The sequence below is a fragment of the Ovis aries genome, chromosome 16 (genome assembly GCF_016772045.2).
Source record: "Ovis aries strain OAR_USU_Benz2616 breed Rambouillet chromosome 16, ARS-UI_Ramb_v3.0, whole genome shotgun sequence".
Lineage (NCBI taxonomy): Eukaryota > Metazoa > Chordata > Mammalia > Artiodactyla > Bovidae > Ovis > Ovis aries.
In genome coordinates, this window is record NC_056069.1 from 45916112 (window position 1) to 45988200 (window position 72089).

Sequence of the window (72089 nt, forward strand, 5' to 3'; positions counted from 1 at the left end):
CCGTCCTTTTAACACTGTGAATTAGACAAGCTTATTTCAGAATTATCAGAATTTGTATTCCTTAATCCATGAAAACCCTAAGAAACCTGCCAGTTGCCACTTTGCCTGGCGTCTTTCTAGTGCTTTATTTACTTTTCAAACATTAAAAAATGGTACAGTGTGCTTTGAATTATAGCTAATTTAAAATGGCAAAAGTGAAAACTCTAGATCATTTATTTATTCACATATTCAAAAAGAAATGCTTGGCTCTTACAACACAGATAATCATTTCTATGTCTGCCTCTCCCCACAAAGAGTTTTCTTAATCTACTGTTCTTCATTTACAATCTTATTTCCAGAACACAAAATCAGGCATGGAAGATGCTCAGTAAATGTTAGGAGAACTAATTAAATGAGTTCTCAAAATGAATTTCAAAATGCATAACTTCTGCATCCTACAGGATTGTTCTAAGTGTCACAGTTAAATGAGACCCTATATTTAGAAATTTTGCTAATTTAAAGGCACTTTACAAATGGAAGATCAGTACTGTCTTGTCTTGAATATGGGTTCATTAGTTTCTACAATATGCCAGTGGAGCTGTATATCTTCACGAAGCTTAAGAACAGATCTTTGCAGCATTCTTTCTGCTCTCACTCACAACCCAAGCTGGATTCTCAGACTTCCCTGACTGTACTTTATAACAAAGCAAACATACTTTTCATTCATTTCACATATTCTGCCCTTTTCCACCTCTGTTCCTTTACTTAAATTGTCCTTGACATTTGGAGTAAACTAATCCGTGCATCCTTTCCGTTTCACAGTCCCGTCTTCCGTAGGCACTCCGTGAAATTTTGCTTATTCAGAGAGCAGCCTCTCATTAAACCAGGCTCACAAGCCTTCTACTCACTCATCAGAGAGAACAATCAATTCTAATTTACATGCAAAGGAATCTATGGCCAGCAGTGCTGTGGGAAACCACAGTTTTGCCTTTCACAGTTTTGAGAAAACACTGAATGATATTTAGCCCCAGATTTCAAATCTGCAGTTTTCATATGCTTGGTTCATTTTGGTTCACTTGAAGGATCAGAAAAAAAGTAAGATATCTTTCAGGCCATGGCATATACTACAGAGGAAGACCATCTGAGATCTGTCGGTTTTCCTAATACCCAGTATATGATTAGGTCCAAGCCCAGAATTCATTGCCTTGAAATGATGATAGTTCTTTTAAGTTTCATATATGTCTGTGATAACTGATGACACTATATGGGAAAGCATAAGTGCAGAAAGCTTGCTATATCAAGTCAGTAAGACCAAGACCACCTCGTTCAATGCATAAGGTAAAGATGGAGAGATTATCTTAAAAATAATTGATGCTGAAGCTAGCAGGAGGTCATCAGGAACATTTCTGAAGCTAGCACATTCTAAGAATTTTATTTAATTTTGCAGTATTTTGTGTGTGTGTGTGTGTATAAATTGTGTGAAATGATCTCATTATTTATTAATTTGCTTGTTTACCTATCCCCAAAAGCAGTATCATGTGACACATTTTAGATTACTTTTCTGCTTTGATGAAATAGATGAATGTCACTCACAGAAGACAGTAGAGAGCAACTTCAGTTTCATCACAAAACTTGATATAACTGTAAAGTATGAATTGCTTTATCATTCATTAGAAATATTAAAGTGATACAAAATACTACTGGTAACAATTTACATTTGTTACTTAGTATGCAAAGCAACCTTAGGACATGGCTCAACTAGTTTTCAATTTGCTAAAAAATTACTTCAATCAAAAGAAAGAGTGTCATGATTTTCATTGACTATATATTAAATCAAAGTGCTATGAGATCCATAGTCCAGATTACTAAAAATGAAACATGTTCAGATACACTGAATAGTCCAGGCCATCAGGTATTGTTATTTCCAACTACAAATGATAAAACCAATACTGATGCTTTTTGTGTAGGTCTTTCAAAGTGGTAGCTTTGAAAGCATTACATACATTAAATAAAGAAACATCCTAAACTAGGCAAAAAGGATAAAGCAAACAAATCCTCTGGTTCTCTTTTTTATCTCATTAATATGATTTTCACTGAGATTTCATACACAAATTTTTGAAGTGAGCTTTGAATTAAGATTGATGTGAAAGTACTTTTTACACATTGCCGTCCATCTAAGCTTTCAGGTTCATTTTGAAAAAATGGCAATAAAGAAACTGTACAGTCTGTACTGAACATAATCCCTGTGGGTGTCAGTGTGCCAGCTGGGAGTGCGTAATAGCTTTCCAAAGCCAAGAAGCAAATCTGTATTGTCACATCTTACATTACAGAATTCATACTTAAGTACATTCCTTGGAGAATGACTCTTCCTTATGTATAACTGTAAAATGTGCATATATGGATCTCTAATTATCAGAGTCTTCTGTCATGGTTTTGAGTTGAGAACCTTCCGGAATGTTAAAGAAGCATGGCTACTACTGATTTCACATGTATTTTGCCTGCATCTTTCCAAGGAAAAAAAAAATGCGAATCAGTAGTTGGATGCTAAGCAATAATCTAATAACCTAGTTATATCCAAATTATACTGAATGGATAGGAGTGTACACAAAGATGGAAAAAAAGAGGAAAACAAAACCAAATAAATGCTTGTAATGAAGCTTCAGCATCTTTTTTATAGAAAAAGGTTAAAAATACAGAAAAGGATTAGCTTATTAAATGTTAGCAATATAATTTATATCGTTTCACTGATAAATAATAGTTTTCTGATAAAAAGCAAAATGTATTTTACCTATATTAGTTAATACACAATAAAATAATATATGAGTCTAACTCACTTATATACAAATGTATGATCATCCCTAATGAATAAAATTAATACGAATTCTGAAATATCCATAAAGTAAAAATAAATGACCACTGTTTTTATCCCCAAAAGTCCAAGGATAAAAATATATGCTATTTATCACATTGAAAGATTAAAGAGGAAAATTATAAAATATTACTTTGTGAACTCACAGAAAAATAACTCAATCACACTTAACAAAATTTAAGAGTTTTTTTTTTTTTTTTCCCAGCAAGCTAAGCATTTATTGGATATTTTTTTATCCAAATAAAGATCTTCCAATAAAAGCCTACACACTACTTAAGATGCCATTTTTATTTCACTGGGCAATCTAGAGAATTTTTTAAATAGACATAAAATTTAAAATTGAAAAGAAAAAATATTACTAGCAGTTGAGGAAATATTGGTCTATATAAAATGTCTTTGATAGTTTATTTATCATTAGAATCAGTATGAAAGTCTGACTCTGCTCAAACTCATGTCTATTGAGTCAGTGATGCCATCCAACTGCCTCATCTTATGTTGTCCCCTTCACCTCTTGCCCTTAGTCTTTCCCAGTATCAGGGTCTTTTCCAATAAGTCAACTTTTCACACAAGGTGGTCAAAGTATTAGAGCTTCAGCTTTAGTTTCAGTTCTTCCAATGAATACTCAGGGCTGATTTCCTACTGGTTTGATCATCTTGCTGTCCAAGAGACTTTTAAGAGTCTTCTCCAACACCACAGTACAAAAGAATCCATTCTTCGGTGCTCAGTCTTCACTATAGTCCACCTCTCACATCCATACATGACTGCTGGAAAAACCATAGCTTTGACTAAGTTTGCCTTTTTTTTGTTTGTTTCTTTGACTATGTTTGCCTTTGTTGGCAAAGTGATGACTCTGCTTTTTAATATGCTATCTAGTTTGGTCATAGCTTTTCTTCCAAGGACGAAGCGTCTTTTAATTTCATGGCTGCAGTCACCATCTGCAGTGATTTAGGGAAAAACTAGAGCTTTTTTCAAGAAAATTGGAGATACCAAGGGGATATTTCATGCAAAGATGAGCAAAATAAAAGACAGAAATGGTAAGGACCCAATAAAAGCAGAAGAGATTAAGAACAGGTGGCAAGAATACACAGAAAAACTATACAGAAAAGGTCTTAATGACCCAGATAACCATGATGGTATGGTCTCTCACGTAGAGCTAGACATCCTGGAGTGTGAAGTCAGGTGGGCCTTAGAAAGCAGTACTAAAAACCAAGCTCATGGAGGTGATGGAATTTCAGCTGAGCTATTTCAAATCCTGAAAGATGACACTGCTAAAGTGATGCCTTCAATATGCCAGAAAATTTGGAAAACTCGGCAGTGACCACAGGGCTGGAAAACATCAGTTTTCATTCCAATTCCAAAGAAAGGCAATGCCAAAGAATGTTCAAATCTCATCAATAGGGCTCAAATATAGTTCTGTGTGGAAAAGTTTTGAAAAATGCTGCAATTAAATATTCTACTTTTGAGGGCATGCTGACCAGGAAATTGTCTTTTTGAAAGTAGGAAGCAAGCATAATAATTTGAACAACTTTAAATGTTAGTTACTATGTAACAGTACTTTTTTGGTCATGCCACAGTTTGCATATCAGCCAAGCGGAAAGGGGTGGAGACTGTTCCACCCATTCATTCAGAGATCAGGCTTTTTTAGATCATGAGGTTCTGTAACTTCAATTGAGGGACCCCTGCTTCTCTGTATTCAGCAGATAACGTGAATTGAATGTGGTTGATTTTTTCTGATGTTCGCAATGGGCCTTGCCTTGAGGTGCTGCTTCTGTTCACATTTTATTGCACATAGTCAGGATCATAAAAACAGCTCCAGGCAAGGAAAACTAGAGGATACAGTCAAGCAGTATGATCTGCAGGTAAGGGGAGATAATCTAAAAATTATATACAAAGATGTGCCATTTATGATTTTTTAATATATCCATGTATGGTGCATATTATTAGCTTTAGTTTCCAGGGCTGCTGTAAGTTATTATCACAAATTTAGTGGATTAAACAACACAAATTTATGATCAAGGTTAGAAATCTCATTGTCTTAAAATCAATATGTTGGCAGAGTTACAGTCTTTTCTGAAGGTCTTAGAAAAAAAATCTGTTTTTTGGACTCTTCATACTCCCAAAGGCTGCCTGCTTTATTGGCTTGTGTTTTTTCTTCATCTTGAAAGCCAGTAGCACTGCATCTTCAAATCTCTCTCTAACTCTCACCCTTCTCTTGACTTACTTCTCACTCGTGACTACACTGGGCCCAATAGCATAACCTGAGTATAATCTCCCTATTATAAACTAGTCAGTTAATTTATTCATTTGATGCCACTTGGAATATTACTTCCTAATGTGGTAGTTGCTCAGTCATGTCTGACTCTTTGCAACCCCATGGGCTGTAGCCTACCAGGCTCCTCTGCCCATGGACTTCTTCAGGAAGATTACTAGAGTGGGTCACCATTCCCTTCTCCAGGGGATATTCCCGACCCAGGGATTGAACCCAGGTCTCCTGCATTGCAGGCACATTCTTTACTGTCTGAATCATAAAACATATTCATAGATTAATGTTGGCAGTTTGTTCGTGGTTTGGTATTAATCATTAAAATTTGCTACATTTTAGTTATTTAGAATACAAAATAGAGCACATGTAAATAAATATGAATCAAATGAAATGATTATTGAGAAAAAATTCAATTCAAAAACAAGCAACTTATATTCCTTCTAAGTACCACATATCTATAAGCTTTATTCTCCAGGGAAAAAGGAGAAAATGAACAGGGAAAAACAAAAGAATTATCACATGTATACCAAAAGTTAATTATTAAGAAAAAAAAAAAGCCCAGGAGACAGAAAAGATATATCAAATGTAAACATCATTATAGAAGTGATCATCATAGAATGTTTCATTGACATCAGAAGAGTGTTAAGGGCTATGTATATGTAACTTGAAATACAAAATATCAAGAATTTGACAGATTTTGGGCATTGTGACATTGTGAGAACCTCCTGTTTTAACTTTGAAATTTAAAATTCCTCCTGAGGTTGGGAGGAAGGGTTATGCAGCGCCTGAGAAGAAAAAATTTCAATTACTATCTACAAATTTTCCCATCTCCAGCAGGATGCTCTTGATTTGAGGTTGCCACATATGGTTTATGTTCTGTGAAAGACAGATCTACAAATAGAAAAGCTCCATGTTAGGCCTTTGCAAATGCCATCAAGGAGGTAGAATGCAGAGCAACAAGAAAAGTTGTTACTGTAAAGACAATGTGAGTTTGTGTCTCTTTGTACCAACAAAAATGACCTTATGGCAAAAGATGTAGAAAGAAAAAGAGAGAACATATGAGGAAAATCAACTGGGAGTTATTTTTAAATTGCAGTTTTATACATTTGATATATGGTAGCCTTTAAAATCTTTAATAAACATTTGTATCTTAGAATGAAACACTATTCAGAAAACTCTTTTAAAGATATATCATGGCATTTAGGCATTTTAGAGTCAATATTTTATGTCCAGAATAACTACAGTTTTAAGTATCTCACAGGAAAATTATGAAGGGTTATATTGATTTTTCTGTTCAATTTTTTTAAATGTCTGAAAACTCTTAGTTAAAAAGCTACTTTTTGGAGTAAATTTATTAGGATTGTTTTGGCTGCCTGTCAAGTATTTAGTATTTCACAGTATCCCAGTGCTCGGTGAAGGTGTATACAATGATACTCCTTAAATAACTGTAACTGTGGTACTGAGATGTAGATTATGGTACATTATTAATAGCTTCTTTAAAACTATATATGACACTTTTTCAGACTCCAGTGAGCATTTTTCATGTTCTCAATGCATTAAATATTTGGATGAAGTGGAATAATCATTGTTTTCATGAGAGTATGACTTTTTAACTCCTTGTTTAAGATTGTTTTTTAAAAATAAGTTTAAAAGGCAAGGCAGTTTATCTTTCCATGTGCATGCAAAATATGTGTGATATGGGATCAAATATGAGTGCTAAACCTCTTTAAGCCAAAAGGAAATTTGGGGAGGTCATTGAGAGTTTCTTAAACTATATTCGTATTTTTATTTCCCTTTCTCTTCGAAGTTTGTCTTACACTGGATAATGTCATCATATATAAAAAGCATATATTTTCAGCCCTGTGTCATGGCAGAAACTACTATCAACAGGGAACTCGACCACATGATTCTACTTTTGAGGAAGTCAGAAAGGAGACTTAGGACACAAAAATTTGGTAATTTACTAACTCAGAGATAGACTGTCAAGAAACTATAAAAATAAGATAAAATATTTAATGATAGAATTCTAAAAATGAAGGAGGGTGATAAATAGGCAAAAGCTGTGATCTACACCGAGGCCTGAAAAAGGTGAGTAAAGTTGAGCAGGATTAATTTAGGACCTGGAGATGTAGATTCAATCCCTGGGTTGGGACTATCTCCCAGAGAAAGAAATGGCAATCCACTCCAGTATCCTTGCCTGGGAAATCCCATGGACAGAGGAGTCTGGTGGGCTATCGTCCACGGGATCACAAAATAGTCAAATATGACTTAGGGACTAAACAACAACAACATCGTCCCTTATGCCAATGGCACTTTCTAGTAGGATCTGGGATTATTGTTATTTTACATCCTGAGGTCAGTGACACATTGACTCATTTCATTACGTTCAAGTACATCATTGTGATTGTTTCTCTCTTCCTAAACTCATAGTTTCCACTGAACTCCTCCCACTCATTCTGGACTCAGCAGCTGGAGTGTTGTTTTTTAAGTTGTAATTTGGATTTGGTCACTCCTCAGAATAAAGTAATTCTAATTCATATTGCACTATAGCTGTGAATATGGACATGCTCAAAAATAAGATAAATTTCTCAACTTATCAGCAGGAAGTAAATGCAAAAACTATGAGCCTGCTGAATTTCAATTCCAGGAACAGGAGAGGCATTTGGAGTTTGATTTTTGGTGGATGTTAGTCCATGCACTGCAGGGATCCAAAACCAAGCTCACAACATGAAACTAGTCACTGAAGAGGCCTTTTGGCACCCAGGAACGAAGACTATAAAACATTTGAAACTGTGCCTGATGACTGTGAACTTTATGGCTATTGCTCACCTGGGGTAGTGAGAGAAAAAGTGACAAGCATTAAAACTTGGCTTGGGCCAGGCTCCTTGAGCTACTGTATCTCCCTGGTTACCTCTGAAAAACAGCCTCAAGTTGTAGTACCCAGGGTTGGGGACAGGAAACTATGAAAATCTCAACTTGGAAACAGGTTGGTACTGATAAAATACCACCACCCCCAACACAACAAAAGACAATGTGGAAACTAAAACTTTTTATAATGAGAAAATGAGCTGGCAAATAAAGCTTACAAAGCAGGTGAGAAAAAAAGCAATGGTAAAAATGTAAATTTTTAAATGCAAGTGAAAAAAACATTTATGAAATGAAGCAACTAACAAAGGAATTCACTAGTAGAGAACTTGAAAATGATCTTATAATAAGTGCATGTATTTTACTTAAATAGAACAAAGGATAAATAAAATGTTTACATGGCACATGATAATAAAAATTAGGAAATGGTATCAAAGTAAAAAATTACATAAAACTCCTGGTAAAATAAGATAGAAAATATTATGACTGTGACAGGAAAGGAGGAGGCAGAGGAAAGACTTCCTAAATTAGATCAATTCTAAAGTAGTCACAATCAAAACGAACTGATCCATTGATTATATTCAAAAATTCGCTCAGAACATAACAAAGAGATATTAAAAGAATTACATAAATGCAAATTATGGATAGATGGCAGAGACATTCACAGATCCCATCAAACAATAGGTGCTCTTGAGTAAAGCATGTAGACAATGGTAGAGATGGAATTATTGATGAGGTATTGCTGAGAATTGTCCTGTGTATAAGAATGGCATCTTGGGAACTCCCTGGTGGTCCAGTGGTTAAGAATTTGCCTTCAACGAAGGAAAAGTGAGTTCAATCCCTGGTTGTGGAACTAAGATCCCACAGGTTGAGGGGGAATTAAGATGGAGCACCACAACAAAAGATCCTACAAGATGCAACTAAGACCCACACAGCCAAATAAAAAAAAATATTAAAAAAAAAAGAAAAGAAAAAGAATGGCATCTCTTGTTAATTTGAAAGGCCTAGTGAGACCCAAAAAGAGTTAACGGAAACAAGTTCATATACCTAGATACTCACATAGTAAAAGTGGAGGACACTAGAACAGGAAAAAATCTTAAAAGAATACCCCCCACAAAATACAAAGCTAATCACAACTGTCTGCATGGCACTGAATGACTGGATCTTGTACCTTAGCTTTTTTCCTCACAGAGTTCCATTCCTCAGGACTCAGACTACTGCCACACTGGTCTTTTTCATTTCCTTGAGAGTAGGTCAGTTTGTTTTTAATGCTAGAAAAATAATCATTCTCTATTACCACACTCCTCATAATTAAGCTCTAATTAAAGGTCTGTACAGTCAAAGCTATGGTTTTTTCAGTAGTCGTGTATGGATGTGAGATTTGGACCTTAGAGAAGGATGAGAAGAAAATAATTGACAATTTTGAACTGTGGTGTTGGTGAAGACTCTTGACAGTCCTTTTAACTGCAAAGAGATCAAATCAGTCAGTCCTAAAGGTAATCAGTCCTGAATATTCATTGGAAGCACTGATGCTGAAGCTGATACTCCAATACTTTGAGCACCTGATGTGAAGAGCCAACTCACTAGAAAAGATGCTGACATGGGGAAGATTGAAGACAGGAAGAGAAGGGGATGATAGAGAACGAGGTGGTTGGTTGGCATCACTGACTTGATGGACATGAGTTTGTGCAGGCTCCTGGAGATGGTGAAGGACAGGGAGGACTGGTGTGCTGCAGTTCATGGGGTCGCAATGGGTCGATATGACTGAGTGACTGAACAATGATAATCCTTCAGATCTCTGCTTAAGTACTGTTGCCTTAGAAAGAATTTTCTTGAGCAATAACTTCAAATCATTGTTTCACACTCATCAGTTCAGTTCAGTTCAGTTCAATCGCTCAGTCGTGTCTAACTCTTTGTGACCCCATTGACTGCAGCACACCAGGCTTCCCTGTCCATCACCGACATCCTGAGCTTGCTCAAATTCATGTCCATCGAGTCAGTGATGCTATCTAATCATCTCATTCTCTGTCGTCCCTTTCTCCTCTTGCCTTCAATCTTTCCCAGCATCAGGGTCTTTTCCAATGAGTCAGTTCTCACATCAGGTGGCCAAAGAATTGCAGCTTAAGCATCTGTCCTTCCAATGAATACTCAGGACTGATCTCATTTAGGATTGACTAGTTTGATCCTCTTGCAGTCCACAGGACTCTCAAGAGTCTTCTCCAACACCACAGTTCAAAAACATCAGTTCTTTGGTGCTCATCTTTCTTTATGGTCCAACTCTCATATCCATACTTGACTACTGGAAAAACCATAGCTTTGACTAGACACCTTTGTTGGCAAAGTAATGTCTTTGCTTTTAATATGCCATCTCAGTCAGCCATAGCTTTTCTTTCAAGGAGCAAGTGTCTTTGAATTTCAGGGCTGCAGTCACCATCTGCAGTGATTTTGGAGCCCAAGAAAATAAAGTCTCTCACTATTTCCATTGTCTCCCCATTTATTTGCCATGAAGTGATGAGACCAGATGCCATGATCTTAAATTTTTGAATGTTTAGTTTTAAGCCAGCTTTTTCACTCTCCTCTTTCACTTTCATCAAGGGGCTCTTCTATTCATCTTCCATTTCTGCTACAAAGGTGGTATCATCTGCATCTCTAAAGTTGTTGATATTTCTCCCAGCAATCTTGTTTCCAGCTTGTGCTTCATCCCATCCTGGCAAGTTGCATGCTGTGCTCTGCATATAAGTTAAATACACAGGGTGACAATATACAGACGACGTACTCCTTTCCTAATCTGGAACCAGTCTGTTGTCCCATGTCTGGTTCTTACTGTTGCTTCTTGACCTGCGTACAGATTTCTCAGGAGGCAGGTAAGGTGATTTGGTATTCCCATCTCTTTGAGAATTTTCCAGTTTGTTGTGATCCACATGGTCAAAGGCTTTGATATAGTCAATAAAGCAGAAATAGATGTTTGTTTGTTTTTTCTGGAATTCTCTTGCTTTTTTTATGATTAAGTGGATGTTGGCAATTTGATCTCTGTTTCCTCTGCCATTTCTGAATCCAGTTTGAACATCTGAAAGTTCTTGGTTCACATACCATTGAAGGCTTGTTTTGAGAATTTTGAGCATTGCTTTGCTAGCGTGTGAGATGAGTGCAGTTATGTGGTAGTCTGAACATTCTTTGGCATAGCCTTTCTTTGGGACTGGAATGAAAACTGACCTTTACCAGTACTGTGGCCACTGCTGAGCTTTCCAAATTTGCTTGCTTATTGAGTGCAGCACATAAACAGTACCATCTTTGGGGACTTGAAATAGCTCTGCTGAAATTCCATCACTTCCACTAGCTTTGTTTGTAGTGATGCTTTCTAAGGCCCACTTGACTTCACACTCCAGGATGTCTGGGTCTAGGTGGGTGATCACACCATTGTGGTTATCTAAGTCATTATTTTTTGTATATTTATTCTGTATGTTCTTGCCACCTTTTCTTAATATCTTCTGCTTCTCTTAGGTCCATACAATTTCTGTCTTTTATTGCGCCCATCTTTGCATGAAATGTTCCTTCGGTATCTTTAATTTTCTTGAAGAGATCTCTAGTCTTTCTCATTCTATTGTTTGCCTCTTTGTTTGCATTGATCATACTCTTTTATTACCTCAAGTCTTCCTGTCCTTTGCATTCTCTATAATGGAGAGAAGTTGTAATTTCTCAGTTGTGATCAGTTTTTAAAGTGTAAGTTTTAAGCTAAGTGTTTTAAATTAAATGTTGGTTTAGTGCTTTTTACTGTCTTTCCATAGAGGTATGTTCTCTTTCAAATGGATTTTGTCTTAACCTTGAAGGCTGCCTCATGAGTGAATTGTTTAGATTACCACACATGCAATATCGCTCTTCTTTGTAGGTTATCCATTGCATACTGATTTCTGCAGGATGTGTTTTTATCTGGGATTGGATTTAAATCATCTGTGACCTACATGTTTATATTCTCTGCTATATATCAAATTGAAAAATTTAAAAAGAACTTTCACACACCCCACAAAGCTGTTATGTCAATTTCATGGGCTCCTGATTTTAACCAATGTTGTGCCTAGCTGATCTCATAATGCTTAAATGGGAAACTGATTCAGGATTAGGAACTCATATACACCCATGGCGGATTCATGTCAATGTATGGCAAAACCAATGCAGTATTATAGAGTAAAATAAAGTAAAAATAAAATTTAAAAATAAAAGATAAACTTCAGAAAAAAAAAAGAAAAAAGAAAAGGAAACTGATTTACATGTGTTGTTTTAAGATTTCTCTCTAACCTTATCTTCAGAAAGGAAATATGCTGGATTATTTCGAGGACTGCCTTACATAACAAGAGTATTTGGTTTGCATCTTTAGAATTAATCAGGTTCTTTTGCAAATCCTCTTTTTCTACACTCTGTTTATGCCTTGAGATTCCTTGCTCACTTATGTACCTTTGTACAGTCAGGCCTATTCTACCACTGATATCCTGGGCCTGGTGCAATGCGATCTATGTCCCGTCTTCCACTGGGTCCTTCTCTGTCTTTGCTCTAAGGTTCTGACTTTCTTGCTAAGATCTCATAGAAAGGGACGTTTAGGAGGAAAATCTTCTTGCACATATACTCAATATATTACATTATTTCCCAGCAGTTTCTTGTGGTCCACTGCTGACTTTTTACTTTTTTCCTGGATGTAGCTCATTTACATAGACACAAGTCTCCTTAAGATACAGTCTGACATGAGATATGTTATTATCTCTGATTCAGCTCTCAACTTCAGGATTTTGTAAAGGAAATCTTGTTCTTCCAAGATTATGGGCAATATTTTGATTTTCTGCTGTTTGTTAGCTAACTTTCCTATTGTTCCCCCAACTCACTGAAACTTTATAAATGTATTTTCCTTCATAAGGTCCTAAAGTTGATTATGCATGGAGATCAGACTCTGTTCTGTTGCCAGCTTATCAAGAATCCCCTTGGTTTCTATGTCTGGATCTAGCTAGGAATAGCAAAGCTTAGACATTCCTTTCAGAGAGAGATGAGATCTGACAGCTAAATATGTACATTTTTTAATGCTAATGTGACAGATTTCAGCCTTGCAATATTGCTTTTGAAGATCAAGTCCTTGGGAATATAGAACCATGCTGCTCTAATTGAAGACTGTCGCAGGTCATTTCATGCTTCCATGACAATCTCAGATCTGCAGCCAGCCTCAGCAGAGCAGTTATCACTGCAACTCAGAAACTAGGATACTGAGAATTCATTCCTGACTTGGATTTACCTATGGAAGGTTTCCTTTAAAAATAATTTTTTTTTAATTAGGATTATACCATTTTCAGAGATCTTTTCCTTATTTTCCACCACTCAATTTTTATATGTGACCTATTCTGAACTCTCCTAAATGACTATATCTTCCTAACTTTTCAACATCTACTTATACAATATACTCTGTGTAATAGGTTTTATAACTTTTAACAGCTTATATATACAATTTAGCATACAACAGGTGCTCAATAATGCAATTTATAGTAAAAAGAAAGATATCAATACCTTGTGGTTCTATTCCTTTCACTTGACCTGCTAATATATTGATATGTATTTTCAATCCATAAATATTTACCCTTTATCATCTGAACACATTTTGGTCTTTAACATGTTTGCAGGCTTGTCATCTCCTTACCTTAACTGAAATGAATTTTCCAACAATTACAAATGAAACTTAAAATATTTGATCAGATTTCAGTCAAGGCAGTCCGAAGGCAGTTATGATATGATGGAGGAGGTAGCATAGCTTGTCCCATCTGTACCATGTTCACTGTCACTCATGACCAGTGACTTCTACCCCAGTGTATTTTCCAAAAAGCATCTAGAATGAAAAGAAACAGCCTAGATGACTCACTCAATTAAAATAAAAATCTAAATGACTCCTTCCCTTTCCCTTTCTACTTTTATTCTGACTATGAAACAAAACTTCAAAAAGAAATTTGAGTAGTATATGACTGACTACATAACATCATCTACATGGAAAATTTCGGAGTCTAAAGAGAATAAAATTAAATAAATTCATTTAATTCTGAAGCAGTTTTATTTTACCAAAATATAAATTTATTATCTAGGCATATGTAGTAAATATATCACAACAATTTTGAAAATAAAATTATATCCAAAACAAAAATATAATCTTCTAAGCAAAATAAAGTTTTATTAAATTCTTAACTCTTATTATATGAAAAGCAAATTATGAATAAAATTAACAGAGAAAGTACTTTGCATATTCGTTTAGGTGAATCAGTTTCTTACCTTAACTGTCTCTAATATTTACTGCACTTTTTCTTCATAAATCCATTTTCTAATATGATCATATTAGTTTAATTTTTATAAAAGTACCAGCAAATTATCTTTAAATTTATACTTAATTGTTACAAAGTTTGAAACTGATACTTCCTTTTTAAACCATATATATATATATGTATATATATATATACATATATATATTTTTTTAAAGTAATCTGTGATATTGTACAGGAGACAGGGATTAAGACCATTCATTCCCATGGAAAAGAAATGCAAAGAAGCAAAGAAGCAAAATGGCTGTCTGGGGAGGCCTTACAAATAGCTGTGAAAAGAAGAGAAGTGAAAAGCAAAGAAGACAAGGAAAGATATAAGCATCTGAATGCAAAGCTCCAAAGAATAGCAAGAAGAGATGAGAAAGCCTTCCTCAGTGATCAATGCAAAGAAATAGAGAAAAACAACAGAATGGGAAAGACTAGAGATCTATTCAAGAAAACTAGAGATACCAAGGGAACATTTCATGCAAAAATGGGCTTGATAAAGGACAAAAATGGCATGGACCTAACAGAAGCAGAAGATATTAAAAAGAGGTGGCAAGAATAAACAGAAGAACTGTACAAAAAAGATCTTCATGACCAAGATAATCACAATGCTGTGATCACTAATCTAGAGCCAGACATCCTGGAATGTGAAGTCAAGTGGGCCTTAGAAAGCATCACTATAACCAAAGCTAGTGGAGGTGATGGCATTCCAGTTGAGCTATTTCAAATCCTGAAAGATGATGCTGTGAAAGTACTGCACTCAATATGCCAGCAAATTTGGAAAACTCAGCAGTGGCCACAGGACTGGAAAAGGTCAATTTTCATCCCAATCCCAGAGAAAGGCAATGCCAAAGAATGCTCAAACTATCACACAATTGCACTCATCTCACACACTAGTAAAGGAATGTTCAAAATTCCCCAAGCCAGGCTTCAGCAATATGTGAACTGTGAACTCCGTGATGTTCAAGCTGGTTTTAGAAAAGGCAGAGGAACCAGAGATCAAATTGCCAACATTCGCTGGGTTATTGAAAAAGCAAGAGAGTTCCAGAAAAACATCTATTTCTGCTTTATTGACTATGCCAAAGCCCTTAACTGTGGAACACAATAAACTGTGGAAATTCTGAGACATGGGAATACCAGACCACCTGACCTGCCTCTTGAGAAACCTATATGCCGGTCAGGAAGCAACAGTTAGAACTGGACATGGACAACAGACTGGTTCCAAATACAAAAAGGAGTACATCAAGGCTGTATATTGTCACCCTGCTTATTTAACTTATATGGAGAGTACATCATGAGAAACACTGGGCTGGAGGTATCACAAGCTGGAATCAAGATTGCTGGGAGAAATATCAAGAATCTCAGATATGCAGATGACACCACCCTTATGGCAGAAAGTGAAAAGTAACTAAAAATCCTCTTGATGAAAGTGAAAGAGGAGATTAGGAGAGTGAAAAAGTTGACTTAAAGCTCAACATTCAGAAAATGAACATTATGGCATCCGGTCCCATCACTTCATGGGAAATAGATGGAGAAACAGTGGAAACAGCGTCAGCAAGAATAGCAAGAAGAGATAAGAAAGCCCTCCTCAGTAATTAATGCAAAGAAATAGAGGAAAACAGAATGGGAAAGACTAGATTTCTCTTATTTTTTGGGGTGCCAAAGTCACTGTAAATGGTGACTGCAGCCATGAAATTAACAGACACTTACTCCTCGGAAGAAAATGTATGACCAATCTATATAGCATATTGAAAAGCAGAGACATTACTTCAGTCAACAAAGGTCCATCTACTCAAGGCTATGGTTTTTCCAGTAGTCACGTGTGGATGTGAGAGTTGGACTGTGAAGAAAGCTGAGCGCCAAAGAATTGATGCTTTTGAACTGCAGTGTTGAAGAAGACTCTTGAGAGTCCCTTGGACTGCAAGGAGATCCAGCCAGTCCATTCTAAAGGAGATCAGCCCTGGGTGTTCTTTGGAAGGAATGATGCTAATGCTGAAACTCCAGTACTTTGGCTACCTCATGCGAAGAGTTGACTCATTGGAAAAGACTCTGATGCTGAGAGGGATTAGGGGCAGGAGGAAAAGGGGACGACAGAGTATGGGATGGCTGGATGGCCTCACCGACTTGATGTACGTGAGTTTGAGTGAACTCCAGAGATGATGATGTACAGGGAGGCCTGGCATACTGCAATTCATGGGGTCACAGAGAGTTGGATACTACCGAGCCACTGAACTGAACTGAACCTCTCTAAAAGTGCTTAGACAAAAAAAATTCTACTAATGGAGTATTTTCTTAAAGCTCTTTTCCTGTACTGGTTTATGTAAATATTGAAATCCTAGCATTTCCATAGATGTCCCATTTTTTACTGCACTAGGAGTGTCTATCTTTTACAAATATTTTATAAAATGAAACTAAGTTCTATTTTTGAGGATTAATTTTTTCTAGAGTTGCTGGTTAGAAAGTCAAAGCCCTTCTCATTCTTATTCAACTTTGTACAGAATCTACGTTGATCCAATTTAAAACTACTGTTCTATAAATGTATTCTTTCAACAATTTGAGATAGTCAAAATTAAAAATTAAATCATATTCAATATTTTAGCTCTTTTCCATTTATATAATGTCTTATCCCTTATCCCTTTGAAATCTTTAATAACTACAATTCACTAAAAGCTGAAAATTTGTGTTTGCTCTTTAATTATGGAATATTTTACTAAATATTTCCAATTGGTATTAAACTACAACCAAAATATGGAGTATTTATTTACAAAAATATATCTATTCTCTGTGTAGCATGTAGACTGATTTCCAGCACAGTTCTTCAAGAGTTCAAACATGTTTAAAGTATGATGAGAGTGACACGTAGTAAAAATGAAAGGACAGTTGAATTTGAAACAAAATTTAAAAATAAATTAAATTTCTACTTAAGTGGGCAACACACAATAGGTAACACCTATGGATCCATGTTGAATGTGTACAAAGAAAGTTTGGAACAGAATGTGGATAAAGTTACCAAGGACAGATGTTACTTGATCTAAATGGAAAGTCAAATAAATAAATAAATGGAAAGTCAGGATCCATAAGTGATGATCGCTGGCATTTCATATAGATATCTGTGAGAATTCCACTTCTTGTGAGATAGTTTTCTTAAAATAAGTAAGTTATCATTCACTCCACACATTTGTGGTCCACATGACCACACTCCAACAGCTTTCATTATGGATGCAAATATTACCATTTTATTTGAGGCACATCAGTTCAGTTCAGCCACTCAATCGTGTCCGACTCTTTGCAGCCCCATGAATCGTAGCACGCCAGGCCTCCCTGTCCATCACCAACTCCCAGAGTTCACCCAGACTCGCATCCATTGAGTCAGTGATGCCATCCAGCCATCTCATCCTCTGTCATCCCCTTCTCCTCCTGCCCACAATCCTTCCCAGCATCAAAGTCTTTTCCAATGAGTCAACTCTTCGCATGAGGTGGCCAAAGTACTGGAGATTCAGCTTTAGAATCATTCCTTCCAAAGAAATTCCAGGGCTGATCTCCTTCAGAATGGACTGGTTGGATCTCTTTGCAGTCCAAGGGACTCTCCAGAGTCTTCTCCAACACCACAGTTCAAAAGCATCAATTCTTCGGTGCTCAACCTTCTTCATAGTCCAACTCTCACATCCATACATGACCACAGGAAAAACCATATCCTTGACTAGACGGACCTTAGTTGGCAAAGTAATGTCTCTGCTTTTTAATGTGCTATCTAGGTTGGTCATAACTTTTCTTCCAAGGAGTAAGTGTCTTTTAATTTCATGGCTGCAGTCACCATCTGTAGTGATTTTGGAGCCCCCCAAAATAAAGTCTGACACTATTTCCACTGTTTCCCCATCTATTTCCCATGAAGTGATGGGACCAGATGCCATGATCTTCATTTCCTGAATGTTGAGCTTTAAGCCAACTTTTTCACTCTCCTCTTTCACTTTCATCAAGAGGCTTTTGAGTTCCTCTTCACTTTCTGCCATAAGGGTGGTGTCATCTGCCTATCTGAGGTTATTGATATTTCTCCCGCAATTTTGATTCCAGCTTGTGGTTCTTGCAGTCCAGCGTTTCTCATGATGTACTCTGCATAGAAGTTAAATAAGCAGCATGACAATATACAGCCTTGATGTACTCCTTTTCCTATTTGGAACCAGTCTGTTGTTCCATGTTCAGTTCTAACTGTTGCTTCCGGCCTGCAAACAGATTTCTCAAGAGGCAGGTCAGGTGGTCTGGTATTCTCAACTCTTTCAGAATTTTCCACAGTTTATTATGATCCACACAATCAAAGGCATTGGCATAGTCAATAAAGCAGAAATAGATGTTTTCTGGAACTCTCTTGCTTTTTTCATGATCCAGCGGATGTTGGCAATTGGATCTCTGGTTCCTCTGCCTTTTCTAAAACCAGCTTGAACATCAAGAACTTCACAGTTCACGTATTGCTGAAGCCTGGCTTGGAGAATTTTAAGCATTACTTTACTAGAATGTGAGATGAGTGCAATTGTGTGGTAGTTTGAGCATTCTTTGGCATTGCCTTTCTTTGGGATTGGAATGAAAACTGACCTTTTGCAGTCCTGTGGCCACTGCTGAGTTTTCCAAATTTGTTGGCATTATTGAGTGCAGCACTTTCACAGCATCATCTTTCAGGATTTGAAATAGCTCTAATTCCATCACCTTCATTAGCTTTGTCTGTAGTGATGCTTTCTAGTCGTCATCAAATTTCTTGAGATTAAAGAGACAATAACATGCATCGGAGAAAAGACAGTCTCTTCAATCAGCGGCACTGGGAAAACTGGACAATTACATGTAAAAGAATGAAATTATAACACTCCCTGACATAAAGATAAACTAAAATGGATTAAAGACTTAAATGTAAAACTCGATACTATAAAACTCTTGAAAAGGAAATCATAGGCAGTACACTTGACATAAATTGCAGTAATATCTTTTTGGACCTATCTCCTAGAATTTTGGAAATAAAAACCAAAAAAGCAAGCTAAACAAATGGATCTTAGTTAAACTTGAACGCTTTTGCATAACAAAGGCAACTACAAACAAAACAAAAAAGATAACCTCAGAACCCAGAACCAGAGGAAATATTTGCAAAAGCTGCAATCAACAAGGTGTTAATATCCAAACAACTTATACAGCTCTTTATATTAAAATAATTAAACAGCAACAAAAAACACAACCCAATTAAAAAATGGGCAGAAGATCTAAACAGACATTTCTCCAAAGAAGACATACAGATGCCTAAAAGGCATTCGAAAAGACACTCAACATCACTATTAGAGAAATGCAAATCAAAATTACAATGAGGAATCACCTCACATCAGTCAGAACGGACATCATGGTAAATATTAAATGCTGGAGAAATGCAGGGAAAAAAAGAGACCTTCTTACACTGTGATACAGCCATTATGGAGAGCAGCCACTGTAGAGAGTAGTATGGAAATTCCTTTTAAAAACTAAAAGTAGAGCTACAGTAAGATCCTGCAATCAAATTCCTGGGTAAATACCAAGAGAAAAATCATAATTTGAAAAGATACATACATCCAATGTTCACTGCAGCACTATTTACAATAGCCAAGGCATGGAGCCAATGTACATATTCATCAACATAAAAATGGATAAAGAAGATATATACATATATATATATATATGTATATATAATGGATATGTATATATGTGTGTAGATACATATAATGGATATATATATATATATATATAATGAAATATCAGCCATTAAAAAGAAGGAAATAATGCCATTGCAGTAACATGAGTGGACCTAGATATTATCATACTAAGTGAAGTAAGCCAGAGAGCAAAAAACAATACCATATTATACAGCTTAAATGAGGAAACTAAAAAATAATATAAACGAATCTATTTAAAAAACAAGCAGACACACAGACATGGAAAACAAACTTATGGTTACCACAGGCAAGATGGCACAGTGGAGGGGTAAATTAAGAACTTGGAATTAACAGACAAAATTTACTATGTATAAAATAGATAAACAACAAAGAGCTATAAGATAGCATGAGGGATTATTTCAATATTTTGTAACAACCTGTAAAGGAGGAGAATCTGAAAAAGAATAGGTATACATATACAAATATATGAAACTAATATAACATTGTAAATCAACTACATTTCAATAAAAAAAAATTAAAAATTGAGGCACTGCAATCTGATGCTTAAGTATTGATTAAAGGCATACTTTGTCCTCGGAAGCTAAGTGTCTATTAGGGTGAATCTGGGAAATGTTGAAGAAGGGAAAAAAGTATCTTGCTATAAAAAGGAAAATCTGAAAAAAAAATGCTAAACTGAATGAGAAGGGAAGACAACAAGTATAAACTAGGGCTGCTGCAAGCAAAACATAAGTATATGACACCTATCCTATCATCTCCCAGTCTAAAAGTGGCTGTCCCCAATCACTGATCAATTATTTCTTTCCTTCTTGTCCCAGATTGTTCCTTATAGTCTTTTCTCAACATAAGACACATAACAGCAATGTAAAATTTTGTTTGGCTCTAAAATCACTCAACCCAGATCACAAATGATTTCTAAAACAAAGCCTTGTATATTCAAAATGGGGTTGGAGAGTGGGAAGGAGAGGACGAGATCTTCCATAGGCAAAGGAAGGCAAAGTAAGAAAAGATAATTCCAAAGACTTCCATGAATTTATGATGACTGATTTCTCGAATCAGGCTATATGTAATAAATATGTTATAACTGATTAAAGCAGGAAAGAAGAATCTAAAACATGAATGAGTTGAAAGATGCCACAAACATTCGAATTATATGGGGGGGGGGGGAAAGCGTGTGCAAACAAGAAATACTTTAAAATAATGAAATAGAGGAAATAAACATTTTAGTAATGAGAATCTATATCAATAAGTTATTTTTTTAAGAAATAAATTGTAGACACTGGAGGGGGCTGCCATTGCCTTCTCCAGGAGATCTTCCCAACCCAGGTATTGAACCAGGTCTCCCGCAGTGCAGGCAGACACTTTACCATCTGAGCCACCAGGGAAGCTCAATAAATATGTTATAACTGATTAAAGTAGGAAAAAAGAATCTAAAACATGAATGAATTGAAAGATGCCACAAACATTCAGATTGTATAGGTGGGGGGGAAGCTTGTACAAATAAGAAATACTTTAAAATATTGAAATAGAGGAAATAAACATTGTAATAATGAAAATCTATATCAATAAGTTAATTTTTAAAGAAATAAATTGTGGACATTGTTTTATTATGTTATTAATATCTGCTTTTCTCACCTGTTATCTTGCTTTAGAATAAGAAGTGCATAAAACCTGAATGCTTTGGATCACTGAATTGAAGAGGTCAGTCTTTTTTTGAGGGAGGTTGAATTGACTCATTTCTTTTTTTTAAATTATTTTTTAATTAAAAGATAATTGCTTTAAAGAATTTTGTTGTTTTCTGTCAAACCAAAGAGATCAATCTTGAAAGAAAGTACTTTCAGTAAAAGTCACATATGCGTTGAAAATTAAAAAATGATGCTTAAATGAAGCAAAAGTGCTTTAGAAAAAAATATTTTTTTCAGAATAAATCATCAATTCACATAAGTATATATATAAAATATGATACATATGTATGTAGATATATATCTCAATGACTACTTAATTCTATATTATTTTTTTAGTAAACTGAAAAGGCAATGTAAGAAAACTGTCTTAACTAGGAGAAATAGACATTAGATATTTTCAGCAACACAAAATGAAACATAAATTGGGATTATTTATAACATTTGATTTTATTACATTCTCATATCAAAATTTTAAGATGTTTAGACAATACCTTCCAAAATATAATTGTACTTTGTGAAGTGCTTTACTTTTTAGGTAAATGATATATTTACCTTCCTAACAGAGTAAAATTACTTTGAAATACAGTCTTTGCTCTCCAAAAAGTTGTCCCCAATAGTTTCACAATGTTTCTGTATGAATCAAAACTATGATTAAAAATAGTCTATTAAAAGAATTCCTCATTGAATTTATTCTCTAGAATATATGAGTTAACTGTTTGAAATATAATGATATTTTTTTGAGGCAAAGCTATATGTGAAAAAGGTTTTGTGTTATGACAACAACAATATTAAATTAAGCAAAGTAATAATTTGAACTAAACTACTGAACTTAAAAAAAATGGGGGAAATAGTAATTTCTGGTTCATAGATGCTAACATAGTAGTGAGAATTAGTTACCATAGATAAATTGAAAATCTGGTAAAAATAAACATATAAGACTATTCCTGAGACCTATTGAAGCAGAAAGCATCAAAAATAATCATTCTTATGTATAAGAGGAATAGATTTTAATTAAAGTTATAATTGGCGCAGTAACAGTTCTCAATAGAGTAAAACAAAACATCATATCTGCTTAAAGCAAAGAACACAAAGAACTCCTCCATTAAAGCAGATATAGTTGCACTGTAGGTGACATCACATACTCCTGCTACACAGTAATATGCTCTGCATATCTTTTTATAACATGTGGGAAAGTAAAACATTATTTTACCCTGCTGAACAAAGCCTCGAAGGATAACAAATATTGTTTCCCAACATTAAGATTTTTGGATATGCATTTGATACTTTCTTTTAAGTTCTAATCAGGAATGGTGGATGATTGGTACAACTATATGTTTCTTTTCTCCTGCAGCAAAGTGGCCTTGTGGTAATCAGTACTTGTCACCTCATGGTTCTAACCCTGAGAGCTCCAGTGACCAAGATGGAAAAGAAATGCATTGCTTTTATAATGTAGCTTCAGATGTCATATAACATCACTTCTGCCATTCTCCTTTAGATGAAGCAGTCAAAAGCTTGATAAGACAAGGAGATGGAACATAAACTTCCACCTCTCAGTGGGAGAAATGCTAAAAGAACTTGAACTTGCAGTGATGATACACATAACAGATTATGTGTGTTTTGTGTGTGCATGTTCATGTATATATGAATATGTGTGCATGTAGAACTATTTACCTATATACATTTATATGCATATATTATATAAATATGTATGTTTGCTTAAATAAGGGGAAATAGTTATAATAGTTTGAAAATAGTTTAGTAGTGGAGCCAATGATGAACATGGATACTTGTGAAATATATTTCCAGCCATCACATTAAAACCAAGTGTTAAATTATGAAGTTATAATCAGGTCTTCCTTTCAACTAAATGAAAACAAAAGAAACTGGAAAACATACAATCACATTGCCCTCATCAAAATGATAGAGCAAAAGTTTTAATAAGGGTTTATCTGTACCAAATATAAAGTCAATAAAGTTTATCTTTAACATATATTTGAAAATGTTAACTTTATTTACATTTTTTATAACATAAATAACCTATTACAATAGTCATATATCCTGTTTATCAATTAATAGCAGATATATTGGTGTTGAATTATCACATTTTTAAATGATTTGATTAGAATAAAAGTACAGTAAAGAATCTGCCTGTAATGAGGAAGACCCAGGTTCAATCCCTGGGTCAGGAAGATCCCCTGGAGAAGGGAATGGTTACCCACTCCAGTCTTCTTGCCTGGATAATTCAATGGACAGAGGCTGAAGTCCATGGGATCACAAAGAGTTGGACATGATTGAACAACTAGAACTACTACTACTATTTTAAAACCGGCTATTCAAAAGGAAAAAAAAAATCTCTAGGAGGCAGGGTTAGACTTGATTTGAATTGATTTCATTTACAATAGCTGACTGCAGAATCTTTCAAATGAAATTAAACACCTGCTTTTAGCCTACCACACATCTGTCTGTCTGTGTGTTGGGTACAGATTTGGGATCATTTTTCCCTTCTTGCAGCTGTGGATGTATCATTAATGAGTTGTTTCTGCTTTTCACTGTAGCATACTATTTTTTCTAAGAGTAAAACAGAGATTTTTACCTCTGATCACCTTGTTTTGTAATTTGATGAAAACATGATCTAGTGGTGATAAGAGTGAAAATATTCATCCAAGTAAGTAATTTATGGGGTGTTATCTATATTTTCCTGTCTGTGTTTGCTTTTAGTAACTCATCTTTTTTTTTTGGTTCTTGAATATTGGGGCTTAGAAACCTGAGGAATGTGTTACCTCCTGAATATATACCTGTGATTTTCAGTTATGGGACCTAACTTTAATTGGATTGTAATATTCCACATTAGCCTGCATCTGGAAACTTTTTTACAGAACCATTTGAAAAAATACCTTTAATGATCTTTTGTGTGTATGTGTGTATGTATGTGACTCAGCATCTATTTTTTAAAGATATGTTGAATTTTATTTTGAATTGTAACATTGCCAACTTCTTTTTCCTATTCTCTTTTTTTTTGCTTGAAGGACGATCATACCAAGTGCAGAATAAAGAATAGAGCTTCATATAATGATTTGATTATAGCTTGTTAAGAATAGACTTGTTTTCCACTCATCATTCTCTCTTCAATTTTTCACTGAGCTGTGCTCTTTTAGAAATTTCGTTGAGTGGGAAGATGTGAGCTTGTGTAAACATGCATTGAACAGCTGAACTGAAAGGTTTATAGCCTCAAACAGGAGATTACTCATTGGCACTAGTACAATGCACAGACATTTTCATGCACGGCCTATAATTGCAATATTGTATTTGAGGGAAAATGTGTTTGATAAAGAGTGAAAACAACTCTACAGTTGCTCAGGAAGATAACATTTGTTAAGTTAACCAAATCAATGTTTCATCTTGTGGCTTCTATTTCATCAAATTTATGGAACATTATCTTATAAAGCACGCTGTAATGCAAAATTATAATTAAATAAGGTGTGATAAAATTAATTCTAGTTTAGCCAATCGAGTGTAAAAAGAGTACTGCTAAATTTTGTATGTGTGTAATAGTATTATTTATAGCACAGAAATTACTCAATTGCCTTTCATGCATTTTATACCATTTTTGCTATTTGTGCGAAAATGTAATATCAATTCTAATCCTATTGTTTTTAATCAGACTATTCAAAATGCTTTGCTGTAGCTGGAAAAAAATGGGTTCAATACTGTATGTTTTTTCTTAAACCAATTAGATATGGATTCCTTACAGATTCTCTTCAAATTGGTCATTCAAACTTCAGGATTTTATGGAAAACAAAAATAACTACTCTTCCAATTAGCTTATTTAATTAGTATAGCCATTGATAAAATGCTTTTGAGATAAGATGACAATAGGTTTAAGTTTTAATATCTCTATTTCAAAATCCCTCTATAGTTTGTATAGCTTTTTATCTTATTCTTTCTCCTTCCAGCTTTTCAAATTTTGACGTAAAAGCAGAACTACTTTTCAGCTTTCAAGTAAGAGTTTGAAAGCTCTGGAAAGAATGCTACCCCATCCTGAGAATAAGAAAAAGCTTCACTAACTACAAATTAATGATTTTTCTCAAAAACATTGGAGAAATGAAGGTCAAACTACTTACCAGAAACATAAAGAAAGATAGGTCCCTCAGAAGAAAAATGGAATTTGAGGATTTGCTTATTTAGTACAGATACCTGGTCATATAAATTGGCTAGTGGATTCAACTAAAATATTTAAGTTGCTAAAGACTGACTTTGGGTTAACATGACAGAGTGAAACTCTAGGAGACCTGAGACAAAGGAGATTTGCAGGTACTGGCAGGCTGTTCTTTTTAGAAATTCACCAGGTGTTTATGTGAAAGATCAGGGAGAATGCTTAGAAAATTATCCCATTTGAGGTTGATTTGGTAGCCACTTCCAAAATCCACCCAGAGACATCACATAAACATAAATATATAGAGAGATATACTAAATATGATATATACATAGATATATGTTCACAATATGATATAAAATGTACATGTAGATCCTTTAACATACATGGATTTTAAAGAAAATGTAATCTGCAGTGCAGGATATTCACTGCAATAGGCATCTGAAGACAGAAACGGGGAAAAATAAATTCTAGCCTTGGCTGATGGGTGGGAAAGGATAAACGCTGGATGGGCTAAAGAGCTGAACAAAGAAAACAGGAAAAAGAATCCCTGAATAAGAAGTGAAATTTTAGACACTGACCAACTTAAACAAAAGACAGAAAGCAGGCTAAAATCAAATGAACAAAGTTTTGGGCAACTGTAGGGATACAGTGAAACATCTAATATTTTTATCCCTAGAATTCTGGAAGAGAAGAGAGTGGGACTGAAAATTTTTTTAAAGTATGTGAAGAAACAGTGGGCAAGCTTTTCAAAAATTTGTCAAAAATATCAACCAGAGAAAAAAGACACTTTACCTGCAAGGGAAAAACAATTGACATGAAAGCAGATTTCCCATCAGAAACCATCTAGACAAGAAGTGCCAAAATATTTTTGAAGTGCTGAAGGAATAAAACTTCTAATCCAGAATCGTAAACCCAGCCCTCTTTTCCACCCTCCCCCCCCAAAAAAAATGCTTCAGGGATGAAGGAGAATTCAAGACAATGTAAAAAAAGGTAATCTAAGAGAATTTTATCCCCATGTGACCTACCCTAAAACAAATATTTAGGATATCAAACTGACAGTTTGATATCAGCTTATTGAGTAAAACAATAAATTGAAGAGAAGGTAAAAATCTTCCTTAATGAATAATTCTAATTATAAATGTAGAATGAATGAGGTAGTAGCAAAGATTCTTCTTAGTCAAATATTAGTTAGGCTCCTCTAAGCTCTTTCTTCAATGAGGTTCCATACTTGGGCCATGTTTTTAAGAGCAAGAATCCAGCTAAGTTAAACAAAAATTTCCCACCCATAATATATGATCATCTTTGATATTTGATCAAATTCCTCATCACTTACCATCCCCTACCATCCCCTAGATGCTTCCTGACCATCTGGCCTTTGTACAAGAATCGTCATTTTGGTTTAGCTAGATTTCTTTCCTCCTTTAGTAGGTTTCATCTGCTGACTCCTGTGCTACTCTTTCACTATAAATTTCTACTTTTCCTTACTGTTATTATTAGTCGAGCCTGATTTCTCTCTCTCCTACAGCTGAAGTTCTTCCAGAATAAAGTCTTCCTTGTAATCTTTAACAATAAAAGAAATGTTTAATAGTTAATCAAAATACAACAGTAGAGCACCACCGTGATGGTTGTTATGGGCCAATTAATCTTCAAAGTTCTGGTCAAAACTTTGAGAAGCAGAACAGTAGCACAGCTTAAAAAAATCTCCTTCAAAATATACAATTACTATGGTGATTTTTACACATGTCCAGAAATGAATCTTGGTTCCCTTGTTCCCTTCCTCTTGAACTTAGTATTTGCTTCTATACAATAGAGTTTGGAAAGGAAAAAGTAGTAACTTTATAGTACAGAAAGCTAACAAATACCACATTAAGCAAAGTGGTCCCTGAGACTGAATCATGCTGATATTGGGTATCTCCTGATAGGGTGAGATGAGACGAGTACAACCTCTGGTATTTGCACATTTCCAAGTAGGATAGTGGTCTATAAGTTATTTGACTAGTACCATTCAAAAGTGTCTATTTTTTTTTTAAATGAGAGAAAATGTTGCAGATTAAAGTAGGCCAAGGTGACACAGTATCTACATACAATGTAATTTCCTATATTGTATCCTGGAGTGAAGAGAAGACAGTAGTGAAAAAAAAAAAAAAACCCAGAAAAATCAGATGTAGTCTGTAATTTAACCATTGCTATGCTACCCAAGTTAATGACTAAGTTTTGAAAGTAAAGCGAAAAGTGAAAGTGAAAGTTGCTCAGTCAAGTCCAACTCTGTGACCCCATGGACTGTTAGTCTATGGAATTCTCCAGGCCAGAATACTGGAGTGGGTAGCCTTTCCCATCACCAGGGGATCTTACCAATTCAGGGATCGAAACCAGGTCTCCCACATTGCAGGTGGTTACTTTACCAGCTGAGTAACAAGGGAAGCCCTTAGTTAATTGCTAAGTTTTGAACATAGACAAAATATAAACTTGTAAAATCAAAAAGTTAAAGGAAACCCAAGCAAGAGAACTCCAAAACAGAACACGTCAGTATATATCATTAGATTTTAACACTAATAGAATATGAGTGAAGAATATAACAGTATCCTCTGTACTATATCTGTTCTTCTGAAATATATTAAATGCTAAATTTTAAAAGTTTCAAATAATATTGAAATAAATATCTGTGATATTTCCAGTTTCAACAATTCTACCTCAATATATTCTCCTATCTGATCCTTGTTTTTACTGTATCTCTACTTGCATGTGTATGCTCAGCTGCTCAGTGTCCAGTGCTTTGCAAGCCATAGACAAGAGCTCACCAGGCTCCTCTGTCCATGGAGTTTTTCAGGCAAGAATACTGGAGTGGATATTCCATTTCCTACTTCATGTAATCTCCCTGACCCAGGTATCCAACTCATATCTCCTGCGTTTCCTGGAATGGCAGGTGGGTTCTTTACCCACTGCACTACCTGGGAAACCCTTATATCTCTACTTAAATATTAATTATTTTGTGATATCTGTAGGAAATGCAACCTTCAAGTATGCACATATAAGCAACATACACTTTTTGAAATGTTTACACTTAAGAAAACCATTCATGTATTTACCTACTCTAATGTAACCTTTCACTTGAATTTAAACATTGTGGAGTCAATAATGCAAATGTACTGCACCATCATATAATAGAAAAATTGTCACTGACAGCACTGTTCTCTCATCTAGAGGAATATTCTAATGTATCTAAAATTGTTCCTTAGGTAGCAACAATTTCCTATTTTGATTAATAGGGACAATGCTTTTTTCTGCCGTTAGACTGTCTCTGGGAAGATCTCTTCCCACATGTGACTGCACTTTCGTGATACCACTTTCCCTTTTTCACAGTAAATGACTTGTGTGTTGCTTTGTATTTCAATTCTGGTGTTAGTTTCACTTCCTTCAAATAGTCTCAGGGCTTGGCATAAAGTAATACTCCACACCTTTGTGATCTTCAGGAGGAAAATATGGTCTGCTTACTTGTGCCCCTGAAAGTCTTTTTTTTTTTTTTTTGCTTTTTTGTGCGACAATATCTTCCAGACAATAGTCTTGTGTTTTTCTTATACCTTATGCATGGCAATAAGAATCTATTAATTGAAAATTAAGATTTGGAATTCATTAACATAGCTAATCCTAATCACTATAAGCCAGAAAAATGGGCTATCCTTGGGTTTAGAGGCAAAGAATCCGCCTGCCAATACAGGAGACACAAAAAATACAGGTTTCATTCCTCAGTAGGGAAAATTACCTGGGTAAGAAAAGGCAACCGGTTCCAGGATTTTTGCCTAGAAAATCCCACAGACAGAGGAACGTGCATGGTGGGCTACAGGGGTCACAAAGAGTCAGGCATGACTGAGAACACAAACACACATTGCCTCTTTGTTACACTACAAAATCAGTGATGAGTTAATCCATTTTCTTTTAATATTCACTATGCTCTTTTATCATGTAACTGATTTATGCCTTTCCTTTCCATACTGTAAAAAAAGATCTTAGAAAAAGCAAGAGAATTCCAGAAAAACAGCTGCTTCATTGACTACACTAAAGCCTTTGACTGTGTCGATTGCAACAAGTTGTGGAAAATTCTTCAAGAGATGGGACTAACAGACCACTTCACCTGCCTCCTAAGAAACCTCCATGCAGGTCAAGAAGCAACAGTTAGAACTGAACATGGAACAACAGACTGGCTCAGATTGGGAAAGAAATATATTAAGGCATATTGTCACCCTGCTTATGTGAAATGCCAAGCTGGATGAAGCACAAACTGGAGTTAAGACTGTAGGGAGAAATATCAGCAACCTCAGAGACGCAGATGATACCACTCTTATGGCAGAAAGCAAAGAAAGACTAAAGAACCTATTGATGAAGGTGAAATAGGAGAGTAAAAAGCTAGCTTAAAATTCAACATTCAAAAAAAAATTCAACATTCAAAAAACTAAGATTATGGTATCCAATCCCATCACTTCATGACAAATAAATGGGAATCAATAAGAAACAGTGACAGACTTTATTTTCTTGGGCTCCATAGTCACCTCAGATGGTGACGGCAGCCACGAAATTAAAAGATGCTTGCTCCTTGGAATAAAAGCTATGACAAACCTAGACAGCATGTTAAAAAGCAGAGACATTACTTTGCCAACAAAGATTCAATTGTCAAACTATATATATATATATTTTTTCCAGTAGTCATGTATAGATGTGAGAGTTGGACCATAAAGAAGGCTAAAAGCTGAAGAATGGATGCTTTCGAACTGTGGTGTTGGAGAAGACTTTTGAGAGTCCCTTGGACTGCAAGGAGATCAGTCAATCTCAAAGGAAATCAATCCTGAATATTCACTGGAAGGACTGATGCTGAAATTAAAGCTTCAATACTTTGGCCATCTGATGTGAAAAGCTGACATATTATTAAAGACCCTCATGCAGGAGAAGGGGATGACAGAGGATGCGATGGTTGGATGGCATCAGTGATTCAATGGACATGAATTTAAGCAAGTCCCCAGAGTTGGAGAAGGACAGGGAGGCCTTGAGTGCTGTAGTCCATGGGGTCGCAAAGAGTCAGACTCAACTGAGTGACTGAACAACAGTAAATGCTTTTTCTATTTTCTTACATGTTGGTCACCATAAACAAGGTCTCAAATTATCCAAAGTTTAAAGCTCAAAAGTCTCAATCCTGATTCATGTTCCATACAATTTTTCTTGAGGATCACTGCTTCCATTGAACTTAAGTCATTTTGTTACTAAAATACATTTAAGAAAAAATAAGAGGAAATAAGGAATATTTACATTTTGTGACTTTATACTACCTTAATTCTCATGTTTACTCTGTAATAGGTTTATTACTATTAATCTCTCTTTGAAAAAAGTGAAAGTGTTAGTCACTCCATCCTGTCATACTAATTTCAACTCCAATGACTATAGCCCACCAGTTCCTCTCTCCATTGAATTCTCCAAGCAAGTATACTGGATTGGAAATTTAAATACTGACCACTGCAGTGTAATGCTTAATTCCATGCTTTCTTTTTTATTAGTATTTTTCAGAGTATATCAGTTCAGTTCAGTTCAGTTCAGTTCAGTCGCTCAGTCAGGTCTGACTCTTTGCGACCCCATGAATCGCAGCACGCCAGGCCTCCCTGTCCATCACCAACTCCCGGAGTTCACCCAGACTCACGTCCATCGAATCAGTGATGCCAACCAGCCATTTCATCCTCTGTCGTCCCATTCTCCTCCTGCCCCCAACACCTCCCAGCATGAGAGTCTTTTCCATTGAGTCAACCCTTCGCATGAGGTGGCCAAAGTACTGGGGTTTCAGCTTTAGCATCATTCCTTCCAAAGAAATCCCAGGGTTGATCTCCTTTAGAATGGACTGGTTGGATCTCCTTGCAGTCCAAGGGACTCTCAAGAGTCTTCTCCAACATCACAGTTCAAAAGCATCAATTCTTCGGCGCTCAGCTTTCTTCACTCTTCTTTTAACTTCTCTGCTAAAGATTTAAATAAAATAGACACAAATTATAGCACAGTGTTTAGTATAGAGTGAAAACCGTAAATAATTTGAGTTATAAGGATATCAAAAATAAAGCAGATTTAGAGATTTTAGAGACCATTCCTAACATAAATAAAAATATGTTTAAATTATTAGACTTGTAAGCATCAATAAATTTTGCTATATTTATATTACCATCACCTTGATGTCCTAATATAATTCTTTGTCCAGATCACTGCAAATAATTAGCATATAGCAAGAATCCCTTTCACCATCATAATCTGTATTCACCTGCAACAAAGGAATGCAAAATTCAAATGTGGTTCAATAAAGTATTATTAATTTCTCTTTGGTTTGATATCTTTATAGACACACACACACACACACACACACACACACACACACACACACACGGGTTTTTAATCCAAATTGGGTTGTCTGTAAATACATCTAGCCCCAAAACACATGGGCCATTTCTTATTCTCACAGTTGATTTACTGGGTAGATGAAAGAAAATAAGGTCATAATGTATTTGCCTGGGTTACCTTAATAAGGAATCTCATATATTGATTAGCCTTTCTGAGAACAGCATCCTAACACTCCTTGCAGAAGGACATGGCATTCTAATTAACATCCATGGTGCGACTGAGGATAATGGAGTCTTGTTTCGTAGATAAACTAAAACTATGGTTGTCTTGACAACCATAACTCAGGCTTACTCTTCATGTGACTTTCTTGGGATGTGTAAAATTCTCCTCCGAGATTAATGATTTTTTCCCTCACCAAATTGATTTTTCAGAATTATGCCCCTTAAAGATGCTAAGATATTAGCCTTATTTACCAAATGAATTATACTTAAGAATATCTTTTTGCTCCCTATCTAAAAGTCCAGTTTCAGACAGCAAGATCTATATATTTGCCTTTGAACTTGGAGAACTACTAAGTACTTCTACAAAGAGAAAAGACATTTTCTATTATCTGAACATGATTTGGTTACATGAGGTATGGGTACTCAGTGCAAGAACAATGTAAAGGTCACATGTCTGAGCTAAACCTGGGGAAGTATGAGGGACTGTTTCATCTTTTTCAGAATTCTAGATAAAGCTAATGCATTAGGGGGAAGACTGCAAGCAGATATTCAAAATATAAGTACAACAGTGTTTCCCTTGTGCTTCCCTGTATGTTTAGCCAACATGCATAGTGTATAATTTTGCAGGATCCCTTTACAAGAGTCAGAATTACATCTATTTTCCAAACCATGCTGCTCATTAATTTTGCTATTAATGTTAGTGTCATGGAATATTTTTGTTTCTTATTAGGAAAACATCATTCCTAATGAAATGACATATTGGACTGTAGTTTTTAAAAGAACATAATTTAATGAATGTACATGAATTATAAAGGATAGTGATGAGAAATTTAATCTCCTTAAATAGTTGCTTCATAAGGTGGAAAGACCTAATATAAACACTGTGAAATTTTCTAGGGTTATTCAAAATACCTGTGTATCTAGAGTGACCTAACAAGGGCCAGATCATCACTAGATGATGTCCAAAATGGAAATATATCACAGGATTGTATGAGTAGGGAAAATATTGAGATTAATTTCAGAGGTGCAAGAGAATGAGAATATGAATATATATTTAAAGAGAAGTATTATAGAACATTTTGATTAAATAGATCAAATGGTAATAAACGAATAAGCAAGCAAATAAAAGAATCCGCCCAGATTTCTGGCTTTGATAAATGCGTATTGAAGAGAGCAGAAAGAACAGAGGGGGAAGTGTAAACAGGAAAGCTTCAAAAGTGTTATTATTTGGTACATGATGTGACTAGGAGTTATCAAATAGGCAATGATAAATTGACAATGTGATATAAAAGTTTGGGCTTATAGAAGTTTTTGTCTGAATCGGTGAAAATGGTGATTGATATGACTTCTGGAATATATCTAGAGAATCTATACCATCAATCTATAGCATCACAATGATCAAAACTGAGGGAAATAAATTATGAGTAGGTGCTGGTAACCTGCTCTGAGGGATTTCAAAAAGTTCTGTTAGCTGAAGTGTCTATTTAATTTAAGTGAAAATGAATTTTAGAGTTTATATATGAGGCTGCTTTAATATGATAATTTCAGGTGACAAAAATGTGGCAATAACCTATATTGATTAAATTTATCCTGAATGTTGTATAATATGGTAACCCCAGTCTATAAATTTTCTAATAATTTAAGGAGGTGGATGAGGAGCTATGTTTAATAATACTTCCTGACATTTAGGTCAATGTGGCAACAGCAGGCTCAGTTCAGTTCAGATCAGTTGCTCAGTCATGTCCGACTCTGAGACCTATGGACTGCAGCACGCCAGGCTTCCCTGTCCATCACCAACTCCCACAGCTTACTCAAACTCTTGTCCACTGAGTCGGTGATGCCATCCTACCATCTCATCCTCTGTCGAACCCTTCTCCTCCCACCTTCAATCATTCCCATCATCAGGGTTTCTTCCAATGAGTCAGTTCTTAGCATCAGGTGGCCAAAGTAATGGAGCTTCAGCTTCAGCATCAGTCCTTCCAGTGAATATTCAGGATTGATTTCCTTTAGGATTGACTGTTTGGATCTCTTTGCAGACTTAAATTGAAGAAAGTAGGGAAAACCACTAGATCATTCAGGTATGATCTAAATCAGATCCCTCGCAGTTATACAGTGGAAGTGACAAATAGATTCAAGGGATTAGATCTGATAGACAGAGTGCTTGAAGAACTATGGATGGAGGTTTGTGCCATTGTACAGGAGGCAGGGATTGAAAACATCCCCAAGAAAAAGAAATGCAAGAAGGCAAATGGTTGTCTGAGGAAGGCTTACAAATAGCTGTGAAAAGAAGAGAAGCAAAAAGCAAAGAAAAGGAAAGATATACTCATTTGAATGCAGATTTCCAAAGAACAGCAAGGAGAGATAAGAAAGCCTTCCTCAGTGATCAATGTAAAGAAATAGAGGAAAACAGTAGAATAGGAAGGACTAGAGATTTCTTTAAGAAAATCAGAGATACCAAGGGAACATTTCATGCAAAGATGGGCACAAGAATGGACAGAAATGATATGGACCTAACAGATGAAGAAGATATTAAGAAGAGGTGGCAACAATACACAGAAGAACTATGCAAAAAAAAAAATCTTCATGACCCAAATAACCATGATGGTGTGAGCACTCATCTAGAGCCAGACATCCTGGAATGGGAAGTCAAGTGGGCCTTAGGAAGCATCATTATGAGCAAAGCTAATGGAGGTGATGAAATTCCAGCTGAGCTATTTCAAATCCTGAAAGATAATGCTGTGAAAGTGCTGCATTAAATATGCCAGCAAATTTGGAAAACTCAGCAGTGTCCACAGGACTGGAAAATGTCGGTTTTCATTCCAATCCCAGAAAGGCAATGCCAAAGAATGTTCAAACTGCAGGTTACGTCTCAGTCAATTCCTGGTGTGAAAAAACAACAACAACAACAAAAAAAAAAAAAACACACACACACAAAAAAACAACTGTGAATAAGGTAGCCAAAGGTGAACTGGTGGGTTTCTAGTTCACAAGAATAACAAGTGACAGCATTAAAAACACAATATCTTAAAGATTGTATCCATTGTGGCACCTTCTCTTTTCCAGTTTATTTATTTTTAATTGAAGGATAATTAATTTACAACTTCCTTCTTCTGTCACTCCTTTGAAGAGAGATAATGGTGAAGGTTTTCAAACTTTGAATGATGGATGACATGTTTTGGTGACACAAAATAGCAAGGAAGTATTTGATACAATTATAGACAAATGAGTATGTGATTTATCATAAAATAACATTACAAAGTATTCTTAATGATTGTAAATTATTTTCTTGAAACAATGGTAAACTAAGCTCAGTATTGCACTCCAAATATGACGGTTCAAATAAGTTTGAAGTCTTCATCGTAAACTTCCTGAACATTCTTACTGAACTAATGACTGACTTTATAGTGAGAATTGCAAATAAATGCCCATTGACAAGCTATAGCTATTTTACATTCAAGTTTTCTTTCCATCTATGCTTTCATCTTGTTTAGATAAGTAAACATTTGTAAACAGGTATTTTTGGGTTTTGGGTTTTTGTGTGTGTGTGGTTTTTTTTGTTTGTTTGCTTTTGTTTTTGTTTTGTTTTGCTATTTTTATAATTGATAAAAAGAAAGTTCCTTTTTCTCCAAGTTTAACAAACAAGTCATTTTAAAAAGGGTTGACTTTAGAAAATTAAATTAAGCCTTCCAAAGATTTTGTTATAGCTGGTAATTCTCTTCACTCTGATTATGCAAAATTGAAAAAGGACTCAAGAGACAGAAAAAAAAAAAGAAAAGAAAGAAAACTTAGCATGAAATTAAAATATAAGAAAAATGAGTCTAATGCTTAAACTCGTGAAACTGGAAATAATACACATAACCTTTACAATGTGAGCAGAAACATACCAGGGAAAATGAAATGATTAAATTAAACAATAATTCTCCCTACATTTACTTTGAGTTTGGGTTTTTATTTAGTGTGAAAGCCAGAAATAAAAATGATATGTTTTTCTTCTCAGCACTAAACATTTGCCAGGGATAATTTAATGTTACCTTCTTCTAAATTTAAAAGGGGTAATAAGGAACATGAGGACACATTCATAAATAATATCATGCTTCCAGTAAATGAAGAAATCATATCTGTGGAAATCATAATCTATTAAGGTAAAAGGGAATTAGAATCTTCCCTCCACACAGGTTGCCATCACACTCCTTAGCCTAGCACCATATACCCAGTTTTTACTTCATCACAATTTTTGTACTTTCTAAAATCCACAATAAATATATATGCACTTGAGTGCTATTTTTCACTCTCACTATTCTATTGACAGTATAGCTTCAAAAATTCACCTTATAAGCAAGGCAGAATAACTTCAGCTCAGTTCAGGCACTCAGTTGTGTATGTATGACTCTTTGAAACCCCATGAACTGAAGCACACGAGGCCTCCCTGTCCATTACCAACTCCCGGAGTTTACGCAAACTCATGCATGTTGAGTTGGTAATGCCATTTGATTATCTAATCCTCTGTCATCCCCATCTCCTCCTGCCTTCAATATTTCCCAGCATCAGGGTCTTTTCATATGAGTCAGTTATTCGCATCAGGTGGCCAGTGTATTGGAGTTTTTAGCTTCAGCATCAGTCCTTCCAATGAATATTTAGAACTGATTTCCTTTAGGATGGACTGGCGAGATCTCCTTGCTGTCTGAGGGACTCCCAAGATTCCTGTCCAACACCACAGTTGGAAAGCATCACTCAGCTTTCTTTATATTCCAACTCTCACATCCATACATAACTACTGTGAAAACCATAGCCTCGACTAGATGGAACTTTGTTGGCAAAGTAATGTCTCTGCTTTTGAATATGGTGTCTAGGTTTGTCATAGCTTTTCTTCCAAGGAGCAAGCATCTTTTAATATCATGGCTACAGTCAACATCTACACTGATTTTCGAGCCCCCCAAAATAAATGCTGTCACTGTTTCCATTGTTTTCCATTTATTTGCCATGATCTTTGTTTTCTGAATGTTGAGTTTTAAGCCAATTTTTTCAATCTCTTCATTTACTTTCATCAAGAGGTTCTTTAGTTCTTCTTCGGTTTACTGCCATAAAGGTGGTATCATCTATCTATCTCAGGTTATTGATATTTCTCCTGGCAATCTTGATTCCAGCTTGTGCTTCATCCAGCCTGGCATTTCACATGATGTGCTCTGCATGTAAGTTAAATAAGCAGGGTGACAATATATAGGGTGTTTGTGTGTAGACAGAAGCAAAAAATCACCCATATCGCTTTAAGCCACTTTAATATGTGTGTGTACTGAAGTGGTTTGTCATTCCCTTCTCGGGTGGATCAGGTTTTGTCAGAACTCTCTACCATGACCCATCCATTTTGGGTGGCCCTACAGCATGGCCCATAGTTTCATTGAGTTAGACAAAGTTGTGGTCCATGTAGGAAACAGAATTAGCCCACATGAGGTCATCTTTGAGAATGAAATGAACTACTCAACTGTTTCTGTTGTTTAGTTGCTAAGTCATGTCTGACTCTTTGCAACCCCATGAACTGGAGCACGCCAGGCTTCCCTGCCATTCACTGTCTCCCAGAGGTTACTCAAACTCATGTCCTTTGAGTGAGTGCCTCTATCTAACCATCTCACCCTCTGTTGCCCCCTTCTCCTTTTACCTTCAATCCTTCACAGCATCAGGACCTTTTCCTTTAGGATTGACTGATTTGATCTTGCAGTGCAAGGGACACTCAAGAATCTTCTCTAACACCACAATTCAAAAATATCAATTAACAGTTCAGTTCAGTCACTTAGTCATGTCTGACTCTTTGTCACCCCATAGACTGCAGCACACCAGGTGTCCCAGTCCATCACCAATTTCCAGGGCCTACTCAGATTCATTTCCATAGCGTCAGTGATGCCAGTCAAACATCTCATCCTATTTTGTCCCGTCTCCTCCTGCCTTCAGTCTTTCCCAGCATCAGGGTTTTTTCCAGTGAGTGGGTTCACTGCATCAGGTGACCAGTGTTTTGGAATTTCAGCTTCATCATCTGTCCTTCCAATGAATATTCAGGACTGATTTCCTTTAGGATGGACTGGTTTGATTTCCTTGCAGTCCAAGGGACTCTCAAGAGTCTTCTCCAACACCACAGGTCAAAACATAAGTTCTTCAGTTCTTAGCTTTCTTTATAGTCCAACTCACACATCAATACATGACTACTGGAAAAACCATAGCTCTGACTGGTCTCTGAATGTCTCTTCTTTTTAACATGCTGTATCAGTTGGTCATAGCTTTTCTCCTAAAGAGCAAGTGTCTTTTAATTTCATGGCTGCAATCACCAACTGCAGTGATTTTGGAAATCCCCCACTCCCTCCAAAAAAGTCTCTCACTGTTTCCATTGTTTCCCCATCTATTCACCATGAAGTGATAGGACTGGGTGCCATGATTTTAATTGTCTAGATTTGTCATAGGTTTCTTTCCAAGGAACAAGCAGCCTTTAATTTCATGGCTGCAGTGACCATCTTCAGTGATTGTGGGCCTATTATGAGCTTCCTATTTCATTTGACTAATTATCTGAAGAGTAAATTGCTTATTTTATGAGTCAATTAATTGTGAGACATTGTATGCATGCTCAATCACTCAGTTGTGTTGGACTCTTTGCCACCCCTTGGACTTCAGCCTGCCAGGCTCCTCTGTCCCTGGGATTCTCCAGGCAAGAGTACTGGAGTAGGTTACCATTTCCTTCTTCAGGGGATTTCCTCCACCCAGGGATCAAAACTGAGTCTCTGTCTCCTACATTGGCAGATGGATTCTTTATCAGCCTGCCACCTGTTAAGCCCTGTGAGACATTACTGGACAATAATTTACCTAGATTTTTTAGGTTATGCTATACTTGATTTTTCTAGACTCTGTAAAACATTCAGTGTTATATTCTGGGATGTTTTCTTATTTTAATGCATTTATCATTCATCATTCATACACTGAAGTCTAGTCATGCATATACACAAAACTTATGTCATATTCAATTTACTATTCAGCAGCTCTTAGAATAACAGATCACTCAAGTTAAAATTGTACAAGATAACTAACTTTCAACTACAACATATGCAAGAATTAATCACCTAGTTTTAGGCAAAATGCTTCCAGTAATATTTATCTCCCTGCTTCATGATGGGGTTTGGGGCTCATCTCTATTCCCTATAGTTAAAGTAACTTTTTTTTTTTTCAATTTTCACTTTGAGCATAAATCTGTAAAACTGTTGACTTCAAGTATTTATTATTGTAGGTCAGATTTCTCAAATCTTCTCAGAAAGGATTTTGTTTAATAACTTAAATGCAGTCTTCAGTAAAGAAATTCCACTATATCTCAAATAATTTATTTTAATGTGGAATAAGATACTACTGTAGTATCTACAGAGTTGCACATCTTATTCTCCAAGAAAGCTGTTTATCCTTGCCCCTATATTTTGATAGCAGAATTAATTTCATGAAAAGGAAGCTCATCATATTAATTTCTTGCTAATTATGTTTTAATTACATTTTAAAAGGTTAACTCCTGACTAATTTGTTTTGAATTTTACATCCATTAAAATTTGTGATCCCTCTATTAATACTGATCTTTAGTGCCATCTGTATTTGTTACAGGAATTAAAATAGCAGACAAATATTAAAGAGTATATAAAGTAAGGGCTCATAATTCAAGTCTGTCAAACAGTGTTTGTAACTCCTATTATATTTTCTCAGTTATATGCAGCATACTTTCTTCTCTTCAATCATGTCTACTGATGAAAATATGGAGTGAACCATTGTGGCATTCTCTATGTATAGCTCACCATGAATTCTAGATTTGTTTTTGTACTGAAAATGTAGCTCTCTAAATTTGATAACGGCAAGTATTTAATGGGCTTTCCAGATGGCACTAGTGGAAAAAAGAAAAAACAAAAAACAAAAAAACGAAAAAAAAAAACACTTGCTTGCCAATGCAGGAGTCTCAAAAGGCATCAGTTCAATCCCTTGGGTCAGGAAGATCCCTTGGAGGAGAACATGGAGGAACCTGCTTCAGTATTTTTGTCTGGAAAATGCCAATGAAATGGCAGCCTGGCAGGGTATCATCCATAGGGTCACAAAGAGTTGGACAAGACTAATGCAACTTAGCACACTCTCAAATATTTAATAATAGGATCATAGATTTAAATTTTCGCTTAAACTCTAATTTTAGGAATTTGTAACAAAAATAAACCATTACAGCAAAAGCAGTCCATAGATTATTGATGGGTATTTACTACCATGTATGAAGCTTTATTGTTTGAAAATCCATCTAGATCTCAACCTGAAATCAAAAGATGTAAAATAAATAATGGTTTAAAGATCATTTACTACACACCAGCCTATATACAAATTTCCTTAAAGACCATTGCCATGTGACTGATCAGCTGTTACTTACTGTTGGCTAAAGACTCTGAGGATTGAGACTAGTAAGAGGGGGAGGCCCAATACAGCAGGAAGTAGCCAGAAAGACTTCGACATCCCTATTCCCAAAGAACTGGGCCTCCCATCTCTTGAGGGGGAAATGATAGGTAGGTAGAATAGGGAAAAGGAGTCCAAAATGGCGGTGGCTAAAAGACAAGGAAGGGAAAAGCCCACGAAAATAGAACAAAAGGAGGTCTGAGGACCAGAGTGAAGACTTCAGGTAGAACAAACAGCACTCCTGGCAAAGCCCAATTTGCATAGGGCAGGCCCACATGGAAGAAAACATATAAAAGAAGGAGCCAAAGCACTTTCTCGCTCTCTTCCTCACCCGCGTGCATGTGTTCTTTCCCTCTCTCTCCCTCTCTTTCTCCCCCTCTCCCACGTGCGTGTGCTCTTTCACTCTATCTCCCCCTCTTTCTCCCTCTCTCCCCCTCTTTCTCCCCCTCTCCCACGTGCTCCTCCACTCTCTTCCCTTCAAATCTTTGGGTTGGTATGCCCTCAAGCTTCAAGGATGGATTCTCCTTCTATCTTCTAAATAAAATAGAGCTATAACACTGATTTGCCTAAGAGCTATAACACGGTTTGTCCAAGACCTGAGAGCTGTGATGCGCCGAGGCCCTTAATGTCCATCTCTCCAAAACTTTGTTGTGACAGGGCAAAGAACCGAGGAACGTACACTTGCATGACAGAAGGAATCATGCTAAAGCTGAAACTCCAGTACTTTGGCCACTTCATGCGAAGAGTTGACTCATAGGAAAAGACTCTGATGCTGGGAGGGATTAGGGGCAGGAGGAGAAGGAGACGACAGAGGATGAGATGGCTGGATGGCATCAGTGACTCGATGGACGTGAGTCTGAGTGAACTCTGGGGAGTTGATGATGGACAGGGAGGCCTGGCGTGCAGCGATTCATGGGGTCGCAAAGAGTAGGACACGACTGAGCGACTGAACTGAACTGAACTGATGCAGAAAAAAAGCCTGGTTTCGATAAGGGTCAGAATTGCTGACTCTGCATGACACTGCATCTTCCATTCCCCTCTATGTACATCCCAAGGTATAAAAGCTCTTTTTAAGAATAAAGCTACAGACCTGTTCCCCCCCCCAAAAAAAAAATAAATAAATAAAATATATAATAAATAAATAAATACTAAATAAATAAATAAAATAAAGAGCCTTGGGGACTCTTTTTTGGATGACATGGCTAATGTAATTATTTGAAAATTTTAATAATTAGAAAAATCTTATATACAATTAAAATATTTGAAAGAATTTTTATCCATGTAATTTATTTTTGTTCTATGAAACTCAATGAATAAATTTTTTGGTTTTTCTGAATAAAATTTTAAAACCATTTAATAATAACTCTTTTGTTCCTCCAGAGGAAAACATCTATCAATATGATGCATCATTAAATCCAAACATATATCTGAGCAGAGCTGAAAGATCCACATCAACAACATTGACTTTCCAAGGGTTAAACCATAAATAGTGAAGTTAAAGACAATGTGTTTATTTAAAATTAGATTTATAAAAATTCCATATCAATAGTTATTTGGAGTAAATACGGTTTGCCACTGGATATTTTAAAATACATTTTTTGCTACCTATAAAGGATTTTAATCAAAAACTCAAAATTTAGTACAAAAATAAAAGGAAGGAAGTGGGCTGAGAAGGTAGAATGAAATCACTTAAATATCGTAAAATGGAGAACCCTGATTAATATACTTTGCTTCATTAAATTACATTTATATTGATTGTTTTATGCATTTGGACTGATTTTAACAATATAAATAATGCTAACGACAGGGAGACGAATTTAGGCAATCAGTTCAGTTCAGTTCCTTCACTCAGTCATGTCTGACTCTTTGTGACCGCATGAATCGAAGCACGTCAGGCCTCCCTGTCCATCACTAACTCCCAGAATACATCCAAACACATGTCCATTGAATCGGTGATGCCATCCAACCATCTCATCCTCTGATATACCCTTCTACTCCTGCCCTCAATCTTTATTAGCATCAGGGTCGTTTCCAATGAGTCAGCTCTTCACATCAGGTGGCTAAAGTATTGGAGTTTCAGCTTCAACATCAGTCCTTCCAGTGAACACCCAGGACTGATCTCCTTTAGGATGGACTGGTTAAATCTCCTTGCAGTTCAAGGAACTTTCAAGAGTCTTCTGCAACACCACAGTTCAAAGTATCAGTTCTTTGCCACTCAGCTTTCTTTATAGTTCAACTCTCACATTCATACATGACCACTGGAAAAACCATAGCCTTGACTAGATGGACCTTTGTTGGCAAAGTAATATCTGCTTTTTAATATGCTGTTTAGGATGGTCATGATTCCCTGGTGGCACAGACGGTGAAGCATCTGCCCACAATGAAGGAGACCCGGGTTCAATCCCTGGGTTGGGAAGATCCCTTGGAGAAGAGAATAGCAACCTACTCCAGTACTCTTGCCTAGAAAATTCCATGGATGGAGGAGCCTGGTGGGCTACAGTCCATGGGGTCACAAAGAGTCGGACATGACTGAGCGACTTGCAACAGGTTGGTCATAACTTCCTTCCAAGGAGTGAGCGTCTTTTCATTTCATGGCTGCAATCAGCAGCTGCAGTGATTTTGGAGGCCAGAAAAATAGTCAGCCACTGTTTCCTCTATTTCCCCATCTATTTCCTATGAAGTGAAGGGACCAGATGCCACGATCTTCGTTTTATGAATGTTGAGCTTTAGGCCAACTTTTTCACTCTCCTCTTTCATTTTCATCAAGAGGCTTTTTAGTTCCTCTTCACTTTCTGCCATAAGGGTGGTGTCATCTGCATATCTGAGGTTCTTGATATTTCTCCCGGCAATCTTGATTCCAGCTTGTGTTTCTTCCAGTCTAGCCTTTCTCATGATGTACTCTGCATATAAGTTAAAAAGGCAGGGTGACGTTATATAGCCTTGACGTACTCCTTTTCCTATTTGGAACCAGTCTGTTGTTCCATGGCCAGTTCTAACTGTTGCTTCCTGATCTGCATACAGATTTCTCAAGAGGCAGGTCAGGTGGTCTGGTATTCCCATCTCTTTCAGAATTTTCCACAGTTTCTTGTGATCCACACAGTCAAAGGCTTTGGCATAGTCAATAAAGCAGAAATAGATGTTTTTCTGGAATTCTCTTGCTTTTTCCATGACCCAGAGGATGTTGGCAATTTGATCTCTGGTTGCTCTGCCTTTTCTAAAACCAGCTTGCACATTTGGAAGTTCACGGTTCACATATTGCTGAAGCCTGGCTTGGAGAATTTTAAGCATTACTTTACTAGCTTGTGAGATGAGTGCAATTGTGCAGTAGTTTGAGCATTCTTTTGCATTGCCTTTCTTTGGAATTTGAATGAAAACTAACTTTTTCCAGTCCTGTGGCCACTGCTGAGTCTTCCAAATTTGCTGGCATATTGAGTGCAGCACTTTCACAGCATCATCTTTCAGGATTTGAAATAGCTCAACTGGAATTCCATCACCTCCACTAGCTTTGTTTGTAGTGATGCTTTCTAAGGCCCACTTGACTTCACAGTCCAGGATGTCTGGCTCTAGGTGAGTGATCACACTATGGTGATTATGTGGGTCATGAAGTTTATTGTACAGTTCTTCTGTGTATTGTTGCCACCTCTTCTTAATATCTTCTGCTTCTCTTAGGTCCCTACCGTTTCTGTCCTTTATTGTGTCCATCTTTGCATGAAATGTTCCCTTGGTATCTCTAATTTTCTTGAATAGATCTCTAGTCTTTCCCATTCTATAGTTTTCCTCTATTTCTTTGCATTGATCCCTAAGGAAGGCTTTCTTATTTCTCCTCGCTACTCTTTGGGTATAGCTTTCCCACTCAAATGGGTATAGCTTTCCTTTCCTCCTTTGTTTTTTGCTTCCCTTCTTTTCACAGCTATTTGTAAGGCCTCCTCAGACAGCCATTTTGCTTTTTTGTATTTCTTTTTCTTGGGATGATCTTGATTCCTGTCTCCTACACAATGTCACGAACCTCCGTCCATAGTTCATCAGGCACTCTATCCGATCTAGTCCCTTAAATGTATTTCTCATTTCCACTGTATAGTCATAATGGATTTGAATTAGGTCATACCTGAATGGTCTAGTGGTTTTCTCCACTTTCTTAAATATCAGTCTGAATTTGGCAATAAGGAGCTCATGATCTGAGCCACAGTCCGCTCCTGGGCTTGTTTTGCTGACTGCATAGAGCTTCTCCATCTTTGGCTGCAAAGAATATAATCAAGCTGATTTCAGTGTTAACCATCTAGTAATGTCCATGTGTAGAGTCTTTTCTTGTGTTGTTGGAAGAGGGTGTTTGCTATGACTAGTGCATTCTCTTGCCAGAACTCTGTTAGCCTTTGTCTTGCTTCAGTCTGTACTCCAAGGACAAATTTGCCTGTTACTCCAGGTGTTTCTTGGCTTCCTACTTTTGCATTCCAGTCCCCTATAATGAAAAGGACATCTTTTTTGTGTTTTAGTTCTAGGCAGTCTTGTAGGTCTTCACAGAACTGTTCAACTTCAGCTTCTTCAGCGTTACTGGTTGGGGCATAGACTTGCAATATGAAACCTGATTTCTTTGATACCAGAGCAACTTGCATTTGGACGTAGGAAAAAATTCTCTAATCTTTTCTCAGAGGATCCCAGACTTCTCTGCTGCTATGTTGATGGCCAGATTAGGTGAAATAACAGGGAAGTACACTATGTCTTATCACCCACATGGATGAGACCAGAGTTGATGGAATAAGCAACGGTTATCCCAGGTGGTGTTAGTTGTAAAGAATCTGCTTGCCAATGCAGGAGACATAAGAGCCATGGGTTAAATCCTTGGTCAGGAAGATCCCCTGGAGGAGGACATGGCAATTCACTCTAGTATTCTTGCCTGAATAATTCCATGGACAGAGAAGCTTGGTGAGCTACAGTCTGGGGGGGTCTCAAAGGGTTGAACACAACTGAAGTGACTTTGCACACACACACACACACACACACACACACTCACCAGTTACCAGAAGTCTCTTAAACCCAAGGACTGGAGATAATCTTTTTTAAAAGAGGTAAAAATAGTATACATTTTAACCTCATTAGCTTGCTCCCTACTGGTATTTTCCCCATTATATGGTAATTAAGCCTGCTTTTCTCCAATCTTGAGTCATATATAACTCACAACAAAAAGACCTACCTGAACATGGTATTGCTACTTTGTTTTTTGTCCTCATCATTGCAGTGTTTTAAAAAATACAAACATTACACATTTCTATCTGCATTCACCTAAATGTGTCTCATTTTCCATAGTCTCATTCTCTCATTCTCTGACACATTTTCTTTCTCTTCATCTTTCTCTTTTTCTAATGAAGATCTGGTTAACTTACCTCTCTGCAGCTTATGTTTTGTCTTATTTTGTCCTAAATAATGTATTTTTCTTCTGGACTCTTCATTATTCAAGATTTAAAAATCAAATAATTAATTTTAATATTAACCTGTAGTTACAAAGTTACTAGGTTTTAATAATAATTTATTGATTCACTTCATTAGCTGTCTTATAGCTACTAGCCAATTTTATAAATTTACTGTAAAATATGTTATTTGCCATAGCAACTAAATATAAATATATCAGTGTGCTTTATAAATTCAAAAGTGCTATGTTAATTCATGGTTGTCATAGCTCTAATTCAGAGACATAAGAGGTAGATGAGGAATAAAAAAATGCATCACTCCAGAGACAATGGAGTCTTTACTGCACATATTTCTTAAATTGACCCCTTTACAGTCATTTCCTCCTGTGTCTATTGTGTGCTCAAAGCAAATTTAATTTAATGATGGTTTTTGATTATTTCTGTTCTGATGATTCAAGTGTTTCTTGAAAATAGACTTTCTTTTAAGAGAGATCATATTGTAGTTTTATAATATATTTTGAGTGAAAGTACCATTTATTTGAAGTTCTAGTCTGTCATTTACAAGTTGCATGATCCCAGGCTAATTATATATTTAAGCCTACCCACTCATTTCTAAGGAGGTTCTCCTATGACTGTTCTGGGTTGTTGAGAGAGGATTAAAGCATGGATGATGCAGCAAAATTAGTCTCACTCCACAGGTGACTGTGAACTACTATATTCTGTTGTCTCCTATCTTCAAATAATCTTTATTCCTAAGAAATATTTTATGCCCCTGAGCCAAAATAAACAAAAATTATGCTAAAAATAGCTGCTATAAGGTAAAGTGAAATGAGTAAAAGGAAAATAAATAAAAGGAAGGTTCTTGGAATGAAAATAAAGTCATTTATAGGTAGATAATGCTAGTCTCCAAAGTATAAAACTTCACTAAATGAATTTACTGAGTTACCATAGGTTTCTTGATTCTTGATTTCTATTAAGCCCTTTTCTTCTTTTAATATTTTAATCTAATAAACTTTTTCTTATAAAACTGCTATGAAGATCTTATTCCATACTCATATATGGAATATAGCCAGGTTCTAATTATTCCATAAATAATACTTCTTTCATTAATATTATCAATAATGTCATTACTATAATCATTAAAATTGTGCATTTTTCTGGAATACAATTAATTACATACTTTTTCATAACTTCAATTACACTAACAATTTTACAGTGTTGTTATTCTTGAGACTTATGTATAAAATAATCTATGGGGGACAAAAATCTTTTAAACAAACAAATATGATATACAATTTATATGTTATATTATCAACATCTACTATCTCTCTTAAAAATTGCTAGAATATACAATTTGGGAATATTGATGTGACAATTTCTTGATTAAAACATTCTAGAATATTTATATAGTTTGCTTAAAATCATTAATGATGGAAACACTTTTTTGTCTTTTTTGCCTATGTGAGTCATGTATATAATGACTCTACTCCAGAGCAGGCCTCCCTGGTGGCTCAAACTATAAAGAATCTTCCTGCAATGCTAGAGATCCAGATTTCAATCCCTGGACTGGGAAGATCTCCTAGGGAAGGTAAAGAGAATCCACTCCAGTATTCTTACCTGGAGAATTCCATGGACAGAGAAGCCTGAGCTATAGTCCATGGGGTCACAAAGAGTTGGACATTACTGAAGCAACTTAGTGCATGCACACACACAAACACACACACACACACTCCAGAGCAACATGATGACATTATTGATAATATGCTGAATCAGTTAATGAGTAGGCAGAGTTTTAACTCATTGGAGAAAATTTAAAAATTGTTTTTCTGCATAATATCAGATGTGTCTGGAGTGTCCTTTTTATCATGAATTAGAGAAGAAAATATCTCCTTTGTCTTCTAAGAAGGCCATTATCCCTCTATGAATAATTTATTTACTTTAGTTTGCCCCATGCATCTAAAGGCCCTCAAAATCAAGTTGGTAGTTTAACTACCAACTACCTTTTCCCGTTGGGGCATTTCATTTGAGCAAAATACATATTTTGTTTTGTTTGTAATGTGATTTTCAAGACACACAGTAAAACTACTTTTATCAAATATAAATAATTTACTTTAAAATTGGCAAACAGCTAGTCTCCAAAGTATAAATAGCAAGATTTTTTTTTAAGTAGATAAATATAAGTTGAGGAAGAGTGAATTCTTCAAATCATGAAGAAAGGCAGGGAAGGACAATGAATATAGATAGGAATGGAATTTGAGAGTAATTTTAGATAGTGAGGTGACTTAAGACACAAAAAAATGTAGTTTTGAAGATTTCTGTAATCCCCCATGTTATTAAATTTATTTTTGCTTTTTTTCTGGGTTTTATTATTGTCTTTTAAATTTATGTTATGCTTTCTATTATAGTATCAGTTCAGTTCAGTTCAGTTCATTTCAGTAGCTCAGTCTTGTCCGATTCTTTGCGACCCCATGAATCACAGCACAGCAGGCCTCCCTGTCCATCATCAACTCCTGGAGTTCACTCAGACTCATGTTCATCGAGTCCGTGATGCCAGCCAGCCATCTCATCCTTGGTCGTCCCCTTTTCCTCCTGCCCCCAATCCCTCCCAGCATCAGTCTTTTCCAATGAGTCAGCTCTTCGCATGAGGTGGCCAAAGTACTGGAGTTTCAGCTTTAGCATCATTCCTTCCAAAGAAATCCCAGGGCTTATCTCCTTCAGAATGGACTGGTTGGATCTCCTTGCAGTCCAAGGGACTCTCAAGAGTCTTCTCCAACACCACAGTTCAAAAGCATCAATTCTTCGGCGCTCAGCCTTCTTCACAGTCCAACTCTCGCATCCATACATGACCACTGGATAAACCATAGCCTTGACTAGATGGACCTTAGTCGGCAAAGTAATGTCTCTGCTTTTGAATATGCTATCTAGGTTGGTCATAACTTTTCTTCCAAGGAGTAAGCATCTTTTAATTTCATGGCTGCAGTCACCATCTGTAGTGATTTTGGAGCCCCCAAAAATAAAGTCTGACACTGTTTCCACTGTTTTCCCATCTATTTCCCATGAAGTGATGGGACCGGATGTCATGATGTTCGTTTTCTGAATGTTGAGCTTTAGGCCAACTTTTTCACTCTCCTCTTTCACTTTCATCAAGAGGCTTTTGAGTTCCTCTTCACTTTTTGCCATAAGGGTGGTGTCATCTGCATATCTGAGGTTATTGATATTTCTCCCGGCAATCTTGATTCCAGCTTGTTTCTTCCAGTCCAGCGTTTCTCATGATGTACTCTGCATAGAAGTTAAATAAGCAGGGTGACAATATACAGCCTTGACATACTCCTTTTCCTATTTGGAACCAGTCAAAGGCTTTGGCCTAGTCAATAAAGCAGAAATAGATGTTTTTCTGGAACTCTCTTGCCTTTTCAATGATCCAGAGTTGACCTCAAATTATTTTAAATCTTCACAATGGAAAAATTTTAAATGAGTGAAAAATGGACAAGTATCTGTTAGGAGGCAGTTTTCTTCTGACAGAAGTCCAAACATCTGAAGTTTTGCAGAAGCAAATACACATATTTTGTCAATTTTCCATGTTGTTTACCCACTGAATCTTAAAGTATCTGTCCAAAAACAGATACTATGTAGGAAAAATCTAATAATCACCCATCAACACAGACATGTGAGCACACCCTTGTGGTCAGAGGAGCATTGCCATGGAAAGAAAAAGGCAATGATCTTTGTAGTTAAATTCTAAGTGTAGTTCAGTTGAAGTAGAAGGCAAAAAAATACTTTTTTTTTTTTTTTTTGGTCCAATAACAGCTGTGTCAGAATAGGAACAGATGAGAGTTATAGCTTAGGAACAGAGGAATTAGTGTGATTAAAAGCTTTTGTACCTATTATGCTTAGATGCATAAAATGCTGTGAAGCTTCTAGTATAGAAGAAAAGCCAGCATATAGGAAAAGCAGGGAAGTTCATGTAGCATAGCACAGTTATGGCAGTTTCAAAATAATATTTATATTACCTAGAAGATCACTAGTTCAGATATGAGTAATTCAGTGCAATGGAGGTGAATTAAAGTCAACAAAATTTCAAGTTAAACTCTGTGTTTTCTTTTGTTTTTGTTGGAGAAGGAAATGGCAACCCACTCCAGTACTCTTGCCTAGAAAATCCCATGGACAGAGGAGCCTGGTGTCCATGGGGTCGCAAAGAGTTGGACACGACTGAGTGACTTCGCTTCACTTCAAAAACCCAAAGATGGGAAGAGTTGAACTTTAATTTTAAGGACCATTTTAAGGTTCAAAGTAATATGCAATCAGAGGATAAAAAAGCAGTATCAAGAATATATATTACATTTTAGTCATATATAAATTGTCAAAAACATTTATGAGAATGTTTTTAGTTTGATTTCCCTCTTTATACAATTTGAAGCAAAACGTATAGTCTACCTTGTATTTGTAAAATAATATTGTATAAATTTATAGATTTAAATGAATTTATTAAATGCTATAATTATATTAACTGCATTAATTTATGAGGGCTATTATAACAAAAAACAACATCCTGAGTGGCTTAAACAACTAATAGCTTGAGGTATCAACAGAGTTGCTTCTTTCTGTGGCCTGTGAGGGAGAATGTGTGTGTCTCTCTTAGCTTCTAGTAACCTCTGGTTTGTAGTCAGTATTCCCTTTTTATAAGGTTTTCAGCCATATTAGATCAGAGTATACCCTAATAACTAGATCGTTGGCAATGACTGTATTTCCAAATAAGGTCACATTATTATTCAAAGTCACACATATTCACAAGTACTGGGGGTTAGAATTTTTAAACCTTTTGAGGGGCATAATTCAATAACTTGTCATTCATTGATTTCAATTACTTAAAGTTTGTATTTTGAGTTACTGGGAAAATCCTACCTGGAATGCTAAAATGAGTAATTTGGAAAACATTCCTGAATATTTTTTTCAGAGATATGTGTCCCAGAAGCCAAAATAAATTTGAAAATATCTAAGTAAACACTATGGGGCTTGCAAATATAGTAAGGCATTCTCTGTATCTTAAATGCATAGTGTATTAAGTAAGATTAAGTTTAAATATATAAATATGTAAATAACAAGAGCTAGAACAGCTCAAAGACAATAAAAGACTATGCTTGATTAATTGCTAACTAAGTGTTATAGACATTAGCTATAAGACAAGAACACAATTCCTTTAAGCTAGGCGGAATAGTTAATTTGTTAGGATTTAAATTAGAAAGTAAAGACTGGATACATTTTAGAAAGAAAGTCTGACGCAGGATGCAGCATGCTTGGGGCTGGTGCATGGGGATGACCCAGAAAGATGTTATGGGGAGGGAGGTGGGAGGGGTTTCATGTTTGGGAATGCATGTAAGAATTAAAGATTTTAAAATTTAAAAATAAAAACTAAAAAAAAAAAGAAAGAAAGGTAGAAAAGGCAATTAATGAATAAAATCTTAGATACAAGAAAACAGGGCTTGAATTCAGAGGATGAGGTGTTGCTCAACAAGTTAAAAGAGCGTTTCTTTAGCTATAAGGCACACTGAGTAGTCATGTATGGATGTCAGAACTGGGCCATAAAAAAGGGTGATCACTGAAGAACTGATGCTTTCAAATTGTTGTGCTGGAGAAGACTCTTGAGAGTCTCTTGGACAGCAAGGAGATCAAACCAGTCAATCTCAAAGGAAATAAACCCTGAATATTCTTTGGAAGGACTGATGCTGAAGCTGATGCTCCAATATTTTGGCCACCTGACGTGGACAGCCTGCTCATTGGAAAAGACCCTGTTGCTGGTAAGGACTGAAGGCAGGGAGAGAAGGGAATGATGGAGCCTGAGATGGTTGGATGGCATCACCCACTCAATGTGTATGAGTCTGATAGTGGAGGACAGGAAATCCTGGTGTGCTGAAGACCATGGGGTCACAAAGAGTTGAACATATCTGACAGCAACTGAAAAACACACTTAGAGGTGACAGGAAATTTAATCTAATATTTAAAGTCATAATGGCAATCTTTCTTTTTATAATTAACTAAGTTCCAGCCTGCCTGGAAAATCCCATGGACAGAGGAGCCTGGCAGGCTACAGTCCATGGGTTCACAAAGAGTTGGACTTGACTTAGTGACTAAACAACAAAATTCCAAACTGCCTTAGGGCCTTGGCCTCGGCCTCTGATATTCTCTCTGCTTCTATAGCTATCACCCCTTTTTTTTGCACAATTGTTTCTGTTGCATTATTTCCATACTCAGCTTAAATATTGTCTTGTTAGAGAGTTATATCCTGAGTACTCTACTCTCTTTCACTCCCTAGTATAATCCCAGTTGATTTTCTCTATAACACTTATTAAAATTAATAATTATAAAAATTATTTATAAAATGAATAAAATTATTTTTAAAAATAAAATTTTTATAATTATTAAAATTATAAATTTATCTATTTATAAATTATTTGTTATATCTTATACTAAGATTTATGACATCAATAACCATATTTCTTGTTTTCAGCATTTTTACTTAGCATCAATAACAGTAGATGAAAGAGATATATGACATGTAAACATTGGCTAAATGAAGGTATTTAAGTTGTTTATAGTTTTACTATTAGTATTGCTTTATAAATAATAAAAAACATTGGCTATTTGAGGTGCAGAAGGCAGGGTGAAACAACAAATAAACTATATGTGCCTCATACTGTGCAAATAGACTTTATATCAATAAGCTCATTATTATAACACTTCCCTGATGGTTCAGATGGTAAAGTATCTGCCTGCAATGTGGGAGACCTGGGTTTGATCCCTGGGTTGGGAAGATTCCCTGGAGGAAGGCATGACAAGCCACTGCAGTATTCTTGTCTGGAGAATCCCCATGGACAGAGGAGCCTGGTGGGCTACAGTCCGTGGGGTCACAAGGAGTCAGACATGACTGAGCAAATAAGCACATAGCAAAACACATAGTCAACCATACAGGAAATTCGGATTCACAGTCATGGAGGGAGTAAATTTTGATCACCAAGTAGCTCCTGGCATGTGTTCCATATGATATCAGGGCACTCACATTTATACTCATGGTTCACTGGCATGATAGTGGTGGTGGTTTAGTCACTTAGCCATGTCCAGCTCTTGCAACCCCATGGACTGTAGCCCACCAGGCTCCTCTGTCCATGGGATTTCCCAGGCAAGAATACTGGAGTGGGTTGCCATTTCCTTCTCCAGTGGATCTTCCAGACCCAGAGAACAAACCCACATCTCCTTCATTGCAGGCAGATTTTTTTTTTTTTTTTTTAACCTCTGAGCCACCAGGGAGGCTCATAGACATACACCCTCATTATCATGGCATTCATCAGGGTATTCCAGAGAAACAATCAGGGAATTCCAGAGAAACAAAACTATGTAAATAGGTGATGGTTAGACAGATAAATAAATGCATAAATGCTAAGTTGCTTCAGTCTTAACCAGATTCTTGTGACCCCAAGTACTGTAGACTGCCAGAGTCTTCTGTCCATAGAATTCTCCAGGCAAGAATAATGGAGTAGGTTGCAATGCCCTCCTCCAGGGGATCTTCCCAACCCAGGGACTGAACCCACATCTCTTGTGTCTCTTGCACTGACAGGCAGATTCTTTACCACTAATGCCATTTGAGGAGATAGATAGATAAATAGATTTTTTTTAAATTGGCTCATGTGACTGTGTAAGCTTGGGAAATTCAATATCTGATGGTGAAATCTGACAGGCTAGAGACTCAGGAAAGACATGTAGTTCTAATTTAAAGGCAGTCTACTGGCAGAATCCCATCCGCTTGAAGGAGGGTATCTTCTTTTGTTCAGACCTTCAACTAATTGGGTGAGATCCACCGCATTCCAAAGGACAATATGCTTTACTCAAATTCCATTAACCAATAGGTAAATATCATCCAAAAGTACCCTCATAGAAATAACTAGAATAATGTTTGACCAAATATCTGGGTACCAATCAAGCTGACACATAAAGTCAACCATCATAGTCAAAATCATAGAAAAAAATCATAGTCAAATCACAGAAAGTGAGCCACCAGAGGCAGAATACACAGAAGGATGTAAGACTGAAGAGGGCTCTTCTTTTCTTTTCTAAGATTGAGAAGATTAACACCTTTTCTTCTGCCCATTTCTCCATAAAACATATACCATGACTTAAAGTAGTAAATATTTAAGCGATTCTAAGACTGCCCCTTGAAAAGATGAGGACAAAATTCATACTTCCTACTGAAATAGAGACTTTGGACTTTTCATTACCATTTTCTCAGAATCTAGTACAATGCCGTATAAAGTTTAAAACAAAAAGTAAAAAGCATTGCATCATTATACTAATAAGAAATGATGAAAGAGTGAGTAGGAAGATAGCAGTAAGACTTCCTCCCTACGTTACTACAATATAACACAAAGAATTAATATAAAATTGGTCTAATAATAACCCATATGCATTGACCAATCAATGCATCAAAATAGAAATTGAAGACACATGTAATAACACATAAATATTTAACAAATAATTCAAATCAATGGAAAATACCTTATTCAAAATGAGTGTGAAAATATTTTAGAAACAATAAGTACCACAATATAGGGTAAGAAACAGCAAATAGTAGTAATGATAAAAAGAATTGCAATAAATTTGAGCTTATAAATATTTAAAACACCCTGCCTGGAATTTTACAAATTTTATCCCTTTGTCTCTTTTAATGTATTAGAACTACTTGGTTTGTGAAGGCAGATTGCTGGACTTCACTCTAGGATTCTTATTTATAGGTTTGGGGAAGGCACCATATTTTGCATTTTCAACTAGGGGGTCCATTTGAGAATTACCAGTCTATACAAATTGTGATAAAATTTTCTTTTAAAAAGCTTCAAGATAAATTTAAGACCCCATGTTGCTTTCTTCTATAAAGTATGCTTAGTTTCAGGACAATAATAAAAAATGTCAACATGCTTAATCCTATTTGATATTACCCAGGATTTTGAAAATGTCATCACTATAACACTATAAGTACTTTACATATAAAATATACATTTACTTAATTTGACTCTATTAGTGTTTTAAAATTGATTGCAGAAATCTGTCATTGATTTTTAGTTTTATAATGCTCTCAAAATATTTGTATTTCTTGCTGATACTATAATCTATGAATGATACTATATTTCACTTATTATTCTTTGAATTAATTCTTAAATTTGGCATTATTCCTTCTGAATATGAACCACCACCTGCCCCAAACATTCTAAGGAGCAGAAGATTATTATAATTTAACTTTTCTTGAAACATATTTATTCCTTTGTAAGCTGAACATAAGTATCTATTAGTACTAGTTATTTGATTGATTAAAGAAATTCTCTTTTTTCTAAAGGACAATTTAAAAAATATATTTACTAGCTTATACCATGACTTGAATTTCTTTGGTAGCTAAAAAAAAAGGCTTTCCTCGGAAGCACTGAAATTTAGGTGTAATAATTTGAATTCAGTATTTAAAAACTAAATTTATTTTATGATATCATCTAAATAAACCAGAACAACATTATCTAAGAAGTATAAACTGCAATATTGCTGAGAGATAAGGGATTGTAAGGAATTTGAAATTACTTCCTGAACAAATGATTCTAAGTTTTACTTCTTTCCTCCTTAAAACTGTTACTTTGTAAATAGTTATTTGGTGATAAACAGATGTCTATTACTTATTATTTTTCAATCAGAAAAAATATTTTCAATATTTACTATATATGGGTTCAAGTTCAACAAAATTCTATATGTATAACTCGAAATTAACAAAATATCCTGCAAAACAATATGTTTGTTTTTGGGTGAGAGAAAAATAAATGCACAATAGTGCTTATTATTTAAAGTAAACAATTTACATGTAATAGTTTAACCACATATTCACACTTGAACTTTCTGGACACCTACCTCGTGATTTAATTCCATCAGCACCTTAAGGTCATGAAAGCATTCTATCAATAATTCTATATCCATTTTATTTTTACTTTACTTATGCAAAATTCTTAAGGAATATTAGCATTACCTGGGAATGATATTCTCAGATTTCTCAATTGTGTTGATATATGTTTTTTTTTAAATGGCTTTAAAAAGCCCTCATTTCTATAAGAACTAGTAATATGAAATGGCTACATATAAAACAATATCAAGAAAATTTATACCAGCTTGGTGTTACACAAAATTTAATAAAAATAAAAGAATTAGGTTTGACATAGTACTCACATGACAAAAGTTGTTTGCTTTCTGTTTTGCTTTTAGAACTCTCTGGCTCTTTGAGTTTAGTTAATTTGAGCTAAGATTCCCATTATGACAGCACTTTACTTTGAAGTGGGATTTTTTAATGTCAAGAAGGAAAATCACCTCCCAGTTGGTTGGCAATTTATTAAAGCAAGAGGTCTCAGGAGATGAGCACACATAATATTGTAAGACATAATGTCAGAGGGCTTGTCATTACAAAACAAACAATTTAATATAGATCAGAGCCTCTCATTTAGAAAGTCATAAAAAGCCCTCAAAAAGATGATATTAAAGTTTTAATATGAATACTTTTATATTCTTCTCTTAGGGAAAAAACAGGTGTTTTTTTTTTTTTCATTTTCAAGTATACATGCATTAAGGCCTATTTAAGTCAATAATAATTGGTCATATTTGTACTGTTAAAAAAAAGCAAAGTGGAGAAACATCAATATGTGATATATGATATATTTCTTTTATACTCCAGAATTTTAATTGTCCCTCACCTGTTCCTACTGCCTGTTATTACGCTTAGAATTTTGTCATAGTTGATTACCAATCATCTCATATATGTTTTTAGAATAAGTTGGAAATGATGATTATCATAATCTGACTTGTTTTATGATACTCAAGTAGCAAGTTGAGAACTTAAGCTGAAATGAAATTTGAATTTGAATGCAGAAATGATTGAATTCCAGAGGCAAGTACCAGGCTATTATGTTGGAGCAGAACCTTCACTGTTAGGTTTGGGAAACCAAAAATACCAAAGAGAAGTTTAATCTTAGAGCATAGATATAAGGAGGTGTTACCTGTGCCTTAATGGGAAAAGGGAGGTGTCAGGGGGGAGCATAAAAGAAACAAAGAGATACCTACTTGGTCTCTAGTGTTTGTGTTGCCACAATTTAATGTTGGTCAATAAATTGTACCTAAATTTTCTTGTATGCAGAATTGAAAATTAAAACCATGTATAGTTATTCATATGCTATATAAAACAAGTTTTAAAAACGTTCTAAAATTTGACTTTTGCCATGAGAACATGTGTATTAGTCGTTTCTGTTGTGTCTGACTCTTTGCTACCCTAAGGGCTATAGCGTGCCAGGCTCCTCTGTCCATGGGATTCTCAAGGCAAAAATATTGAAGTGGGTTGCCATTTTCTTCTTCAGGAGATCTCCCTGACTCAAGGATCAAACCTGCATCTCCTGCGTCTCGTGCATTGGAGGCGAATTCTTTACCCACTGACCCACCTGGGATTTCAACTAAAAACTGAATTTGCAATAAGGAGCTAATGATCTGAGCCACAGTTGGCTTCAGGTCTTGTTTTTGCTGACTTTAAAGAGTATCTCCATCTTTGGTTGCAATTAATATAATCAATCTGATTTCAGTATTGACCATTTGGTGATGCCCATCTATAGAGTTGTCTCGTGTTGTTGGAAGAGGGCGCTTGCTATGACCAGTGTGTTCTCTTGGCAAAACTGTTAACCTTTGCCCTGCTTCATTTTGTACTCTGAGGCTAAAGTTGGCTGTTACTCCAGGTGTCTCTTGACTTTTTATTTTTGCATTCCCATCCCCTATGATGAAAAGGACATCTTTTTGGCATTAGTTCCAGAAGGTCTCCTGAAGTAGGAAATGGCAACCCACTTCAGTATTCTTGCTTGGAGAATTCCATGGACAGAGACGCTTGGCACGCTACAGTCCATGGGTCCCAAAGAGTTGGAAATGACTGAGTGACTAACACACACACGAGAAGGTCTAGTAGGTCTTCATAGAATCATTCAACTTCAGCTTCTTTGGCATTAGTGACTGGGGCACAGACTTGGATTACTGTGAAGTTGAATGGTTTGCTTTGCAAATGAACTGAGATCATTCTGTCATTTTTGAGATTGCACCCAAGTACTGCCTTTCAATATCTTGTAATAACTTGCAATGGAAAGCAATTTGGTAATAATTCTCTATATATGTACTGAATTACTTTGATGTACATCTGAAACTTTTTAAATCAACTGTGCTCCAATTAAAAAACAGAAGACCTTATGAGTGCAGAGGTTATGGTAAATGAAGTAATACTACTAGCATCTAAGAGTTATATTGTAGAGGGTTTTCTGAGTACAGTTAACATGGAAAGTTGTTTTGGTAAAGCTCCTTACTCATTAGACATCAAGAGTTCATAACAGAGCAAGGCCTTCTGAGCATAATGAATGTAAATATTTAGCTGAAACTCCAACTACATTACACATCAGTGATCTCAAAATGGAGACAGGCCTAAGTACAGCAATTATGGGCATGTACTCAGCCAAAATTTTGACCTTACTCAGCACCAAAAAGTTCACACCAGAGGGAGTACTGCAAATGGGGGAAGACTAACAAATTACTCTAATCTATCCCTAAAAACTTCTTTAAAAATTGTAAAATGTATGTAACAAAGTTTATCTCTACCTTTTAATGTTTGGTGCAGCATGTTTAAAAACTCATATCTAATCTCCAGAATTCTTTTTCATCTTGCAAAAATAAAACTCTATACCCCTTAAACAACATCTCTCTCTACTCCATTCCTACCCCACCTGGCAACCACTTTTTGTATACTCACTCTATGTACTTGATTACTCTGGATACTTTATATAAGTGCAATCATACATTTTTCATCGCTTTGCAACTGGCTTATTTTGCTTAGCATAATGTACCCATGTTGAAGAATCTGTCATCACTTTCTTCCATACTGAGGAGGAGTCAGAATTGACCTGCCTAAGACATGAGGAAGGGTGCTGATATTCAATGCAATTTCATCTGACATGATGATATTTAGAGAACCAGGAGATCCAGATTTTATATGGACTATTTATTAACAGCTTTACTGAGGTACTGCTATACAAACATTCATTTATTAAAATTGGAAAATGTATTTTCACATATGTGTGCACAATGAGACTATCACCAAAGTCGTGATAGTGAACATGTCCATTACTCACAGAGGTTTCACTAGCTCCTCCATATTCTCTTTCTCCCAACCCTACCCAAGTTTCCATCTCCAGGTAGACATCATAGTTTACATTTTATATAAAGGGAATGCTACAGGTATTCTTGTGTGACTCTTCAATAAGTGCACGAATATAGTTTTAGTATCATGTGTGTGTAAAAGAATGACATCAAATAAGGATAAGTAAGCCTTTCCTATGTATTAGAGTTGCATTGTTTGTAACCAAATGTAGGTTATTTTGCTGTTGTTCTCACAATCCATGAGAAAATGTTGTTTAAAGTGGGAACTGAAGTTGAAACTATCAATAGTAATTTAAACTGAAATTCAGCTTCATATGAATTCTTTATGAATAAAATAATTTTGAACCATCTGTATCATACAGAAAAGAAATTTTCAGGTATTATGTTTTACTTATCAATGAGAAATGCCCCCTTAGTTTACAAAGTTTCTTTACATATCTGTTAAAGTATTTGTACCCAGAAGCTATGTCATGAGTCTGTGATGATTAGAGAACAGATCATTGATTCTTCCAGGAACTGTGTACCATTTTAAGGTTTAAACTCAGACCTTACCTTTTTAGCTTTTTAGTTTATATTGGAATACAGTTGATTAATAATGTTGTGCTAGTTTCAGATACACAGAAATGTGATTCAGTTATACATATATTGATACATGCATCTATTTTTTTACAAGTTATTTTCCCATTTAGATTGTTACATAATAATGAGCAGAGTTCCCTGTGCTATATAGTAGGTCCATATATGCTAATAAAATGCTGTGGCCAATTCTATAATATTGGTGATTGCTACTATTCAAATCAACTGTGATTTTGAATGCAAAATCTATACCCTATAGCACTGTATTTAGACTCTATCTATTCATTATTCAATTATCACTTCATATAGGCATTCATCTGGATGTGATTCAACTAGAATATCATAGAGTGGAAGATAACTGATTATATACATATTCATTCAGTTACTAAACAAATGCCATAAACAAATATGTTAGATTCTAGTTAAGCATATTATTAATATATACTACAAAGTACACTAAAGTAGTTTTCATTAAGTAATATATGGAAAGTAAACTTGCAAATTTAATTTCTCTACACATTGGAAAAAAACCTGCAAATTTAATATCTATACACATTGGGAAATGCCATTCTCTCTAACAGTCAAAATGTAAAGGGATTTAGTAAAATTCACTTAGTAAAATAAAGTAATAGAATTTAGAATAAACACAGTTGTCAGGATCCAATTAGATATGACATGTATAAGTTCATTATAAATTTTGAATAGGTATAGAAACTGGAACAGTCATTTCTATATATTTGAAAGTATTATGTTCAATAATTTTTTGCTATACTCATTAGTGGTATTATAGTCAAAATACCAACTTAATTAAATGAAGAGTAATTGTAATTATGAAGTTAGGACTCTTTTTGTATGCGATAGTTCATTTTATGTGTCAACTTGACTTGGGCCAACAAGTGCCCAGATGTTTGGTCAGACATTATTCTAGATGTATCTGTTAGGGGTTTCTGATGAGATCTGAATCAGTAAAGGAAGAAGAGCAGATTTTTCTGCCTAATGTAGGTGGGTTTCATCTAATCAGTTCAAGACCTGAAAAGAACAAAAAGGGCCACCCTTCCTCAAGAAAGGGAACATTATTACTACCTTTGGGCTTAAACAGATATATCAGCTCTTCCTGGGCCTGGAGCCCGCTGGCCTTCAGACCGGAAATGCACTTTTAAATCTCCTGATTCTCAAGCCTTCAGATTCAGACTAGAATTGCATTGTCCTCTCTCCTGGGTCTCCAGCCTACAAATTCAACCTCCAGTTCTTTGGACTTATCACCCTCCATAATCACATAAGCTGATTCCTGTTTATACATACTGTGGGCTTTTTTTTCTTTAAAGAATCTTTAGTATGAATACACTATAAGCATCATTCTTATACAAGATACAGATTGCTCCTTAATAAACTTTTTATTTTCCCAGGTTCTTGTAAATTCCCTAGTAAATTAATGTTTGTTGAATTAGAAATTCTCAGATTTTTTAGCATGATTCACGATGGCTGCTAAGAAATTGAACTTTATTTTATTTTCACAGCCTTTAATTTGGGAATATACTTGCATCCAAACTGTTAGCCACACTGTGGTGAGTGGAAATTTGTTTGTTCACAAACATGGCACATATTTAAACTTTTATGCAATGTTGTTACTGAAAAATTTTGACACTGAGGAGATGTACTGAAAGAGAAAAATAAGTCTCTAACATCCTATTCTGCAATATGATTGGGCCTTATGAGAGATTCTGATACCACTAGAAGATATAACAAACTTACTTCCCTGGACACTATTATCCATAATTGTTTGAAGTAAGAATATAGTAGCTTAAATTTTCTTCCAAAAAACATGGAGCTGTTTAATCTACCTATTGTCAAACAGATAATTTTTTTCAATACATTATGGAATAAGTAAATCTTACTTGATTAATCTTGGTGAAAGGCTTTTCATCAATAACGCCTTTGAAGACATTACTTAAAACTATGTTCATGATTAAAATACCCAAAATATCTTGCATTAAATATCAAAAGCATTCAGGAGATTGAAATAGTAAAATCAACTTATATTACAAAAAGTAGGTATTTGTTTTAAAAACATTACTAGAGAATAACTATTAAAACTAAGAAAGTTCGTTTTACAGAAAACTCAGATAGTAAACAGTCTGCCTGCAATGCAGGAGACCTGGGTTCAATCCCTGGATTGGGAAGATCCCGTGGAGAAGGGAGTGAATACCCCACTCCAGTATACTTGCCTGGAGAATTTCATGTTCAGAGGAGCCTGACAGGCTATAGTCCACATGGTTACAAAGAATCAGACATGACTGAGAGACTAATACTAAAGTGTTAGTTAGGATGGGAGTATGTGTTCTGTGAAATTTTACTTATGATATTTTCCTGAAACCACAGAGAAATAAAACTTAAGTACTGACAAGATCCAGTAATGAGGCATCTACTGAAAACATTAGCGATAAAAAGCATAAGTGATAGAAAAATGTCACTAGGGAGCACAGAATGAAGAAGAGTGAACACAGAAACTTTTTCTATCCCCAAGGAAGCCATCTCTTCCATTCCTGTTGTTGGCAAAGCAAAGCGATATGAGATACATATTCAGTTATTAATTAAGCTTCAGCAATATCAGCTTTTGCAACTGTTTCTGATATCATAACGACTGGAAACCTGAGAACAATTTTTCTCAGAATTCTTACCAAAAGAGATTCCACCATCAAGAGGCATTTGCACAATACATAGAAATTAGAAGCTATAATTGCGTGCTATAGTCCAGGGGATCACAAATAGTCAGACATGACTGAGTGACTGAACTGATCTAAAGAAGGTCAATGGAGAAAAAGAGTGAAGAATAATAGTTGAAATAATAGATGATGTTCAGGGAAGAAGGTTTCCCTAGGGATAAATATGGGTATTGTCAAAATAATCAAGTAAGTGTGCAGGGAACATTTAAAATTGTTTAGATGTGTTTAGAGGTTTTAGATTTTTTCAGTGGAGGAATGATTTTTGGGTAGGAAAAGCAAACCTAAAATGTTCCCATACTTTTGGTGGCTGAAGCGTATCCTAGGTAATTTGATGAGGTAAAAAATCAGGAATCTCGGTTAATTACTTAGGGCGGCTATGATATTTGAGGAAGAGAGACAGATTGTTAAATGCCTAAATGCCAACCCTTGGCAATGAGTCAGAGTGACTGGGGAATCTAAAATTACACAACAGATTGAGATTTTTCTTCAGGTAATTTACAGATAAGAGGACTTTGCAGGATAGCTTGAGGAACTAATCCATGAACAATAATATTTGTGGAAGGGATATGTGTTTTAAGCCTTAAACAAGTGATTTAGAAACATACTGGAACACAAGTCACTTGTTCCTGAAATATAAATGTGTTCCACTAAAATGTGTTCCAGTTTTCTGCTTAGCCCTTAACCTTTATTTTACTCTGTGGACCTGAAAGATTTATTAACTTATTCATTTAATTTACTTTTGGGTACAGTCCAAAGAGTAGGTATTTGCTACTATAGGTAAGGATTTTTAATTTGCTTTGTAGCATTAAATGTTTTCCTGTTTCTTATACTTTAATAAAGGCTATTTCTGTGGCAGACTGTTGCATCTTTCTTCATTTATTTGCAATATGGTCCATGTGATTACTCTCACCTTCTAAATTATTAACTGCAATTTGATGAACTGAAATTAAATGAATGATAGTAAACTATAGTTTACTATATATATATGATTAATTGTTTATAATCTAGGCAGATGTCTAATTGTAATGATTATATAAAATGTAGTGGCCTATTAATGACTAAAATATTATAAGAATGCATATGATCAAAATATAAATATAAATGTTCCTTTAAATAAAGCATCATTTTTTTTCTTTGAAAATTGTTATTGCATGATAGTACACATGTTCCAATGCCATTCTCCCAAAGCATCCCACCTTCTCCCTCTCCCTCAGAGTCCAAAAGTCCATTCTATACATCTGTGTCTCTTTTGCTGTCTTGCATACAGGGTTATCATTACCATCTTTCTAAATTCCATATATATGTGTTACTATACTATATTGGTGTTTTTCTTTCTGGCTTACTTCACTCTGTATAATTGACTCCAGTTTCATCCACCTCATTAGAACTGATTCAAATGTATTCTTTTTAATGGCTGAGTAATACTCCATTGTGTATATGTACCACAGCTTTCTTATCCATGATCCAGAGAGATGATGTGGGGTGGGAGGTGGGAGAGGGGTTCAAGATTGGGAACTCATGTACACCCGTGGCGGATTCATGTCAGTGTATGGCAAAACCAATGCAGTATTGTAAAGTAAAAGAGGCCTGGCACGCTGCAATTCATGGGGTCGCAAAGAGTCAGACACAACTGAGTGAATGAACTGAGCTGAACTGAACTGAAAAATTAAAAAAAAAAGTTATTGCAATCAATTTAATCACAATAGATTTCTCCAGGATTATTCAAAACCATGCAAAATGACATGGCTACTTCTTCCACTATATCTTATCACCTTGAATCTCTTTTGTCTTATTAAAAATTTTCATGATATTCCTATACATACAAATAATTGACTTCCCAAATATAGCAACCAGAGCACCGACAAGTTGTTACAACATAGCTATGCAAAAATACAGTCACATAAATTATAGTTTTCTTTTTCATTTGTCTTACTCATCCATCCTACTCCTCACATAGCATTCTAGTGACAACTGAGTAAAAGCCAGCAATGCAGTGTGATTCGGATCCACTGTGTCATTCAGAGGTTATTTTTTCTCTCAAAACTAAGGGCATTGTCTACATGGTTGAGGCTAAGTTATATTTATGTGCATTGTAGCCCACAGAAAGGACAAGAAAAGCTGAAAAGGAAGACAATCATTTTCATTTTATGCAAATAATGAATTAGAAAAATTATCTTTCATTTACTTCCTACTGATAACACCAAAAATTTCATGAGTGCTTCTCATAAAGAAACCCAGTTTCTGGTAATATGGACATGTACCCAGCAAAATTTCTTGGGAAGACAGAATTTCAGATAACCTAGCACTTTGCCACACCAAGATCCCAGGTGAGGAACATTTGTATTTCTCAGAAACATGGACCAGACATATTCTTCTCCATGCTTTACCTAGAAACCCATCATTCTTATTTTTCTTCATTCTATGAGTGAGTGAGTGAGTGAAAGTCACTCAGTTGTGTCCAACTCTTTGCGACCCTCTAGACTACACAATCCATGAAATTCTCCAGAGCAGAATACTGGAGTGGGTAGCCTTTCCCTTCTCCAGGGGATCTTCCCAACCCAGGGATCGAACCCAGGTCTCCCGCATTGCAGGCCGATTCTTTACCAGCTGAGCTATCAGGGAAGCCCAATTTCACCAAAAATAGATATAATAAAACTGAGCAATACTTATTAATATAATAAACACTACCTAGTTTCTGTTTCACTTGTTCTTCCTATCAGCTATCTGACAATAGGGAACATATCTAAACCATTTGATGTTTAATTTCCACATGTGTAAAATCAAGCTATTAAAAATTAACTCACAAAATTATGTTACTTAATGAGAAAAAATCGATAGAAAATCTGGACACTTAATAAAACACTACTAATTTTCTTATGCCTTTTAGTCTCATTAGCAAACTAATTCTTGAATAATGTGAAATCTACCCCAGAAACGTATAAGCATTTAAATAACCACAAGTATTATATAAATAAAAGCACACACTTTTCTTGAGTTTCAAGGCCACAATTTGCCTCACAAAAAGTCAAATAACTTGTAGGGACATTCGGGGATGCAATTTCCTCTTATAGGCTTTTAATTATTCTTTCTACCCTTTTTGGTGGATTTTTTTTCCCCTCAGATTTATTCCTGAGTATTGTTCTACTTTTGAGGAAATGAATTAGAAATAGCATATGAATCATTATGAGTATGTGTTCACAAACGGAAAAAAATAAACTAAAACCAAAAACCTAGAACCCCAAACACGATATCCATGGAAAGACTGGGTCTTAAATCAAAATGATGGCACATAAAAGCTGGAATAAAATGCATACATTATACATGTATACTTTTTAATATTTTTATTATTTTTAAGTAACCTACAGTAAAGTTGAATGTCTTGTGTACCATTATATGAATTTGAGCACATGTATATATTCATGTAATCAGCACAGTTTCACTGGCCCAAAAAGTCTCCCTCATGGTATCTCTTCACAGCCACAGCCTATCTCAATCACTAGCTCCTGCTGACTACTTATTTGAAACCACAGTTTTTGATTTCTTTCAAATCATATAAAAATAAACATGCAGTACATAATTTTTTGAGGCTTGTTTTCACTCATCGTAATGATATACATTTGCATGTAACAAATCTTCTACTTGCTACTATCCCATCGTGTGTCTGTACCACCATTTGTTTGTCCATTCACCTATGCAGGATCTTCAGGTTATTTCCACTCTGAGGAACACATCTGCTATAAACACTTGTGTATGTTTATATTGGGTTGGTCAGAAAGTTAGTTTGATTTTTCTATAAGATTTTATGGAAAAGCCCAAAAGAACTTTGTGGCCAACCGAATATAAACCCTAAGCTGCTTGAATCTGTAAATTTATATGCTTTGTCTAGTTTGTAACTATTATTTCTCAAACAATTTTTTTTTTCTGGCAGAATGTTCTTTCACCTGTCTTTCTGAAATTCTCATGATGTAATTATTAGAAATGCTATTAATAACATCATCATATTAGGGCTCTACAGAGAAACAGAAACAATAGGAAAGCGAGAGAAATTTATTTCAAGCAACTGGTTCATGAGATTATGGGGGCTAGGGAACCCAAAATCAGAAGAGCAGTTGGCATGCTGGAAATTCAAGGATATTTTGAATAACAGGACATTTTACAGTCTCAAGTCCCAAATCTAAAGGCTGGAAAATAAGTCTAAGTTTGTTTGTTACAGTCTAGTGGCAAATTGCTTCTTTTTCATCAAATCCTGTCTTTGCTCTTAAGGCCTTCAACTGATTGGATGAAGTCCATATACATTATGGAGGATAAACTGCTTCACTCAGTTACCTGATTTAACTGTTGATATACCTTAAAAAAATGCAACATCGAGACAAACATGTATTTATCCTAGTAAAGATTAACCTATAATAAGTATTATAAGAAATAGAACTTCAAGAATGATATCATTTTAATAACTTTACCCTTTGCTTTTGGCAACCCACTACAATATTTCTGCCTGAGAAATCCCATGGATACAGAAGCCTGGAGTGCTATAGTCCATGGGGTCTCAAAAGAGTAGGACATGACTTAATGACTAAACAACATTGTTTTGTAAATGGAGAACCCATGGTGATAATATTGCTTTGTAATAGGTGGCAATCCTTAGTTATATGTTCCATATGAAGCTGGGGAAAGGAGGAAAAAGCAATTAGAGTTCAAATACATAGGATCATCAACCTTGGTGAGTTTGCACATGTGAGTAAGTGCATATGTTAGCATTTAGAATAATAATTTAAAAAATATCTAATGCTTGTTTTTAAAATGGAAACTTTACTTTTAAAAAATTTTACATGGGCCTGGATATTTATTTATTTTTTTTAAGTTTTCTCATGTTCTTATTTTCTAACAATTTAACCATTTTAATGTAATTTCTCTCTGTGCTGTGTGCTAAGTCACTTCAGATGTGTCCAGTTATTTGTGACCCTATGGACTATAGCCTGCCAGGCTTCTCTGTCCATGGGAATTTTCCAGCCAAGAGTACTAGAGTGGGTTGCCATGCCCACCTTCAGGGCATCTTCTGGACCCTGGGATTGGACCTACGTCTTCGGTGTTTCCTACTTTGGCATGCAAGTTCTTTACCACTAGTGTCAATTGTGTTACATAGAACTGAATTAATTTTTCTAAGTAAATTAAAATGAAATGGATGAATTACATTATGACTACAATTTGTTTGCTCTACTGTCACACTTAAATTTTTATGGTCTGTATTATTTCTTTGTTTGAGAAATTCTTAGCTACCCTGTGAGAGTTAAATCATTTTTGGCCATATTTTTGTGTGGCAAATCAGGGAGTATCCTATATTAATGATCAGTGTCTTTTCTTTCTAGGAAAGTGTGAAGCAAAGGCTATTAATTTTGTTTATTATCATCTTCCCCTTTAGTATAGAGCCTGGTAATTGGGAAAACGTTCACATACCCCAAACTCATTTCACATGTGCTTTCTTTCATCACTGATTAGTGATTCTGTCTCTTTTCCTCTAATGTGTGAAATTAGGTCTCCTTACTTTGACATGGCTTGTTAAAAGGGACAGAAACAGTATGTTCATGTGGGTTCATCTGGTCTGATGAGCTCTAAGTATTCCATGAAGCAATCATTTACAGGGCCAGGTGTCATGGGTCAAGTCAGGCATGGGGAGAAGTGTGCTATGATAATCTGAACTAAAATTATTTTTTTCAAAATACATTAATTGCTTCATTTTATAAGTCACTGAGAGCTATGAATAAGGCAGGGACTGCATCAAAATTCAACTTTACATAGCATATTTAATGAAAATGATAGGTCACAACATAAAAGTGCCTAGAACATGCCATGGTTTTAAAACCAGATGATTCTTAAAAGCTGTTGTTTAAAATGCATATACTTTCATTATAAATTAGTTTTTTAAATAACCACTAATATAGATATTTAACTTAAAATGAATGTATACACTTCAATTTCAGAATGGGTTTTAGGGCAAAGGACTTGTGATTCTACAAAATAAAAGCTTTTTTGGTGGGGTACTATGTTCTGGAAATACTCATTAAAATTTTGAAATATTCTGGATTCAAACTATTTAATCTTATCTTTTAATTTTTATTGGAGTATCGTTGATTTACGATGTTGTGTTAGTTTCAGGTGTATTGCAAAGTGCCTCAGTTATACATATACATATATCCACTCTTTTTCAGGTTCTTTTCCATATAGGTCATTGCAGAATATTGAGTAGAGTTCTCAGTTTGTCCCTAGTTATCTGTTTTATATATAATAGTGTGTATATGATGTCAATCGCAATCTCCCAATGTATCCTTTCTCCCTGCTGACCCTCAAGTAACCATAAGATTATTTTATACATCTGTAAACTTATTTCTGTTTTGTAAATATGTTCACTTCAACCTTTTTTTTTAATCCCACATATAAGCAATATCATATGATATCTATCTTTCTCAGTCTGACACTTCACTAAGTATGACACTTTCTAGGTCCATCCATGTTGCAGCAAATGACATTATTTCTTTCCTTTTTATGGCTGAGTACAAAATGCTACATTCAGCCCTAGAGATTAGTGGTTTCAGTGCACTGGAAAATCAAGCATCTTTAAGTGTTTCAACAACTTTTTAAAATATGAAATGAGTTTCATTTCTACTAAAATCAGTTTTTCCTAACAATTTTGATTCACATATATGCTCTAATAAAAATAAAATTTTAAAGTGTGTTGCATTGTCTGTGGAATATGTGTACTTGTTGGGAAGGGATATGTGTAGGTTGAAGCCTATGGGGGAAATATTTGAATAAATCTGTTATTTTTTCATAATAAAGACAAAAATCTAAGACCCTTGAATTTGTAAATATAATTCCAAAGAAAACAGAAACACAGAAGGTAAATACTATTTAATGAAGCTCAATATGTTATTTAAAAATAACTGTATGCATTCCCTGTATGCAAGACAGGGAAAGAGACACAGATGTGTATAATGGACTTTTGGACTCAGAGGGAGAGGGAGAGGGTGGGATGATTTGGGAGAATGACATTCTAACATGTATACTATCATGTGAATTGAATCGCCAGTCTATGTCTGACGCAGGATGCAGCATGCTTGGGGCTGGTGCATGGGGATGACCCAGAAAGATGTTATGGGGAGGGAGGTGGGAGGGGGGTTCATGTTTGGGAATGCATGTAAGAATTAAAGATTTTAAAATTTAAAAATTAAAAAAAAAAATAAAAGTACCAAACAAAAAAAAAAATATATGTGTCATATGATTATGTCTATAATACTTTATAGGTACAGTATATAATAAAATAGCATGAGATAATATAAGAGCACCAATCTTCAGTGGATATTTATACCTATATAAATAGGTGAATAAAAATATTTGTATTCAAGGTACAAAATTGAGGGCATTGTTATAAACATAGTTTCTACAGCAGGAGTTCATACATTACAATCATTCAGTTATGGGTTTTGAGCAATTATTATTTTCTTCTATCTCAATTTATTATAATATTTTTACTCCATAATACACTGCTTATATCACTGACATGCACTTAGAGTATAACTGGAAATGATTGATTTAATTTTTGGTAACATGAACTCATTGCTTTGGGAGTAATGTCAAAAGTCTTTACAGTGCTTTGTCAAAAATCAAAATAAATAAGTAGAGTACTAAAAAAAAAAAACAAAAAAAAACCTTGCCTCTCTTCAGTATTAGTAACATGAGCGAAACACAACAAATGTTGAAAGGAGATAACCATTCATTCATTCATTCATTCATTAAAGAAACCTGCTCGTGTGCTAAGTAGCTTCAGTTGTATCCAACTCTGAGACCTACAGACTGTGGCCCGCCACACTCTTCTGTCCATGGGATTCTCTAGGCAAGAATACTTGAGTGGGCTGCCATTTCCTTCTCCAGGGTAAATAAACCTATGGAGTTTAAAAAATAACAAGAGACATACTATTTCCTCAAGAGTTTTATAGCTTAGTAGATGATACAGACATACAGACTCTTAAGTGGCTGGAAATGTTGCTGCTGCTGCTGGTGCTAAGTCACTTCAGTCATGTCTGACTCTGTGCGACCCCACAGACGGCAGCCCACCAGGCTCCTCTCTGTCCCTGGGAGTCTCCAGGCAAGAACACTGGAGTGGGTTGCCATTTCCTTCTCCAATGCAGGAAAGTGAAAAGTGAAAGTGAAGTCGCTCAGTCATGTCCAACTCTTCACGACCCCATGGCCTGCAGCCTACCAGGCTCCTCCGCCCATGGGATTTTCCAGGCAAGAGTACTGGAGTGGGGTGCCATTTCCTTCTCCAGAGTAAATAAACCTACTGTGGTTTAAAAAATGACAAGAGACATACTATTTCCTCAAGAGTTTTACAGCTTAGTATATGATACAGACATACACACACTTAAGTGGCTGGAAATGTTAGCAATGTGCAAAAAGACACAAATTAACTAATCAAGAATTTGGACAGCAATGGAGAAGAGGAATCATAGAAAGAGATGAACCTTGGTCCAAGACTTAAAAAATAAACAGGAATTAGCACTATTATTTCAGTCACTTCAAGATATGTAGATCATAAATAAAATATATACTTTAAAATCTGAAAGAATATACAAACATGCATCCCCCCTACTCCCTATTAATAAAGAATATTGAAGGCATTAATGAAGAAGGAAATGGCAACTGACTCTTATATTCTTATCTGGAAGATCCTATGGACAGAGGAGCCTGGCAGAGTACAGTCCATGAGTTCACAAAGAGTCGGACACTACTTAGTGACTAAGCAACAACATAGCAATGCACTAATCAACACTCAAAATTATTTTAAGCATTAAACACATGTATAGCTCTAAATAATTTTTGCCAGCCATGAATCTTGTCATCATTCTAGGTAATTTTAATGTTTTTATGGAAAAACAACCAAATAACAAAACAAACTTGCTCTTCCTTCTTTTGGGCAGTTTAATAGAAGATAACTCTTAACCTCTATTGTACTTAAGGTATCCATTTTTTGGGGGTACCATGAAACCGAAATACTCTATCTATGAACTCTTAACTTGAAAATTTAATCTTTGTTTATATTGCTGCTGCTGCTGCTAAGTCACTTCAGTCGTGTCCGACTCTGTGCGACCCCATAAACGGCAGCCCAACAGGCTCCTCCGTCCCTGGGAGTCTCCAGGCAAGAACACTGGAGTGGGTTGCCATTTCCTTCTCCAATGCAGGAAAGTGAAAATTGAAAGTGAAGTTGTTCAGTCGTGTCCGACTCTTCGCGACCCCATGGACTGTAGCCT